Genomic DNA, 72,089 nt, shown 5'->3' with positions numbered 1-72,089 from the left:
GAACTGAGGACCATGCATATGGGTAATTATTTCGAATTCGTGCCATACTAGGCTTCAAAAAGTTGACATTAACTCGATTTGTTGTGCTATTTTGTAGGTCATATGTTTGAATCCATCCAAAAGTTTTCTCACTACCATGGTGTTCATCATATACATATGAATTTGTATTAAAAAATTAGCGTGGATACAGTGAAATGCGAAATCCACGTTAGAATTGGAGATCGCTATGTGACACACACTCTAATTCAAATAACTAATTATGTGACACACACTCTAATCCACGTTAGCGTGGATACCGTTTTGATTTTTTTTCAAATAACTCCTCATCAATTAATTTATAGTATCTCGTTTCGAATGACTAATTATTGCAAGGAAAACACGGGCATGGTATTACATACAGATTCGTTTGCAAATGAAAGAAGATTCATTTGCATTCTCAAATGTAGGCGCACCAGGGTCGTGTCGTGGTGGTCGCGTGTGTTGGATGGACGCGTATCACCCAGCCACCCACCAAAAAAAGGACGACGACAAAATAAGTTCGCGCTTCCACATTTCGAATTGAAATATCTGGCGGCCCCAATTCCAGCCCTGCAAAATCTCCCTTCTCCACCGTCCCCTTCCGCGCCCAGATTGCTCAAATCCCTAATTCGCCGCCAACCCAAGCAAAGTTCGAATCGCCCCTCGTCTCGTCTCTTTCCCCACCTCTGTGCCAGACGACGACGACGAAGACGACGGTCGCGCTTCACCACCGCACCGGAGCTACCTCATCTACGCCCTTGTCCACCGCACCGGGTGGTCCACCGACAACGTCGGCCGCTGCAACCGACGTGCCTCACAGACACTGACTTCCACCGCATCAGGTGTGCTTCACCGACGCCGTCTCCTAGCTCACCGGGGCTACTTCACCGAGCACATCGTCGCGCCTCCGCCCCCTGAGGCCGCTGGGGCTTCACCAACGGTCTCGTCCACCGCATCATAGCGCTCCGCTGCCACTCAAGATCTGCATCCGTGCGCGGCCAGCCAACGCCAGCGCATCACCCTCAATGGCTCTGAAGTGACCCGCACTCTAGCTAGGCGAGCATGCCCAAACGCCGGCCCGAACTAGGTATCCACACATCACTCCCTTCACTGTTCCGACGATGTTTGGATATCCTTTCACTGCTCTCTTAGCTTACACGCCTATCCAACTCTGACTTTAACTCTTATTTCTTCTGGAAATATCATCTGAAACAAGCAAATCCATTTTAGCAAAGCATGATGGCGCTACGGGATCTGGTACACATCCTGCACACCCGTATAACCTTGTAAATATCCATCCTCTGGTACAACAGCAAGGTCGATTCCTCTTATTTGATCAGCCATTCGCCGTGTCAAAAATGCAGAGGGGGATGCAAGGAGCACAAGGCCTGCACATCCAAGCAAGTGGTAACATGGACTTGTACATGGAACATCCCAAGCGCAAGCAGAGCTGCAGTGAGCCTGTACAATGAGCTAGTGTAAGTCCTTGCATTTCATTTAATTCGTACTGGCATTCGTGTATGATTTGTGTGCAGTGGCGGATCCACGAATTCAAGTTACCAGGGGCAAACATTTAACTTAAAAAATACGAAGGCACTTGCACTCCGGAAATCAACATAACTTGAGAAATGTGAAGCTACATTCACTTTGAAAACCAGCTAATGATCCAAAGTAGTTCAGATTATAAACACTAAATGATGCAAGCACCAAAAAACACAAAATGCAACATGGTGTAGAAGGACTACAAACATGGTCTGTACCTGCTTGAATTATTCGTTCTCTGGCTAAAAATATCGAAGTGTAATTGCACCTATAACCAGTGCACAAACTACATATCAATATATCTATCCTGCACAAGTATGCCAATAGTTTCAAACAACATATTAGAAAAGTATTTATGCTACGTTGTCATGATACGGGGACTTTCTGGTAGATGGCCTCGACGTTTCCTCAAGCCATGAAAATGCACTATACTTTGCTTGTCATCAATGCCTGCAAATCTCTATGTCTCTCTCAACATAGCAGATCATCATTAGATACTAAATCCTTCAATGGGAGCTTGCAAAATGCTTGCATTAGATGCCTCATTAGACACTATATGTTCATCACCAGGAGCATGTAAAATGTTTGCATCAAATCCTTCATTAGCAGTCTGTTCATTAGACACTTCAGGCTCAAGAACAACATGAGCCTGGATGTTTGCACTGGAAACTTGATTAGATACATCAGATTCAATCAGTTCGGTATTGATTGGGGGAGTTATAAAATAAGTAGAAATTGGTTTCATTTTCTCATAGATTCCCTACATACAAGCAGTTTTACAACACCGTCAGGTTTAACTATTGGCAGAAATTGAAGAGTTGAATTAGATATAATCAGGGCTGTGATGTACCTGCTCGTTGCGCATGCTACTCTTGCAAGCTGTGACTGTCCATTTGTGCAAGCTCGATGCCATGCACGTGCTGCCGCCGCTGCCTCCCACGCAGGCTACACCCAGGGTTGGATCTTCATCTTCTTGTCCTTCCGTTCGCTTGAAGCCCGGCGACCGCCCTCCAACGAGGGCGCGAGGAAGTGCTGTGTCGGTCTGTCCAGCGGCGGCTAGGTTAGGAGCAAACCAGACTGGAGGCTGGAGCGGATGAATTGGGATTTTTCCTGCTGTTGATCGATATGGGAGGTGCTCGTTTGGACCGCGAGCCTGCTATAGGGCCTGCCTTGCGCTTATGTTATTGGCCTATCCAAATTGAAACATTTTTCTTCATTTTTTACATTGCCTGCTCGTGCGTTGGGACGAACAAAACTAGCCTGGGCCAACCTGGACGACTCAAACTAGGTGCACACTTTCGAGCCACCCGAGGCGGCCGCCCATACCAGCCCCTATGGTGGCGTCGCCCCTTTTTGCGTGTATGATAGGGGTAGTGAAAATATTCCAGTGGCGCTTTTGATTTTCCCACAGAATGGTTTAATTGCTTGTTTCTATGAACTGAGTTCGCTAATAATGTGAAGGATGCTAGTCTTTTCATCCTATTGTAGATTGCTTAGATCTCGATATGCCAAAAGTAATCGCATGAAATATACAGTAAAAGCCAATGTGATGTGTGTGGCTACAACTAGTCTCACTACACGTCCTCATATAACATATCAAGGACGCACCATCTTACCAGATTAACCATTCGACTTACCAATGCAGTGTGTGAAGAAAGAAGTATTGGGACTGCGTATCCAAGCAATTGATGCCATGGACTCCTTCGTACAACCTTGTAAGCAAAAAAGAAATTGCAGTGTGCCTGTACAAAGAACTAGCGTAAGTTCAGTTACCTGCTTCTCGGAATTTTAGTTAGCCACTTATTGCAAAATTGTTCAATTACGTTGCTTGGCTTAATTTAGTTTGCTACTGATTACATAATGCCACAGCCTGTTAATCCTATTATAGAATGCACCTATCTATGTGTTTGATACTTACTGTTAAGAATTACCTGTTTGCCTGAACTTAAATAGCTACTTGTTTGTTTAACGGCTTTGTTGTCGCAACAACGGGTTACAATGATGTTAATAACTACTTTTCAGCATCGAATTGAAACTCTTTAATTCCTTGTTTGTTTAACTGGTTTGCTGTTATAACTCCCAGTTGAGATATTTTGCTAACTTCAACTTTTCTGAATCCAATCAGAACTTTAATGGCAAAACAGGTTAGCCCAAGATCAAAGAGCGAGGTCCCCATGGACGTTGTATCATCCCACAGCAGTGGCACCGGCCCAATCGTGCATTATGAATTGCCAACTGCTGATGCTCTAGAGGCTAAACTAGTGGTAGAAAGAGATTCTGCTTCTGCACTTAGAGATGAAGTTGACATGTTGAGGAAGCAAACAACACAATCAGTAGCAGTACTCAAGACAACCATTAAATATTTGGTGGATTTCAAAACGAAGCAACCTGAGACTGACCACATTGTTAAGGTCCTGAAGGAAAAAAGGAAATTAAATTCCCACTTGGTAAATCATAGGTGAAATGTTCTTTCCATCGTTGAATAACCTTTGTGTTGTTTGTTCATGTAATCAATCAAACCATTTGTTTTAGAGATCATGTAATAATTGTTTTTTGTTTTTTGTTTTTTGGTTTGTAATTTTATTTGAGCACAAGTCTGTATTAATTGATAAGACTCGGAGACATTTCATTTTGATTGCTGTGCCAGACCTACAAATATGCCAATCGGGCTGAATGTGCATTCGGCAATAATAGTAGTATAGATGGACCATAAGTGGCACGCATCGGAAAGGGCCAAGATGTTGTAGTAGCTTGGCTAAAAAAAGGATGCTGTTGTAGCAAACAAAAGTACAGCGGCCTGGCTTATGTATGTTAGTTGATATTATTGATCCATATACTCTATAAGTGTTTATATGTATGTTAGTTCTGTACATTCTTGGTTGATTCACTCGGTATTTGAATCTTGATACATCGCTTGTGTACATATCTAAATGGGAGTACACATTATGCTGCGTGTGACATTTGAGTTGGACATGAAATGTTCCAAATATTCGAATTCACCTTAAACTAGATTCTAGCTTCTGAATTTGAGTATCGGCATTTGTAAACCATATTCATATATGACAGTGGAATACATCTTTGTCGTCCTTTTGAAGATATATAAAAACACATAGAATGATTTATAAAGATTCGTATAGGAATACAAAATGGATTCGGATTTAGTTGCGAGGGTAAACGTGGATGCTTATTGTCCCAAAATTCGAAAGAAGCGGCAAAATGTCCACTCCCACGTCGGCTGCCCGAAGCCAAATGTTTGGGAGATGGAAATTACTGTCTACCCATTACACAGATAATCCATCGGCCCGATTTCCACTGCTCTAAATAGGGGTAGGATAGTAACTTCAATAAGACATGACACGACCGCCTCTGAGCCCATTCCGACACGGTGGGCGCCAAACATGGGCGGCAAAACACATTTGGTTCAAGCCCGTCCGAAAGACCTTTGTTTCTCCCTCCATTTCCCCATTAATCCACGGTGGGCGGCAAAACAAACTCGACTCGGCTGAAATCGATGTAGGCAAATATTTTCAATAGGGGCACGTTTGTAACTTCACTCAGACATGGGCGCCAACCACCCTCTCCTTGCCTGAAATCGCTCTGGGCAAATATTGGCGAGATGCGAGATTACCGTCGTATCCCCAACCGACGAGACATCCAAATTTTAAACGGGGGCTAAGTTCGTAAATTTCCCATATTTCATAGAGGCGCGTCCCAAAAACATGGTTCCCCGTACCTCTCCCTCCATTTTCCCATTCATACACCGTCCGCGCTAGAACACCATCCCCACACCAGCCTCCGTCCGCCACCCCATCCATCGCCGCCGTCCTCCACCACATCCATCGCCGCCGTCCTCCACCACATCCATCGCTACCGTCCTCCACCATGTCGGAGCGCCTGTCGGTGTCAAAACCGGAGGATCTCGGATAGGGGGTCCCGAACTGTGCGTCTAAGGCGGATGGTAACAGGAGGCGGGGGACACGATGTTTACCCAGGTTCGGGCCCTCTCGATGGAGGTAATAGCCTACTTCCTGCTTGATTGATCTTGATGATATGAGTATTACAAGAGTTGATCTACCACGAGATCGTAGAGGCTAAACCCTAGAAGCTAGCCTATGGTATGATTGTTGTTGTCCCATGGACTAAACCCTCTAGTTTATATAGACACCGGAGGGGGCTAGGGTTACACAGAGTCGGTTACAAGGGAGGATATCTACATATCCGTATTGCCAAGTTTTCCCTCCACGCCAAGGAGAGTCCCATCCGGACACGGGACGAAGTCTTCAATCTTGTATTTTCATAGTCCAATAGTCCGGCCAAAGGATATAGTCCGGCTGTCCGAGGACCCCCTAATCCAGGACTCCCTCAGTAGCCCCTGAACCAGGCTACAATGACGATGAGTCCGGCGTGCAGATTGTCTTCAGCATTGCAAGGCGAGTTCTTCCTCCGAATACTGCATAGAAGATTTTGAACACAAGGATAGTGTCCGGCTCTGCAAAACAAATTCCACATACCACCGCAGAGAGAATAATATTTCCACCAATCTAATCTGCTGACGCATTTTGCAGTATGACATCACATCACGGCCCGGTCATTATTCGAACTGTTTTTTACAACCAGCCACCGCACATATCGCGAGGCTGTTTCCTTGGCACGTCTTGTCAAAGCAGAGATCGTATCCCCTTATCACGGGATTCTCATCAATACGGGTGTGGGTAACCCAACCGCGCCATCAATTACGGCGCTTGGGGAATAAGCGAGTTTTACCAGGCAGGTGGGGAGGCGTATAGTTTCCTCTGCCCCTATAAAGGGACACGGATTTCTCTTTTTACCCACACCTTCTTCCTCCTTGCTCATCCATTCTTGCGCACTCGAGCTCCAGCACTAAAGTTTGCGTTTTTTCCCTCAAACCACTCCAAGCATGTCCGGAGCGGGAGGCAAGTGGATGGTCTCCTCCGTCACGGAGGAGAACATCACAAAGCTACGGGGAGCCGGATATCTGGCCGCGGACATCGCACACCGGCTGCCAGATGCGGGGCAGATCATCCCTACGCCTGAACCCCATGAGAAGGTGGTTTTCCTTACCCACTTTGTCCGCGGACTGGGATTTCCCCTCCACCCATTTGTCCGCAGGCTCATGTTCTACTACGGGCTGGATTTTCACGATCTGGCCCCCAATTTCATCCTCAACATCTCGGCGTTTATCGTCGTGTGCGAGGCCTTCCTCCGCATCAGGCCCCACTTCGGCCTGTGGCTGAAGACCTTCAGTGTTAAACCGAAGGTGGTGGTCGGCCAGCAAGCGAAGTGCGGAGGCGCCATGGTGGGCAAAATGCCTAATGTCACCTGGCTCGAAGGCTCCTATGTGGAGACCATAAAGGGGTGGCAATCGGGGTGGTTCTACATCACCGAGCCGCGTGACACCAACTGGGTGTTGGCCCTCGAATTCCGATCCGGAATCCCCACGCGGCTCACCTCCTGGAAAGAGAAGGGCATGTCCTGGGGTTCATCGGTGGAGCTGACCGGACTCCAGAAATGCATCAGAAACATGATGAGCAAGAAAATCAAGCTTGTCAACATGGTCCAGGTCATGCTCTTTCGCCGGATCCTCCCGTGTCAACGACGGGCATTCAATTTATGGGAGTTCGACCCGGCCGAGCACCAGACGCTGCAAGAGCTCTTCGACACGACGCACAAGGACGTCTTGAAGGTGCTGTTCAAGGGCGCCGAGGTACCTCCTCCCCTTATCGAGGACCGCGGACTCAGCGCAAAGCGCCACGCCAATCCGGTAAGTTTTTTATATCTCACAGGATGTTTACTTTCCCTAGTTTAATCATGTGCGGGATCTAAGCCTCCGTGCCATTAACAGGACTGGGTAGAGACGGCGGAGCAGATCGATTGCCCAGCCCTCCTGCCTGAAGATCCTGCAGATGCTCTTCTAACAGAGATGCTGGTTCCGGCGCCTTACGAGGTGCCGGTGAAGAAGGCGAAGAAGAAGGCCACGGGGACCCGAAAGGGTCTCCGGCGCAAGGTTATATCGGACTCATCGTCCAATAACTCCGAGGCGCACTCCTCCCACGAAAACGAGGAGGAGGAAGAGGAAAGTTCTCCCCCCCAGCCGTGGGAGACAAGAAAAGGAAGGCTGCCCCAACCGGGGAGGTCGAAGGGTCCAAGAAGGGAAGGACCCTCCTTCCGGACTGCTCCACGACGGCCGCCTACAGCGGCGACGAGTGGTTACCCAGGGACAAGCCTGTAACACCCACGATGCGGCTATATCTCCCACGTGTCGAGGCACGACTTAGAGGCATAACCGCATTGTGGTTTGTCGCAAGAAGGGTCATCTTCACACAATCCCATGTAATGAACAAGAATGGGATAAAAAGTTGGCTTACAATCGCCACTTCACACAATGCATAAATAAATTCATACATCATTCAAGATACACACATAGACCGACTACGGTCAAAACCAAATAAAAGAAGATAACCCCAAATGCTAGATTCCCGATCGTCCCAACTGGGCTCCACTACTGATCATCAGGAAACGAAACATAGTAACAACCACGGTTCTCGTCGAACTCCCACTTGAGTTCGGTAGCATCAACTGCACTGGTATCGTCGGCACCTGCAACTGTTTTGGAAGAATCTGTGAGTCACGAGGACTCAGCAATCTCACACCCGCGAGATCAAGAATATTTAATCTTATGGGTAGGAGAAGGTAGTGAGGTGGAGCTGCAGCAAACACTAAGCATATATGGTGGCTAACATACGCAAATAAGAGCGAGAAGAGGAGCAACGGAACGGTCGTCAACTAGTAATGATCAAGAAGTGATCTTGAACTCCTACTTACGTCAAACATAACCCAACAACCGTGTTCACTTCCCGGACTCCGCCGAACAGAGACCATCACGGCTACGCACGCGGTTGATGCATTTTAATTTAAGTCAAGTGTCAAGTTCTCTACAACCGGACATTAACAAATTCCCATCTGCCTCATAACTGCGGGCACGGCTTTCGAAAGATAATCCCCTGCAGTGGTGTCCCAACTTAGCCCATTATAAGCTCTCATGGTCAACGAAGGATATTCCTTCTCCCGGGAAGACCCGATCAGTCTCGGAATCCCGGTTTACAGGACATTTCAACAATGGTAAAACAAGACCAGCAAGACCACCCGAATGTGCCGACAAATCCTGATAGGAGCTGCACATATCTCGTTCTCAGGGCACACCGGATGAGCAGTCCGTACAACTAAAACCAGGCCTCAAGTTTCCCCGAGGTGGCGCTGCAAAGGGCTCTAGTTTGGACCAACACTCGGAGGAGCACTGACCCGGGGGGGTTAAAATAAAGATGACCCTTGAGTCTGCAGAACCCAAGGGAAAAAGGCTTAGGTGGCAAATGTTAAAACCAAGGTTGGGCCTCGCTGGAGGAGTTTTATTCAAAGCGAACTGTCAAGGGGGTCCCATAAATCACCCAACCACGTAAGGAACGCAAAATCAAGGAACATAACACCGGTATGACGGAAACTAGGGCGGCAAGAGTGGAACAAAACACCAGGCATAAGGCCGAGCCTTCCACCCTTTACCAAGCATATAGATGCATTAATTAAATAAGAGATATTGTGATATCCCAAAATATCCATGTTCCAACATGGAACCAACTTCATCTTCACCTGCAACTAACACCGCTATAAGAAGGGCTGAGCAAAAGCGGTAACTTAGCCAAACAACGGTTTGCTAGGAAAGGATGGTCAGAGGCTTGACATGGCAACATGGGAGGCATGATATAGCAAGTGGTAGGTAGCGCAGCATAGCAATAGAGCGAACAACTAGCAAGCAAAGATAGAAGTGATATCGAGGGTATGGTCATCTTGCCTGAAATCCCGCTAGGAAGAAGAGCGAGTCCATGAAGAAGACAAGCGGACGTAGTCGAACGAATCCTCACACTCCGAAACGAAACCGAAGCTAACAAGAGAAGCAAACCAGAAAGAAGCAAACAACATAGTAAACAACCATCACAGAAATATGGCATGTTGCACAATCAAGTATGATGCATGTCCGGTTTAATGAGCATGGCATGGCAAAGTGCAACAAACAACACTACAAATTAAGTGGAGCTCAATATGCAACGACTTGCATATTGACGAAACACCACAACAATTATTTAGTTCTCTCTCGGTTATCTACCCAACAAAATTAAATGTTATTAAACATGGCAAGGGGTGAAGCATAAATAAACTAACTATTTAAGCAAGTTAAATGAGGCCGGAAACAATAAACAACAATTCCGGAAAATCCTGATGTCCATATTTTAGATTTGGTACTGTTCTGCCTAAAACCATATTTTATTGTTGTTAAACAGGAAAATAAAGTGCAACATGTTAATCTATGCATTTTCCTACCCCATTTACATATAAAGTTTATAAAATTTGGAGCTACGGTTATTTAGGTATGAAATAAATCATTTTAACATGGCATTTAAGCAAATTAATGCAAACAGCAATTTAAACAGTTTAAACATGGATGAAAGTTGCATATTATGAAACTAGATAAAATTCTAAGCATTTTTCATATATAAATTATTTACATATGATGCATGATTCATTAGTTTAGATGCATGAACACTAGGTGTTTTTCTGTAAAACTGCACTCTCTGGAAAATTAGGCAAATTCGCAGACAGGGAAAAAATGCTATCGGGCCGAAACTGGAGGCTGGCCCAACAGGAGAAAAAAAACAAGAGGGGCGCTGGGGAGCAGCTCACCCATGGCCAAGCCTAGCTGGAGAGGAGGAGGCCCAAGCGGCGCAGATCTGGGCCTCCGGCGTGCTTGTGGCCCACGCAGGCACGTGCGCCAGCGGCCTGGGTCACGCAAGCCCTCTCCTTGCTCGCCCGAAGCAGAGAGGCAGGGGACGAAGCAGGGAAGCTCGGGAATGGCAGCGGAGGTAGCAGGGGAGCGGCGGTGGCGAACTTGACGGGGAGGTGGCTTCCGGCGGCACGTGGATGGCGGGGACGTGAGGATCCAGCCCAGCGCGGCCGGATCTGGCAGTCTCCGGTGTCGAACGTAGCAGGCCAGCGGCGGGAGCCGATGGAGCTCGTGCTCCGGCGAGCTACTGCTCGTTGCCGGCCAGACGGAGACAGGGCTTGGCGCGGAAGACGCGGACGACGAGGAGGAGGCAGGGCCTCGGGAACGGGCGGCGGCGCTCCAGGGTTGCAGAATTTGGCGACAGAGGGAGTTGGCGGGGACGCGAGTGTACCGCAGCTGCGACAGGAGCTCCTGCTAAATAAAAGAGAGAGGGTTCAAAGAGAGAGACGGGGAGGTTGAGATCCGGGGAAGAAGAACTGCCGGAGGAGGAAGGAGAAGAAGGGGAAGGCATGGGGCACGGGGAACCTCGGGAGGTTGCCGCTTGGTGGTCCGGCGAGGTCCTGCGGGGGCGCTCGAGGCAGCAGGGGGTCGGGACGACCATGGCAGTTCTTGTCAGCGGCAAGAGGTCAGGCCACAGGGAGAGGCAGGGGGCAACAAGAACAAACATGGGGAGTGGGAGAAGAGGAGCGACGGGGAGGTCCTGGCCTGACGACGGCGGGGCTGCTGCTTGCTCCGGGAGAGCGGCTGTCTGCGTGGAGTTGATGGAGACAGGGGCGAGCGCTGGTTGGCTCGGGGAAACGGCAGAGAGCAGTGGCTGGGCGCGGAAGGAGATGGGCAGGTGGGTGGATCGGGGGGATCCCAAGGAAGATGCGGGAGAGAGTGGCGGCGGCGGCTAGGAGGATCCCTAGAAATTAGGGATTTGGTCTCGGGTTAGACTAATATATATATAGCAGATGAATTTAGGTTAGGGGATATTTGGTCCGTCCGATCGTAATCGGGCGGTCGAGAATAAGTAGGCTAGAGCGTCCAATTAAGAAAATGGAGATGTTTTATAGATGTCTGGGGATGATCTGAATCCAACGGTCATGACTGCCCGGGTCGGGTTCGGAGAAGTTTCGGACACGCACGCGAGGGGTTTGAGTAATGTACAGAGAGACTCCGGTTTAGACATGAGGGAAAACGAAGAACAAGGGATTTGATGAGCTCAGAAAAGAGAGAGAAGAGAGCGGTCTGGTTGATCTGAGAGAAGGTCAACCGAGACACGGAAGGAGCGGCAACTACTAGCGGATGCAAGTTTTTAAAAACAATGATGACAACGAGTGCCGATGCAATGCGTATGATGCGATGATGAATGCAACAAACAAATAAAACACACAACGATAATGAAAAATATGGAAGGCGTCTGGAGCGTCGGTCTCGGGGCGTTACAACACTCCACCACTACGAGAGGATCTCGTCCCGAGATCTAAAGATGGCACCGGAGAAAAGCGGAAGAGGAAGAGAAGAGGTAAAGCTAAGTTGCTTCTTTGACAAACGAGTGAAACCACGAACCTTGAGAGATTGAACGAACGATAAGAAAGAATACAAGGGAGATGAACGAGATTGAAAACACTCCGTTATCAAAGAGGAACAAGGAACATTACGAGAACCAAGAGGTTAAGTGACAAGATAGATATTTAAACCACTCTGGTTAAAACAAGATAGGGAAGGAATAAGAATGATATAATTTGGGCAGCACTCCGACTGTAAATGGAAGGAATTGAACATGAACTTTACAAGATGAGAGGATACTTAATGAAATCAACAGCACACTGCCTCCGGAACTAATGAAAGAATGGCACAATGGGTCAGAAAGATTTCAGACAGCACTCCGGTTGAGAAGGGAGGCAAAACTTGACAGAATGGGAAGAACTAGAAAAGAGGGCACGACACTCCGGTTAAATGGATAAGCAAGGAAAAAAACACGATCTCCAAAATGAGATGATGGGCGAATATAACAACATCCCAAAGCCTCTGGAATGAAAGGAAGCTAGATTGTTGTAAAGAAAGAAGGGAGAAACAACTGACAGTTTCTATCACACTTGAATTTGAAAAGCATCCTTACAAAGAAGAGTTGAACGGAGTTGTTGGAAAACCAACAACGAAAAGAATAAACTTGTTGTGGGCTTATGGAACACATCTCAAAATTATGAGGTGACAACCCGCCACTAACGGAAACAATTGCTTGCTTGAGATCAACGAAGAGATGAAAACTTCTCTCGCCGAGAGGATAGGAGAAAACTTGGATCATTGATAGACACCACAATTAGCAACATTCCTTCGAGAAGGCTTTAATTGAAATCTATACCAAGATAACTCCAACAAAGAGATTATTATGGGTTGAAACAACTCGTTGCCGAAGAAAATATGATGGGTTTAAATATCTCATTCTTGACAACTTGTGAATCATGAAACATGAAGAAAATTATCAAGAATGACATAACACCACCTCAAAAGATAAGAGAGAAAGAATTGCACTTCGGAATGCAAGATGAAGAATGCTTGAACTCCTCAAAACAACACATGTGTTGAGCACCATGTTTATTTTGAAGTATGGCTTGACAGATCATAGCTTCGAGAGAAATCTTGAAGAACAATTGAAGAATGAAAGGAATCCTTGACGAAGCACCATGTAGAGCCTCCATGAAGAACTCCGGTAATAAAGGAATGATCAAACGAAAGGGAAAGTTGAAAAGAACTCTGGGAGAAGCCTTGCAATGATTAGATGAAGCTTTGAAATGATATAATTGAAATAACTTGGAGCTCCAGAAAGAAAAGATGAACAACTTGGAACCGAGAATTGTGACATGATGAACAACTCTGGAAAGAAGAAAACTAGATCACTTGGATGAAAAATAATAAGAATTATGTTATGCGTATCCTTCACCAATATAAATTGATGACAAGCAACGGATTTTGCATACTACTTATTCTCGTAGAAAGGATTAAGATAGATATTGCGCAAACTTGGGAAGGTCTTCATCGAACCACCGGTCGGATTGAAACAACGAATAAATTTATATGATAACGAAGGAAGAGAACTCTTGAACGAACCACCGTAAGAATTGGAAATTGAAGTAGCAAAGGCGCAATTCACTGGGAAGAATTAGAAAACGAATAAAGATACTTGACAGATTTTAGATACATGAGAACGAAGAGATCATGAACTGATTAGAGGATATTTGAATGATGCACCGGTAAGATTTGGAGAATGAGATCTGAAAGCTGAGAATGAATAATTCTGAGATGATGGGCTACGGAGAATCAAACTGAAAAGAGTCCTGCATTGCTCCGGATGGGTGAAAAGAATTCTCACAATCGCAAACAATTATGAGAGGATGGCATGAAGCTAGAACCATGAATCTTGAGAGAACGGATAAGATTTGGAGGAAAAACTCTTCTTCGGTCTTCAAATGTTGAGAATGATGACAAGAAACACCACCATAAATTGTTGAGATACTCCGGGATGAAAATTAGAAAGGTTGAACCAATGATGAAAAGAATGTGAAAAATCTTGGAGAAAGACATTTGACTGATGGTAAATCATTCTTACGTCAAACATCGAAAAGAATTTGGGAATAGCTCCGAGAAAATTAGAAGAGTCAGGTAAGATCCTGGGAAAAGACCTGTGGGTTAGGGCCCACTCAAAAGATACACCGTTAAAAAGGTCGCTTGGAAGAGAGATTGCGCCAGTTGAATTAAATGGCTTGAATGAGATAACAACCTCGAAATAGCTTGAACGGATCTTGAATGAAAACACGAATCTCGTGAGATATCTTCAACACTCCGGAACACATGGAAAGCGAGAGGTAAATGATTAAGAGATACACCGGCATGAGAAAGCATTTGAAAGGAGGAAAGGAATGTGACCAACATTGAAGGCTTGAATTTAGTCCACCGGAGAAGAAAAAGAATGAAGAATGATAAACTTGAAGAACATCTTCATGAGAACCACCGGGTAAGAACATTGATTGAAAAGAATGAAGGGACTTCACATGAATAAAATGGATACTTGGTTAAGCAATCTGAGTCCTTGAAGAAAAAGGTGGGAGGGCGGGAAAACAAAGACAACTTGGGACGGATGAAGCAAACACCGTTGCAAAGAACTGAGAATTGATCTCGCGAATGTTGAAATGATCGGATCCACTTGAAAAAGAGCACGTCGGTTGGAAAAGAATTTGCATGACAATCTCGATGATCAAGAAGGATTGGTATTCACATAGAAGTATGAGAACACCGCTTAGGAAAGGTATGGAATCAACACTTGACTTCGAAGCAACTCGAATACCACAACTTAAAACAAAACAAAGGATTGGCTCGCAGAATAAGCCGGAACAAACGTATGATAGAGATTTCGTTCGAAGTTTTCGTGGTGGGGCCCACACGGGCTCGATCGCACAGCACCATCATGTACAAGGCAGTGCACATGACATACGAAGCGTCCCCGAGTCGGCATAGCCAAGGACTCTTTAAGACACTACGAGACCACTGTAAAACCAACCGTGGAAAGGCGGACGACAAGACGTCGTACCCCAATCTCATATCATGCATCTGTCGGAAAGATATCCTAGGAGCTACTTGAATTCCCACTTATAAACTCCCGAAACTTTCTGGTTATGCAATCAGGTGTTGGGGATACAGGGGACACAATATATCTCACCCAAACTAACAATACCTAGATCCAGCTGTATCCATCCTTCAACACATAACCAAGAAACCTTCGGAAATCATTTACGTCAACCTTCGAAAAGCATCCGTTATACGAGTTATGGCAATACTCCCGAACTCCCGCCCCAGTACTGGGTGGCATCGAGGTGATCTCACCAGCAACTGCATAAAAGAGATTTTCGATGTCGGCGAAAAAAACTCAGGTATTCCAGAACTGCAACGATAAAATTGTGACGACAACACCTCGGAGCTCAACTCCCCGGGACACTGCCACAACCCCTAAATGTCAGGAGGCACCAAGAACAATGTTCTCATCACAAAACCATCGGAACGATTCCAAGATACCCGCGTGAACCTAAATTTTTTTAGTGAAATTTGAGGAGAGGAAAGTCAAAACATCTACGTCAGGAGGCCACCAGAGCGACGAAGGGACTGAGGAGTAAAAAGAATCCTACTCTCCGATATATATAATCCTAAGACTCAAAACAATTTTGTTCTAGACTCAACAACGTCGGCGATTCGATCAAGCAGGGGGCTCCTAAGTCGGGTATGGCTCTGATTACCAACTTATAACGCCCACGATGCGGCTATATCTCACACGTGTCGAGGCACGACTTAGAGGCATAACCGCATTGTGGTTTTGTCGCAAGAAGGGTCATCTTCACACAATCCCATGTAATGAACAAGAATGGGATAAAGAGTTGGCTTACAATCGCCACTTCACACAATGCATAAATAAATTCATACATCATTCAAGATACACACATAGACCGACTACGGTCAAAACCAAATAAAAGAAGATAACCCCAAATGCTAGATTCCTGATCATCCCAACTGGGCTCCACTACTGATCATCAGGAAACGAAACATAGTAACGACCACGGTCCTTGTCGAACTCCCACTTGAGTTCGGTAGCATCAACTGCACTGGTATCGTCGGCACCTGCAACTGTTTTGGATGTATCTGTGAGTCACGAGGACTCAGCAATCTCACACCCGCGAGATCAAGACTATTTAAGCTTATGGGTAGGAGAAGGTAGTGAGGTGGAGCTGCAGCAAGCACTAAGCATATATGGTGGTTAACATACGCAAATAAGAGCGGGAAGAGGAGCAACGGAACGGTCGTCAACTAGTAATGATCAAGAAGTGATCTTGAACTCCTACTTACGTCAAACATAACCCAACAACCGTGTTCACTTCCCGGACTCCGCCGAACAGAGACCATCACGGCTACGCACGCGGTTGATGCATTTTAATTTAAGTCAAGTGTCAAGTTCTCTACAACCGGACATTAACAAATTCCCATCTGCCTCATAACTGCGGGCACGGCTTTCGAAAGATAATCCCCTGCAGGGGTGTCCCAACTTAGCCCATTATAAGCTCTCACGGTCAACGAAGGATATTCCTTCTCCCGAGAAGACCCGATCAGTCTCGGAATCCCGGTTTACAGGACATTTCGACAATGGTAAAACAAGACCAGCAAGACCACCCGAATGTGCCGACAAATCCCGATAGGAGCTGCACATATCTCATTCTCAGGGCACACCGGATGAGCAGTCCGTACAACTAAAACAAGGCATCAAGTTTCCCCGAGGTGGCGCTGCAAAGGGCTCTAGTTTGGACCAACACTCGGAGGAGCACTGGCCCAGGGGGGTTAAAATAAAGATGACCCTTGAGTCTGCAGAACCCAAGGGAAAAAGGCTTAGGTGGCAAATGTTAAAACCAAGGTTGGGCCTCGCTGGAGGAGTTTTATTCAAAGCGAACTGTCAAGGGGGTCCCATAAATCACCCAACCGCGTAAGGAACGCAAAATCAAGGAACATAACACCGGTATGATGGAAACTAGGGCGGCAAGAGTGGAACAAAACACCAGGCATAAGGCCAAGCCTTCCACCCTTTACCAAGTATATAGATGCATTAATTAAATAAGAGATATTGTGATATCCCAAAATATCCATGTTCCAACATGGAACCAACTTCATCTTCACCTGCAACTAACAACTCTATAAGAAGGGCTGAGCAAAAGCGGTAACTTAGCCAAACAATGGTTTGCTAGGAAAGGATTGTTAGAGGCTTGACATGGCAACATGGGAGGCATGATATAGCAAGTGGTAGGTAGCGCAGCATAGCAATAGAGCGAACAACTAGCAAGCAAAGATAGAAGTGATATCGAGGGTATGGTCATCTTGCCTGAAATCCCGCTAGGAAGAAGAGTGAGTCCATGAAGAAGACAAGCGGACGTAGTCAAACGAATCCTCACACTCCGAAACAAAACCGAAGCTAACAAGAGAAGCACACCGGAAAGAAGCAAACAACATAGTAAACAACCATCACAGAAACATGGCATGATGCACAATCAAGTATGATGCATGTCCGGTTTAATGAGCATGGCATGGCAAAGTGCAACAAACAACACTACAAATTAAGTGGAGCTCAATATGCAACGACTTGCATATTGACGAAACACCACATCAATTATTTAGTTCTCTCTCGGTTATGTACCCAACAAAATTAAATGTTATTAAACATGGCAAGGGGTGAAGCATAAATAAACTAACTATTTAAGCAAGTTAAATGAGGCCGGAAACAATAAACAACAATTCCGGGGCTGGCCCAACAGGAGAAAAAAAACAAGAGGGGCGCTGGGGGGCAGCTCACCCATGGCCAAGCCCAGCTGGAGAGGAGGAGGCCCAAGCGGCGCAGATCTGGGCCTCAGGCGTGCTTGTGACCCACGTGGGCACGTGCGCCAGCGGCCTGGGTCACGCAAGCGCTCTCCTTGCTCACCCAAAGCAGAGAGGCAGGGGACGAAGCAGGGGAGCTCGGGAACGGCAGCGGAGGTAGCAGGGGAGCGGCGGTGGCGAGCTTGACGGGGAGGTGGCTTCCGGCGGCACGTGGATGGCTGGGACATGAGGATCCGGCCCAGCGCGGCCGGATCTGGCAGTCTCCGGTGTCGAACGTAGCAGGCCAGTGGCGGGAGCCGATGGAGCTCGTGCTCCGGCGAGTTACTGCTCGTTGCCGGCCAGACGGAGACGGGGCTTGGCGCGGAAGACGCGGGCGACGAGGAGGAGGCAGGGCCTCAGGAACGGGCGGCGGCGCTCCCGGGTTGCAGAATTTGGCGACAGAGGGAGTTGGCGGGGATGCGAGCGTACCGCAGCTGCGACAGGAGCTCCTGCTGAATAAAAGAGAGAGGGTTCAGAGAGAGAGAGACGGGGAGGTTGAGATCCGGGGAAGAAGAACTGTCGGAGGAGGAAGGAGAAGAAAGGGAAGGCACGGGGCACGGGGAACCTCGGGAGGTTGCCGCTTGGTGGTCCGGCGAGGTCCTGCGGAGGCGCTCGAGGCAGCAGGGGGTCGGGATGGCCATGGCAGTTCCTGTCAGCGGCAAGAGGTCAGGCCACAAGGCGAGGCAGGGGGAAACAAGAAGAAATAGGGGGAGTGGGAGAAGAGGAACGACGGGGAGGTCCTGGCCTGACGACGGCGGGGCTGCTACTTGCTTCGGGAGAGCGGCTGTCTGCGTGGAGTTGATGGAGACAGGGGCGAGCGCTGGTTGGCTCAGGGAATCGGCAGAGAGCAGTGGCTGGGCGCGGAAGGAGATGGGTAGGTGGGTAGATCGGGGGGATCCCGAGGAAGATGCGGGAGAGAGTGGCGGCGGCGGCTAGGAGGATCCCTAGAAATTAGGGATTTGGTCTCGGGTTAGACTAATATATATAGCAGATGAATTTAGGTTAGGGGATATTTGGTCCGTCCGATCGTAATCGGGCGGTCGAGAATAAGTAGGCTAGAGCGTCCAATTAAGAAAACAGAGATGTTTTATAGATGTTTGGGGATGATCCGAATCCAACAGTCATGACTACCCGGGTCGGGTTCGGAGAAGTTTCGGACACGCACGCGAGGGGTTTGAGTAATGTACAGAGAGACTCCGGTTTAGACATGAGGGAAAACGAAGAACAAGGGATTTGATGAGCTTGGAAAAGAGAGAGAAGAGAGCGGTCTGGTTGATCTGAGAGAAGGTCAACCGAGACACGGAAGGAGCGGCAACTACTAGCGGATGCAAGTTTTAAAAACAATGACGACAACGAGTGCCGATGCAATGCGGATGCTGCGATGATGAATGCAACAAACAAATAAAACACACAACGATAACAAAAAATATGGAAGGCATTTGGAGCGTCGGTCTTGGGGCGTTACAAAGCCCCTGGCGAAGTCGTAAGTATCCGGATACCATAGTACTTCATGGTATGTTTTATTGCACTGCTTCTCATCACGCTGAACATGATTATGCAGTCCATCCCGAGCCCATATCGACGTATCTTCGTCGGATGGTTCTTTGGACCCGTCGGATATGAATAGCGATTCACTTTCGACCGCCTCCACCCCTTGCCCTACGGACAACGTCGAGGTGTTGTCTCAAAGGGCACCGAGCTGAGGGGAGGTAGTCCTGGAGGCGCCTCGAGGCGACATTCTGGACCCTGGGCGCAAAGGGAGCAAGACTCCCATGGGCTCCGAATTCGGCCTCCAGCCGAACACTGCGTCGGAACCTCCAGTGGTTCCGAACTCTGTCAGGCGACCCCCCGTTAAGAGGGGCAAACTTCCCGTGCCGGTGGCCTCTGTCCATCCAGAGGCACCGGACAACCTGCTGGAAGCGCTTCGCGGCGCTTCCATCGATGAAGAGCACCGGACTATCATGAGTGCGGTGATCGAGAAGGTTCAGTCCGCCAAAAGCGGACTAACTGAAGCTTGTGCCAGCCTCCTAACAGGCTTTCAGGTAAGTAATTAAATTATAGGAAAATATTACCGCATAGACAGTAGCCCCTGATGCTCTGTTTGGCGTTCGCGAAGAAAGGCCGAATAGAGGATCAAATAATGACTCAGGAGTCTAATCAGAATATGTCTATGTGCATATGCAGGCTTCACTGCTGGCCGCTGCCGCACGTGCTGTGGAGGTCGCTGCACTGAAGTAGAACCTTGAGCGGTCCAAGGAAGAGCTCGGCCTTACCAAGAGGCAGCTCGAAGAGAACAAAGGTAAGCGATACCCTGTCTATATATTAAAAAGAAATTTAGTTGTAAAATAATAGGATCATCATGAATTTGCCAGGGGCCACAACTGAAGTGGCGACCCTGAAGAAGGCGTTGTCCGAGGCCGAAGACAAAGCGGCCGAGGAGCGCATCGAGCGAGAAAAGCAAGAAGCCTGGGTAGGCGAGGTGCAGCAAGAGCTCCAGGCTCTCGCCAAAAAACACGAGTCCTTGGAGCTTGACTCTAAGACGCGAGAGTCCAAGCTTGCGAAGGCCCTCGAGAGCGCACAAAACGCCAAGGCTGAAGCCCACAAGGCCCTCCAGGAGATTGAGACGGTTAAGAAGATAGCAGTGGGTAAGGCATTCATTATGCAAAGAAAGCACGTGAAGGAAACTTTCCTTTTACTTACCCGAGTTCGGAGCTCTCCAGGAGCATTCGCAGATCTTCCCCGCAGTGTGTTGAAAGTGCGTTATATTGACTAGAGGGGGTGAATAGGAGATTTTTATGAATTCTTCACTGAGGAATTTGCGGGTGAGGAAATTCCTTAGCGAAGAACTACGTGCAGCGGAATAAGTACTCAGAAGTAAACATAACAGAATACAAGCATGGTCATCATGATGAAATGAAGACAAGCACAGAGTACAGAAAGCGTAAACACAGGATAACACAAGATGAAGACAAACAGAATGAAGAAATTGAACTGAGGAAATTGAGAAAGTCTTCAGTCAAAGTCTTCAAACACAGATATGAACAAGTGCACAACACAGTTATGAGGAAATGAAAGAGTTGAGGAAATAGAACTAGTAAGCTCGGTGAATACAATGATTTGGTAGACCAGTTCCAACTGTTGTCTCAGTTGTACATCTGGTTGGAGTGGCTAGGTATTTAAACCTGAGGACACACAGTCCCGGACACCCAGTCCTGAACACACAGTCCAGGACACCTAGTCCTCACCGTATTCTCCTTGAGCTAAGGTCGCACAGACCTCGCCCAATCACTCGTGGTAAGTCTTCAGGTGACTTCCGAACCTTCACAAACTCGGTCACTCGGCGATCCACAATTCCTCCTGGATGCTCTAGACCATGACGCCTAACCGTCTGGAAGAAGCACGGTCTTCAAAGGTAACAAGTGTCGGATCCACGTAGGATCAATCTCTTCAGTGATGCTTAATCACTTTGGGTTTGTAGGTGTTTGGGTTTGGGTTTTCCTCACTATATGATTTTCACTCAAAGTCCTCGGAGGATGGGATGCTCTCAAATGACAAATGTCAGTTTCTCTCGGAGCAGCCAACCAGTTAGTTGTTGTAGGGGGCGGCTATTTATAGCCTAGGGAGCAGCCCGACGTGATAAGACATATATGCCCTTCAATAATATGACCATTAGGTGGGTAGATATTTTGGGACAGCTGGCGCATAGCACAGCAACGGTCGGAAATTTGAGTATCAAATTCCTTAGGGATATCATGTTCCTCACTGTGTAGGCAATCCGCACTGGCGAATTCCTAACTCCTCAGTCAGAACAAATTCCTCAGAGACCAGAAGAACTTCGTCTCTGTCACTGAAGAATATGACTGAACTATATGAGATTTCCAATGGCTTCACTCGAAGGGATTGGTAGGTGTAGGATTTTGAGTTGAGCATCACATGGAAAATTTTCCTTAGTATTTCCTCGACCCCCTTTAATAGTACGGTGTTTCCTATGACTCAAGAAAGAGAAAATGAAACTACGAAAACAAAAGTCTTCACGCTTCATGTTCCTCAAATGAATACCAAGTCTTCAAGGTCACACCAATTTCTTCACTTTCAAAGTCTTCAGAAAGTCTTCAGAAATCCAAAGTCTTCAGTTGAAGAACTTCATTTTTAGGGGTCGACTTTCTCTGTAAATATCAAACTCCTCACAGACTTATAGACCTATGTACACTCATAAACACATTAGTCCCTTAACCTATAAGTCTTCAATACACCAAAATCACTAAGGGGCACTAGATGCACTTACAATCTCCCCCTTTTTGGTGATTGATGACAATATAGGTTAAGTTTTCAATGGGGATAAACATATGAAGTGTAAATACTGATATTGAGGAATTTGATTGCAAGATATAGAAGAACTGCCCCTGAAGATGTGCATAGTGAGGAATTTGCTTTTGAAGCAATGCACACTTGAAGAGTTGAATCATGGAGATCTCCCCCTATATCTTGTAATTCATACACGCATTTGACATAATATATGAAGAATTTGAGATGCATGATGAAATATGGTGACTGATGTAATTCAGCATGCGTGCAATAAAATTAACGAGGAATAAGCATGCAGAAGAACCAGCAAAAGTATCAGGCCACCATAGAGTTTTAAGTTGACAACTCGATCCAACAAAGTCATCAGAAGAATGAGAGTTGTAACTTAGAAAAAAACGCCCATAAAAGATAGACCCGCTTGAAGACTAACTCAAATTTCTCCCCCTTTGTCATCGAATGACCAGAAGGTTCGAAAATGAGGACTAACGCCCCTGAAGAATATCAAGTTGATGAAGGAGCGCCAACGTTGTTGGGGTCATTTGTTGATGTAGGGCCTGCCGCAGTGTCGTCCAAGTCTTCATGCTCATCAGTTTCGCGCGATCAAGAATAGGAGCTGGCCACCAAGGACGGAACCTTGACCTTCTTGTATTTCTTCGGTGGAGGAGCAGACCAGTCAAACTCTTCCTTGAGACCCATTTTCTTCAGATCTTCTGCGCTATAAATGTGAGACAGAACAGCCTAGGTACAGTTGAAGGTTTCATGGAGGTAGTAATGGTTTTTCTTCACTGCATTGTGGGTAGCAGTCATGTTGTGAAGAATTGAACCAAACTGACACTTGACCCATTTGTGATTGCGATCAACCTTCTGGTGAAGACAGAGGAGAAGCTCACGGTCAGTCATCACCCTAGGAGTTGTGCCTTGAGGATTTGGCTTGGTTGCATTGGCAGCAGAGTCATGGGTGGCAGAGCAATCATTGGTGGAGTAGGATGCAGCCTTGCGAAATTGACCATCCAATGGACGAATGCCTTCATCAATAACAGCAGTAGCCTTGCCCTTTTCATCAGCTGAGGAAAATGTTCGTTTGAGGACTTCAATCGGGGGTAAGTAGCTGCAATGGTTCAGTGTATCAGCTTTGTAGTTGAGTGAAGACCTTGTTCTGATGAATCTCATAATCCATGGAGCATAAGGCTTCAACTCAAACGGTGACATTGCGACATTGGCCAGAGTCCTCATGAAGAAATCATGGAAGTTGACGGGAACGCCATGAATGATATTGAAAAGCAGATTCTTCATGATGCCAACGACTTCTTCTTCATTCGAGTCGTGGCCCTTGATAGGACTCAATGTCTTCGTCAGAATGCGATAGACAGTCCGAGGCACATATAACAATTCCTTCACAAGGAATTTTGTTCTTGGGGCCTGACCTTGCTTCAATGGCTTCATCAGCACTTGCATATAGTGATCTGTAAGCTCAGGTTCACTGTAGACGCAACGAGCAGCTTCAAGGGGAGGACTGAGAGGCAAAGCACGAAGCAATTCAGTAGCTGGTGCCTTGTAGTGAGTATTTTCAGACATCCAGTCCAGCACCCATGAATTCACATCTTCAGAGTCTCCGGTGATGTGCAGAGTTGCATAAAATTGAAGAATGAGCTCTTCATTCCAATCACATATATCAATGCAGAAATTTAACAGCCCAGTGTCGTGAAGAATACTGAGGACTGGCATGAAGCACGGCAGAGATTCCATATCCACGTGAGGAATGTGCTCATGATCGAAGACTTTGTCTTTGTCGAACAGCACTGAGGAATAAAAATTTGCCTGGCTGGCATTCCAGAAACGCCTCTTCCTAATGCGAGCAGAGTCATAGGGGTTGTAATCAGTGAAGAATACGTGCTCGCCGAAGAAATCATTAGCCTTGAATTTTTGCTTCCTTGAGAATGGATCCTTTGGTTTGGGCAGAGGAGTGTCAGTCAGTTGCATTACAACCTCAGGAATCGCAATCTCAGGTTCTTCAGGCTGAGGAATTTCTGGTTCCTCTTCAGTGGCAGCCTGGGTCTTCAATTCTTCATGTATATTTTCTTCAGCACTAGTGGCTGGGATTTCTTCATGGACAGACGGTGTGGCATGAGCTTCATCAAATCCCATTTGAACTGTAGTTGCTGGGGACTGGGGAATTTGTTGCAATGGTGTGAAGAGTGGAGAGTTGGGGTGCTGCCTTTCCCAAAAGTCATCATTCAGCACAGGTGTGGTACAGCCAATGTCCACATCTTCATCTTCCATTTCTTCAACGCCGGCCTCTTCAGCAGTAAACTGAGGCATAGGCGAGGAAATAGCTGGAGTTGAAGGGATTTCATCCACTTCAATTTCTCCATCCATCTGCTCTGACGAAGCAGCAGAAGGATTTTCTTCATCAGATCTGCTAGGGATCACATATTCTTCATCAAAAGGAACAAGGTCCTTTGATGGTCTGGTTGAGATCGGAACAACATCAATGGGGTTTGCAACTGAGCTGGTCAATTTCTTCATCTTCTTCGGAGCTGAAGAATCTGAAGAAGCTGATGATTTCCTTTTCTTCACTGCTGCACGCTCTGCAGCCTTGGTCTTCTTCACATCTGATGCAGATGGAAGGATTGGAGTTGGAGTAGGCGCTGGAGGTGTAGAGGAATGTGGTTGATTTTCTTTAGGCACAACTGATGCAGTTGCCCTAACCTCTTCATTTTCATCAAGCGCACCACTAGTGGATGCCCTGGCAATTTCATCAGCGGCTGGAATGCAGTCATCAGCCCTGGAACTCACATTTTCTTCAGCAGCCTGAACGTCATCAGCGGTGCTGGCATGTTCTTTAGTTGGCTGAGCAGATGCTTCGGTCTGAGGAATTTCTTGTTGCTATGGGGCTGCAACATTGGAGGTGAACTTCTCAGTCAGTTTAACAAACCTGACCTTGGCTCCTTGCCAATCAGCATAGTAAGCATTGAAATCATCGCTGAGGACTTTGCTTTCAGACTGGATCTTCACAAGATCATCAGTTGTCATAGAGACAACGTTGTTCTTCAGGAATTTCTCCTTCCTGTACTGTGCTTTCTTGATCTGCCTGGCCTTCTCAAATTTCCATTTCTCTTCTTGGATGAAGGCAGTCAGCATATGATTTTGGCCAGGAGTCAACTTGAAATCAGGCATAGGAGTGTTTGGGTCCTTGTGCCAGAGATCAATGTAATCGAGGATCAACTTTGGATCCAAAAGCAGAGGCACATTTGTGCCCTTGGCTCTAGCGGCCCTGACTTGCCTATCTCTGATGATTTCAGCAAGTTCTTCATCATCAGCTTCGTCTTCTTCAGACGGCACTTGGAAGGCGACCTGCTTCTTGTGAGGACTTGGGCGAGAACCTCGTCCAGCAGTGGTCTTTGTCTTCAACAGAGAGGGTCCTGTTGAAGAATTTGGAGCAGCTGAGGAACTAGCTGAAGCTCCAGAGGCAATAGAGATGCCTGTAGTCCTTTGGCGCATGGCAAGATGCACAGGTGCTGAGGATTTGGTCGGAGCAGCTGAGGACTTATGTGGAGGAGCTGAGGATTTTCGAGGAGTAGGAGCAGCGTGAGGAATTGGCCGTGAGGGCTTTGAGGATTCTGGCCGTGAGGGCATTGCTGAGGAACTTGGTCTTGAGGGCATTGAAGGTGAAGCACTTGTCTTACGCGCAGGCTTCTTTGCCATGGATTTCTTCGGCTTGACAGAGGCCTCAGCGGCAGCAGCAGCAGCAGAGTCTTCATTGAATTTCCTCACTGCTTCTCCGACTTGTCTAGCCAACTTGGCTTGGCGCTTGGCCCATTCATCAGGATAATCCTCACCACGCTTGAGGCTGGTGGGATCAGCTTCTTGGCCAGGTGCCAACGGAGGTCTTGGGCATGGAGGATTGAGTGCGAATTTCTTCATGTACTTGGGAGTCACATACCTGTACTCCCTCCACTCTCTTGCCCATCTCCTCTCTATCTTTTGAATGCGCACCTTGCGCTGATTTTTATCTTCCTTAGGGGGTGTGCAATACCCAGCATAGATGTCCTCAGGGATTTCAAATGCAGTGTTGACCTCAGGCCTCTTTCCTCCTTTCTGTGGCTTCTTTCCATCAGCCATTTTCTTCAGATGAGGAATTTGAACAATTGAATTCTCTGAAGAAGTATGCAACTTTTCTTCGAGGAATGCTGCAAATGAGTTAAGTTGATGAGAATCTAGAGATTCAGCAGCGGACATGAGTACCTGTGAACAGAGTATAGTCGCGAGGAATTTGGAGAGGTCATATGCGTTCTCAGAAGGTTTTTCAAAAGAACAAGTTTGAGGAATTTGACCAGATGAGTCTTCAAGAATTTCACTAAGCGTTCTTTGTCTTAGGTTCCAGAGTTGTATAGATCGATGATCCACACAACTGAGGAATCTTGAAGAAAAATTATTGCTTAGAGAAATGAATCAAGAACATATGACCTGTGAGGTGTTTAGTGTGTGAAGAATTTGAAGAATAAACACCTTTGAAGATTTTGTAAAAATCATTTGAATCAAAGAGGGCAGTAAAAGTAACTTTTAATTACCCTGGACGAAGAACACGACGAACTGTGAGGTAGAGATGAGAAGTTCGTCTGTGCAGATCTTCCACGCCCTAACTCAACTGAGGAAGACGGCTACGGCAGCGGCGGAGTCGAGGCAGTGAAGCTCTTCCTCACCGGCGACGATGAAGTAGCGGCGGCGCTAGGGTTTGAGAAGCTCGAGCTGGAGAGAGGTCGAGCGGAGTAAAGGAAGTGAGGAAGGGTAGAGGGGGTATTTATAGCCACGGTGAAAAACTATTCGCCCGAAGATTTTGGACGAACGTGCCCCTGACCCTTCTCATTCGCTTGACATGTGTCACCCACGTACTGAGAAGTGGAGATCGTGTTAGATCGTGGGTGAATAGATAAGTATTTCGTGGGATGCGGAATGGTTTGAGCGGCAAAGCCGAAAATTTGGATAAGATAAGTTAAAAGTTCCGTTCGCAAATTCTTCAGCTGACAAGGACACAGTGAAGATTTTGAACGAGTTTCAAATAGAACGCACATGAAGAATTTGTGAATAGATTGGGTTGAGTATAGCATAGAGGGCGAAGGGTCCGATCACATTCACTTAGCAGAAAAACCAACTTGAAGAATTAGCCATAAGTGAATGCTGTAGAGGACATAAACATATATATATATATATATATATATATATATATATATATATATATATATATATATATATATATATATATATATATATATAGCGAATGAAGAAAAACGATGGAAACAGTGAAGATTTTGCAAAGTTGAAGAAAATGAACAACTGGGGAATTTCAAAACTGAGGAAAAACTCAAATTGAACATTTTCAACTTTTGGTGGTGGCGTGACCCACCGTATAAGAATGATGATTTCAGACACCGCGTACAATTGTCGTAGGGTTCTGAGAATCAAATTCTTCGTTAATTTCTTCACACTTAGAGTGTTATTCTTCATTGATTGAAGAAAAACGTTTCTTCATGTGTTGCACATCTAAGTCATCAATTTTGCATAAGTGTTAGGATGAGTGTCCTTTTCAAAGAACATTCGAAGATTCTAAGATATTTAGCTCACACCGCAACTTGCTAAATCTCTTCTCATCCAAGGGCTTTGTGAAGATATCGGCTAGCTATCCTTCTGTCTTCACATGCTCAATAGAAATGTCGCCCTTCAACACATGATCACGAAGAAAATGATGACGAATCTGAATGTGCTTTGTCTTCGAGTGCTGAACTGGGTTGTGAGCAATCTTGATGGCACTCTCATTGTCACAGTAGAGAGGCACATTCTTCATACTGACGCCGTAGTCCTTGAGAGTTTGCTTCATCCACAGCAATTGAGCACAGCAAGAACCAGCAGCAATGTACCCAGCTTCAGCAGTAGACAGTGATACGCAGTTCTGTTTCTTCGAGGACCAACAGACCAAAGATCGTCCGACGAAATGACATGTACCAGATGTTGACTTGCGGTCCACACGATCACCAGCATAGTCAGAGTCAGAATATCCAATGAGATCAAAAGCCGAGCCCTTGGGGTACCATAATCCAAGTGTTGGTGTGTGAACTAGATATCAAAGAATATGCTTCACAGCCTTATGGTGTGATTCCTTCGGTGTAGCTTGAAATCGGGCACACATGCAAACCCTAAGCATAATATCTGGCCTACATGCACATAAATACAATAAAGAACCAATCATGGAGCGGCATACCTTTTGATCGAAGTCAATACCATTTTCATCAGTGCACAGATGGCCATTTGTGGGCATAGGAATTTTGATGCCTTTGCAATCTTGCATGCCGAATTTCCTCAGTACATCCTTGAGGTATTTCTCCTGAGATATGAATATGCCATTGCTCTGTTGACGAATTTCAAGACCTAAGAAGAATTTCAATTCTCCCATCATAGACATTTGATATTTTTCACTCATCATATAGGCAAATTCATCACTATAACGTTGGTCAGTACAGCCAAAGATAATATCATCAACATATATTTGGCACACAAACAATTCACCATCATAAGATTTAGTGAAAAGAGTAGGGTCGAGTGAACCGGTTTGAAGCCTTTCTTCATGAGGAATTCCTTCAAAGTATCATACCATGCCCGAGGGGCCTGCTTGAGGCCATAGAGGGCCTTATTGAGTCTGAAGACTTTGTCAGGATGCTTTGGATCTTCAAAACCTGGGGGTTGAGCAACATATACTTCTTCCTCAAGCTTACCATTGCGGAATGCACTTTTCACATCCATTTGATATAAAGTGATATCATGATGGTTAGCATAAGCAAGTAATATGCGAATAGCTTCAAGTCTAGCAACAGGTGCAAAAGTTTCATCGAAATCAATTCATCAAAAGTGATATCATGATGGTTAGCATAAGCAAGTAATATGCCGTGCCTTATTTCTCACCACAAGGCCATTTTCATCTTGCTTGTTGCGGTAGATCCACTTTGTGCCAATGATATTGTGCTTGCGAGGATCTGGACGTTTGACCAGTTCCCAGACGTTGTTGAGCTCGAATTGATGTAATTCTTCTTGCATGGCCTGAATCCACTCAGGCTCCAGAAATGCTTCATCTACCTTAGTGGGCTCTGTAATAGAGACAAAAGCATAGTGCCCACAAAAGTTAGATAAATGTGAAGCTTTTGAGCGTGTGAGAGGACCTGGTGCTTCAATGTCATCGATGATATTTTCAACCTGCACTTCTTTTGCAACGTGAGGATGAGCTGGTGGTCGTCAAGGAATTTGATCAGCATTTTCTTCAGCACCATTTTCTTCAGTATTTTCTTCAGGTGCATCAGCTCGACGTTCTTCACGTTCTGGAATGATTTCTTCAGCAGGTTCTTCAGTAGGAATGACATCCTCAGTAGCCTTGGACTTGATGGTTTCCTCAGGAGACTGTTCATCTAGCACAGGAGGTAGGTGCTCTCTTTGCGAGCCATTAGTTTCATCGAACCACACATCTACAGTTTCAACAATCTTGTGAAGAACATTGTTGAAGACTCTGTAGGTGTGCGAGTCCTTTCCGTAACCAAGCATAAAACCTTCATGTGCTTTCGGTGCAAATTTAGCATTGTGATGAGGATCTCTAATCCAACATTTAGCACCGAAGACTTTGAAATAACTCACATTGGGTTTCTTGTCAGTGAGGAGTTCATAAGCAGTCTTCTTGAAGAATTTGTGAGGATATACTCTGTTGCTGATGTGGCACGCAGTATAAATTGCCTCAATCCAGAAGTGACGAGGCGTCTTGTACTCATCAAGCATAGTGTGAGCCATCTCAACAAGGGTTCTGTTCTTGCGCTCCACGACGCCATTCTGTTGAGGAGTATAAGGAGCAGATAACTCATGAGTAATACCAAGTTCATCAAGATAGTCATCAAGACCAGAGTTCTTGAGCTCAGTTCCATTGTCACTTCTGACGTGCTTGATCTTCACACCAAAGTTGGTTGAAGCCCTCGAGGAAAATCGTTTGAAGACTTCCTGCACTTCATGTTTGTAAGTAACAATGTGTACCCATGTGTAACGTGAGTAATCATCAACAATAACAAGACCATAGAGAGATGCATCATTTGTGACTGCTGAGTAATGATTAGGACCAAAGAGGCCCATGTGAAGCAATTCGAATGGTCGAGTAGTGGTCATGATAGTCTTCGCTGGATGCTTGGCCTTGGTCATCTTTCCTGCTTCACAAGCTTCGCATAAGTGATCCTTGAGGAATTTGACATTCTCAATGCCAATGACATGCTTCTTCTTCGCAAGCATGTGCAAATTCCTCATGCCTGCATGACCAAGTCGTCGATGCCATAGCCAGCCTTCTGAAGCTTTTACAAGTAGGCACACGGCTGGTTGTGGTCCTGTAGAGAAATCAACAATATACAGATCTCCTCTCCTAAAGCCTTCGAAGACTTTGGAATGGTCAGCTTCCATGATCACAACACAACGATACTTGCCAAAGACAACAACCATATCAAGATCACAAAGCATTGAGATGGACATGAGGTTGTATCCTAAGGACTCGACAAGCATGACTTTGTCCATGTGTCGATCCTTTGTGATCGCAACCTTACCTAGACCCAATACCTTGCTTTTGCCTTTGTCAGCGAAGATGATACGCTTCAGATGAGATGGTGATAAGGGAGCATCCATCAAAAGATTCTTGTCACCAGTCATGTGATTTGTACATCCACTATCGAGGACCCACTCATTTGCTTTGGGTTGATCATCCTGCAGATGAATTAGTGCAGCTTACGAACTCATATACTTCATAAGTGAAGAATATGACATCAATTCATCAGATCAATTTCATCAAGCAGAGAAACAGATATAGCAGTACGAGGACGTGAGAAATGAGGATTCATTTCTTCATGATTAGCCTGCGTCCATTCAGGCAATTTGTCAGGTCCCCAGCAAATTCTTCAGACGTTAAAGTACATCTGGAGACCTGACCCTGCATAAGAGATTAGTTCATTTTCTTCACCACCCACATCTGAAGGGGTGGCAAAGAGTTCATCACTCTGCAAGCTCCATAAGACAATGGTGGCATAGAAGCCAGACCATTTCGTTTCACATAAGAGGGGTTAGGGTAAGCATATGAATAAGCAGAGAAATTCTTCGAGGACTTATGAACATAATGGTTAGAAGAATAATGCTCATATTCATAGCCCTTCACTCTACCCTGCGAAACAGAGGGGTTAGCACGATGATGATCATATGAGGACTTTAATCCTTTTGAGGAATTTGATCCACATGAGGAATTTGGTCCAGATGAGGACTTGGATCCATATGAAGAATTTGGTCCATATGAAGAGTTTGATCTAGGGTTCCTGTTCTTCACTGATGGTGTCATGATGACATTCACTTGAAGATTTTCAAGGCACCTTTTGGGAACCCAGATTTTCTTCATAGGGGAACCGTTCCTGCAGTTAGTGCCAACATATCTAGCAAATACTTCACTATTCTGATTTTTAAACAGTTTATAGTTGGAGTCAAATGACTCATCAGAAGAATGAGGAGATTCACATGTAAAGCCAGATAGATTAGATGGATCAACTGCAGGTCCCTTTGCAGCAACCCATGAGGTTTTGGGGTACTGCTCAGGCTTCCAATATGTACCATCAGCATTGAGTTTCCTCTCAAAGGCAATACCCTCTTTCCTAGGGTTCCTGTTGAGGATCTGCATTTTAAGCACATCACAAAGAGTCTGATGCCCTTTGAGGCTTTTGTACATGCATGTCACATACAATTCCTTCAGCCCTGTATCGTCAGTGATACTAGCAATGTCCTCAGATGAGGAATTAGTGATAGAAGAGGCAGGTGAAGAATTTGTAACATTAGAAGCATTTGAACATTCAGGTGAAGAATTAGCAGATTCACGTTCAATGCACTTTAAGCATGGAGGAACAAATTCTTCCTGAGAAGCGCTCATTTGTTGAGCAAGTAATGAATCTCGCTCCTTTTGAAGATCTTCATAACTCACTCTTAGCTTCTCAAGATCTTGCTTTCTTTGAAGAAATTCATAAGAAAGCTTCACATGATCAGATAAGAGAGTGTTATGATGACTTTGAAGGTTGTCAAACTTAGACTGAAGTCTCTGAAGATTTTCACTCAAGGTTTTAGTGCGATCCATTTCTTCACCCAACATATCATCACTCTTGTCTAGCATGTTTTGAACCTTTTCCAAGGCCTTTTGTTGTTTTGTGGCAATACAAACAAGCTTGGTATATCTAGGTCCAAAATCATCATCAGATTCATCATCACTAGACTCGGATGAGGAACATTCGGTTACCTTGGCACCTTTTGCCATGAGGCATGGTGCAGAAGATGATGGTTCAGGTTCGAAAGTCATCGTTGAGTGATTCCTTGAAATCCTCAAACCAGGGATCATGACAAGTTCGATGACCTTCATAGACGTCAGAGATTCGGTCCCAGATAAGCTTCGCATTGCAAAGATGCATAATGCGCCCGAATTCATCTCTGGATAGGCAGGAACAGATGATATCCTTCACCATGATGTCAAGTCGAGTGTACTTGCGAATATCATCAGTGTCTGCCATCTTGCATAGATCGGTAAGACCAATCTCAGTGACGGTCCACAGCTCGCTGTTCATTGCCATGAGGCGTTTCCTCATCATGGCCTTCCACTTGGGATAATCATGATCGTCAAAGATGGGGCATGTCACTTTCTTCATACCTGCGGTCGACATAACTAAAACTCCAGGCGGTTAAACCAAAATCACACAGAACAAGGGAGTACCTTGCTCTGATACCAATTGAAAGTGCGTTATATTGACTAGAGGGGTGAATAGGTGATTTTTATGAATTCTTCACTGAGGATTTTGCGGGTGAGGAAATTCCTTAGCGAAGAACTACGTGCAGCGGAATAAGTACTCAGAAGTAAACATAACAGAATACAAGCACAGAGTACAGAAAGCGTAAACACAGGATAACACAAGATGAAGACAAACAGACTGAAGAAATTGAACTGAGGAAATTGAGAAAGTCTTCAGTCAAAGTCTTCAAACACAGATATGAACAAGTGCACGACACAGTTCTGAGGAAATGAAAGAGTTGAGGAAATAGAACCAGTAAGCTCGGTGAAGACAATGATTTGGTAGACCAGTTCCAACTGTTGTCTTAGTTGTACATCTGGTTGGAGCGGCTAGTTATTTAAACCTGAGGACACACAGTCCCGGACACCCAGTCCTGAACACACAGTCCAGGATACCTAGTCCTCACCGTATTCTCCTTGAGCTAAGGTCACACAGACCTCGCCCTATCACTCGTGGTAAGTCTTCAGGTGACTTTCGAACCTTCACAAACTCGGTCACTCGGCGATCCACAATTCCTCTTGGATGCTCTAGACCATGACGCCTAACCGTCTGGAAGAAGCAAAGTCTTCAAAGGTAACAAGCGTCGGATCCACGCAGGATCAATCTCTTCAGTGATGCTCAATCACTTTGGATTTGTAGGTCTTTGGGTTTGGGTTTTCCTCACTTGATGATTTTCACTCAAAGTCCTCGGAGGATGGGATGCTCTCAAATGACAAATGTCAGTTTCTCTCGGAGCAGCCAACCAGCTAGTGGTTGTAGGGGGCGGCTATTTATAGCCTAGGGAGCAGCCCGACATGATAAGACATAAATGCCCTTCAATGATATGACCGTTAGGTGGGTAGATATTTTGGGATAGCTGGCGCATAGCACAGCAACGGTTGGAAATTTGAGTATCAAATTCCTCAGGGCTATCATGTTCCTCACTGTGTAGGCAATCCGCACTGGCGAATTCCTAACTCCTCAGTCAGAACAAATTCCTCAGAGACCAGAAGAACTTCATCTCTGCACTGAAGAATATGACTGAACTGTATGAGATTTCCAATGGCTTCACTCGAAGGGATTGGTAGGTGTAGGATTTTGAGTTGAGCATCACATGGAAATTTTTCCTTAGTATTTCCTCGACCCCCTTTAACAGTACGGTGTTTCCTATGACTCAAGAAAGATAAAATGAAACTATGAAAACAAAAGTCTTCACGCTTCATGTTCCTCAAATGAATACCAAGTCTTCAAGGTCACACCAATTTCTTCACTTTCAAAGTCTTCAGAAAGTCTTCAGAAATCCAAAGTATTCAGTCGAAGAACTTCATTTTTAGGGGTCGACTTTCTCTGTAAATATCAAACTCCTCATAGACTTATAGACCTGTGTACACTCATAAACACATTAGTCCCTTAACCTATGTCTTCAATACACCAAAATCAATAAGGGGCACTAGATGCACTTACATGTGTTGGATGCCGCGGAGTTTTACCGGGCTGAGGAGCGGAGCTCGACGGAGAAGTTGTTCTGGTCCTAGTATACTTGGACCGAACACCCAATGCCCTTGAGCGACCAGCTGAAGCAACTGGACGAGCTTCACAAGGCGGCCGAACAGGCCATGAATGGTCTTATAGTCCGGATGTGGCCTGGCGATCCCCTACCTGACAGCTACTTCGGTCTGTTGAGGCAGCTTGTGAATGCCTGCCCACGGCTTGAAGTCATAAAGCAGTCCGTCTGCATCGAGGGCACGCGCAGGGCCTTTGCCCGGGCGAAGGTGCACTGGGCGAAGCTTGACGTTGTAAAGCCGGTGAAGGATGGGCCGCCTCAAGGCAAGGAGCATCGCCACCCCGAAATGTATTATGACAGTGTCCTGAAGGGTTCCCGCCTTGTGGCGGAGGAATGTGCTAAAGATGTAATATTTGAATGAACGTACTCATGTGATCTTGTAATGTGAAACGAGTTCATTTGCGCTATGAAACGCTTGTTAATTTAAAATATTACCTTATGTGCGGCCGTTTATAAAATTTGAGAGTTGGCCAGTCGTCGGCTTCTGCCCCCAGGTAACTAGTACTGAGGTGTTCGGGATAAACCTGAGCACTCTTTATCCCAATTTTGGGTCCTTCAAGGGAGGTGTTCAACACAACGAACCAGGAAATCGGACTATAAGGCTTTATCACTCTCACTTAGCCATAGAAGTCTACAATTTTAAATTTTGGCGAAGCCCCTAATATTCGGAAGGCCGAATTTGGAGCGCTATATACGCCTAAGTCGGGCAAGGCCGACTCCTCGCCCGAAGCGGAAAAAGTCTTTAAGGACTTAAGACCTCTCGAACAGCGACCAGCTCTCGCCTTATCAGGACAGTCAGTTTTCGGCTTTCTCTACTGAGGTGCTCGTCCGGAAGAACCGGGACACAATCGCAGTAGTTCTCCCAGCGGAACGTAAGGTACCAAAACATGGGAGCCGGGCAAACCCAACTGTTGACCCAAGACATGATTCGGAGCTGATGCATATAATGCTATAAGTTCGGGATGCCGCACTGTCGAAAGTGTTCGGACTTCTTATGCCGTATTATGGGGTATACTGAAGCCCCTGGCATACTGGTTGTTCCAGAATGTACGGGTGCAAGTTGTCGTAAGTAAAACAGACAAGAAAAAGGAAGGGTAATGCAATAATAGACTAATGCTATGCATTGTTATTTAAATAATACGTTGAATCGTACTGATACAAGTAGTGTAATAAGCAAAAAAAAATAAGACTATTTGACATGTCCTGTCCAAGGGTAAGCTGTGTATGGGTATTAAAAATGGGTACTTCGATTGTTATTAGAGACCACCTGGGGATTCCCTTGTACGTCTTAGCTTCTTGCCTCCTTGGGTGTTCCTTCCCGTAATGTGTCCAGCAATCAGACTGCCGGAAAGGGCTTCTAGAGAGTAAAGTCCTGAAAGAGAGGAAATGATAAAGGTATACAGCCCCTGGGGCGGTTGAGCCGCATTGTGGGGCGTGCCCTGGTCATGCCCCCGCCTATGCCCATGGTATTTCTAGTGCGTAATTATGTACGCGCGGCACAGATTCCGTCGCTTGACTGGGACTAGGACGGGGGCCGAATTTCTAGGCAAGCTCTGAACGTGCCAGGCGGTCCTGTTGTAGGTTGCTCCGGACTCGCTTGAAGGTATCCGGGGGTTTTGTCGCCGAATTGGCGGTTTTCCTTGAAAGGCTGCTTTGTGCCTCAGCTGCGAGGGCCGCAGTGTGCTCCTCCGTGCGAAGCGAGCTTTCTGTGTTTCCATTAACTGTTATAACCCCACGAGGTCTTGGCATTTTGAGCTTGAGGTATGCATAATGCGGTACCGCATTGAATCTGGCAAATGCGGTTCGCCCGAGCAGTGCATGATAGCCACTGCGGAACGAGACGATATCGAAGATTAACTCCTCGCTTCGGAAGTTGTCCGGAGCTCCGAAGACTACTTCCAGCGTGATTGAGCCCATGCAATGGGCCTCTACACCTGCGATGACACCTTTGAAGGTGGTTTTAGTGGGTTCGATCCTCGAGGGGTCTATACCCATTTTGCGCACTGTGTCTTGATAGAGCAGGTTCAGGCTGCTGCCGCCGTCCATAAGGACTCGGGTGAGGTGAAATCCGTCGATGATGGGGTCCAGGACCAATGCGGCAGATCCGCCATGACGGATACTAGTGGGGTGGTCCCTGCGATCGAAGGTGATCGGACAAGAGGACCATGGGTTGAACTTTGGGGCGACTGGCTCCATCGCATAGACGTCCCTTAGTGCACGTTCCTGTTCCCTCTTGGGAATGTGGGTTGCGTATATCATGTTCACTGTTTTCACTTGTGGAGGGAACCTCTTCTGTCCTCCTGTGTTCGGCAGCCGGGGCTCCTCCTCGTCATCGCTATGCATCCCCTTGTCCTTGTTTTCGGCATTCAACTTACCGACCTGCTTGAACACCCAGCATTCTCTGTTGGTGTGATTGGCTGGCTTATCGGGGGTGCCGTGGATTTGACACGAGCGATCGAGTATGCGGTCCAAACTGGACGGGCCCGAAGTACTTCTTTTGAATGGCTTTTTCCGCTGACCGGGTTTAGAGCCACTGAATCCGGCATTGACTGTCGTATCTTCGGCGTTATCGCCGTTGTTGCGGCGCTTATGTCTATTACGACGTGGTCTGCTGTTATTATCTTTGGTATCTAAAGTGCCCGGATTCCTTGATGTGTTGTTGCTGCGAGCCAGCCAGCTATCCTCGCCCGCGCAAAAGCGGGTCATGAGTGTCGTGAGGGCTGCCATAGACTTCGGCTTCTCCTGGCCGAGGTGCCGGGCGAGCCACTCGTCACGGATGTTATGCTTTAATGCCGCTAAGGCCTCTACATCCGGACAGTCAACAATTTGGTTTTTCTTAGTTAAGAACCGGGTCCAGAATTGCCTGGCCGATTCCCCTGGCTACTGAGTTATATGTCTCAAGTCATCAGCATCCGATGGCCGCACATAAGTTCCCTGGAAGTTGTCAAGGAATGCATCTTCCAAAACCTCCCAACTGCCAACGGAGTTTGCTGGCAAGCTATTCAGCCAATGCCGAGCAGGTCCTTTGAGTTTTAGTGGGAGGTACTTGATGGCATGTAGATCATCACTGCGAGCCATGTGGATGTGGAGGAGGAAATCCTCGATCCAAACCGCGGGATCTGTTGTACCATCATATGATTCAATGTTTACGGGTTTAAAACCCTCTGGGAATTCGTGATCCATTACTTCATCAGTGAAGCATAGGGAGTGTGCGGCGCCTCTGTGCCGGGCTATATCACGACGCAGTTCATACGAGTCTTGTCTGCTGTATTCGGCCCGGCCGGATTTGCTGTTGGTATATCCGGCGTGACGGTCATCGTCCCGCATTGGTGCGCGCCCCCGTGATCCATAGATCAATCTTGCATGTTTTGCCTTGTTTTTCAATACGTCTCGCAGGTCATGCGTGCTGCCCCGGGCCTTGGTATTTTTGTTTGATTGGCGGCGGGGCGCGGGCTGGACTTCGGGCTGAAATGCCTCTCTGTCTCGACCACGAGGTGGTCGATCAGCCACATCATACGCTGGTGATGTAGGTTTCAATGCTTCCTCCTCTAGTTGAGGTAGCAACCTGCGCTTTGGATAACTCTTGGAGGGGCGTTCGAGTTTGTATTCCTCGGTCGCAAGGACTTTAGTCCATCTATCTGCTAGCAAATCTTGATCAGCTCGAAGCTGTTGTTGCTTTTTCTTCAGGCTATTTGCTATGGCTATAAGCCGGCGCTTGAAGTGCCCCTGCTCGACGGGATCCTCAGGCACGATAAATTCTTCGTCGCCGAGGCTCACCTCGTCTTCGGAGAGTGGCATGTAATTGCCATCCTCTGTTTCTCCATCTGCTGCCTATTCTGCGGGGCTAGCTTGTTTGTCCTCCCGCTCTAAATCTGGCTGGAGGGGATTGTCGTCGTCTTCGGCACTATCCGGAGTGTTATTGTCTCTTGTGCCGGTATCACTACTTTTGCTATGGCGGGACTTAGAGCGGCGCCGCTGACGTTGATGCTTGGGTTGCTTCTTGGAGGGGTCATCCTCTGCTGTCTTATCGCCATCGCCTTCTTTGGGGGTATCCACCATGTATATATCATATGATGAGGTGGCGGTCCAGCGCCCTGTGGGCGGTGGTTCCTATTCGTCTCCTGCATCGTCGTCCATACCGTCGATGTCTTTGGAGTCGAAGTCGAGCATGTCGGTTAAATCATCGACAGTGGCTACTAAGTGGGTGGTGGGTGGGGAGCGAATTTCTTCGTCGTCCGCATCCCATTCTAGCCGGACATAGTTCGGCCAAGGTTCTCCTGACAAGGAGAGAGACCTTAATGAATTTAGCACATCACCAAAAGACGAGTGCTGAAAGATATCCGCAGAGGTAAACTCCATGATCGGTGCCCAATCGGATTCGATAGGCATGGACGCAGGCGGTTCGGAGCCCGTGGCTGGGGACGAACCCAATATTTCGGCAACACGGCCCTCGTAAGGGGAGAAGTCAGTATTCGGCTCTATCGCCACTGAGAGTGCGGCCTCCATGGCGGGGTCTATCCACCCATCCTCGGATGGCGCAATCTGTTCCGGATTGAAGGCCGGAGTAGTTACAGGTGTGATCTCCCGAACATAGTCCGACGCTAGAGCTAAATCATGCTCGTTGTATTGTGCGGCGCAGCTGACATGGGCTCGAATCTGTCGAAGATCAAGTCTCCGCGGATGTCGGCAATATAGTTCAAGTTTCCAAACCTGACCTGATGGCCAGGGGCGTAGCTCTCGATCTGCTCCAGATGGCCAAATGAGTTGGCCCGCAGTGTGAAGCCGCCGAACACGAAGATCTATCCGGGGAGGAAAACCTCACCCTGGATCACATCGTCGCCGATGATCGAGGAAGCCATCAAGCCTTACAGTGACGGCACAGTGGAACTCTCAATGAAGGCACCAATGTCGGTGTCAAAACCGGCGGATCTCGGGTAGGGGGTCCCGAACTGTGCGTCTAAGGCGGATGGTAACAGGAGGCGGGGGACACGATGTTTACCCAGGTTCGGGCCCTCTCGATGGAGGTAATACCCTACTTCCTGCTTGATTGATCTTGATGATATGAGTATTACAAGAGTTGATCTACCACGAGATCGTAGAGGCTAAACCCTAGAAGCTAGCCTATGGTATGATTGTTGTTGTCCTATGGACTAAACCCTCCGGTTTATATAGACACCGGAGGGGGCTAGGGTTACACAGAGTCGGTTACAAGGGAGGAGATCTACATATCCGTATTGCCAAGCTTGCCCTCCACGCCAAGGAGAGTCCCATCCGGACACGGGACGAAGTCTTCAATCTTGTATCTTCATAGTCCAACAGTCCGGCCAAAGGATATAGTCCGGCTGTCCGAGGACCCCCTAATCCAGGACACCCTCGGCGCCTACCAAGACCGCATCATCCACTGCTAGAGATAGACGTTTCTCATCCACGGTGATGGACCAAGAGCCTTGCATCACGTCCTCTCGCTTCATCGGCGTCGTTGTCCTCTTTGCCGGGGCCGCTCACTCGACCTTCTCTTCCACCACAATGGGACTCATCCCCCGATGCACCCGTCTACCGTCGCAGATCTTCTTCAACGCCACCGACAGCCATCGCACCCCCGATGCCTACACGGCGCCGCAAGAGAGGTGGTACTTCATATCTCCTCAACTTTTTGATCTCAACCAGAAAATAGATCTTAACTTGGTTACTCTACTTTCTTTTCAGCTCTTAGAATTTAGTTCTTAGTTCGAAGCAAACAATGGCTGCTAAATATCATTTCTCCGGTTTCCCCCTTTTATGATCACTATACGATCAGAATACGTGCTTCGTGTCATAATAGCACTGCTCGACCCATCAAGCTAAACAAGCTTAGTTGTTCAAATACGAATCTGATATTATTAAAACAGATTCGTTTAATTGGTCAGCTAAATGTTCCTAAATTAGTTTCGAAAATGCATGTTCGCAGCTTGGGTGTGTATCTCTACAGGGTGCCCACGGTGGGCTGGCCCACCCTGGGATTTTGGGTTGTCCCAGGCCCCGATTCCCCTCTGTTCTGCTGCGTGCTTCCGATCTCTACTCGCCCCCAGCCGCCTGCCTCGCCGGCGACTTGCCATCCCCGGACGTCATGACTCTCGGAGGAGACGCCAGACTAACAGGAGGTCAGGAGCCGCTCGCCAAACAGCGTCACCGCTGCCCGGGCGCACCGCCGTACCTACCTTCCCAGTCCGTTCAGGAGTCACGCGTGCAGCACCCACTAAGCCAACTGATGTCTACTACGCTACCTTCTTCTTGTAGACGTTGTTGGGCCTCCAAGTGCAGAGGTTTGTAGGACAATAGCAAATTTCCCTCAAGTGGATGACCTAAGGTTTATCAATCCGTGGGAGGCGTAGGATGAAGATGGTCTCTCTCAAGCAACCCTGCAACCAAATAACAAAGAGTCTCTTGTGTCCCCAACACACCCAATACAATGGTAAATTGTATAGGTGCACTAGTCGGCGAAGAGATGGTGATACAAGTGCAATATGGATGGTAGATATAGGTTTTTGTAATCTGAAAATATAAAAACAGCAAGGTAGCAAGCGATAAAAGTGAGCGTAAACGCTATTGCAATGCGTTGAAACAAGGCCTAGGGTTCATACTTTCACTAGTGCAAGTTTTCTCAACAATAATAACATAATTGGATCATATAACTATCCCTCAACATGCAACAAAGAGTCACTCCAAAGTCACTAATAGCGGAGAACAAATGAAGAGATTATGGTAGCGTACGAAACCACCTCAAAGTTATTCTTTCCGATCAATCCATTGGGCTATTCCTATAAGTGTCACCAACAGCCCTAGAGTTCGTAGTAAAATAACACCTTAAGACACACATCAACCAAAACCCTAATGTCACCTAGATACTCCAATGTCACCTCAAGTATCCGTGGGTATGATTATACGATATGTATCACACAATCTCAGATTCATCTATTCAACCAACACATAGAACCTCTAAGAGTGCCCCAAAGTTTCTACCGGAGAATCAAGACGAAAACGTGTGCCAACCCCTATGCATAGGTTCATGGGCGGAACCCACAAGTTGATCACCAAAACATACATCAAGTGGATCAATAGGATACCCCATTGTCACCACGGGTATCCCACGCAAGACATACATCAAGTGTTCTCAAATCATTAAAAGACTCAATCCGATAAGATAACTTCAAAGGGGAAACTCAATCCATTACAAGAAGTAGAGGGGGAGAAACATCATAAGATCCAACTATAATAGCAAAGATCGTGATACATCAAGATCGTATCACCTCAAGAACACGAGAGAGAGAGAGAGAGATCAAACACATAGCTACTGGTACATACCCTCAGCCCCGAGGGTGAACTACTCCCTCCTCATCATGGAGAGCGCCGGGATGATGAAGATGGCCACTGGTGAGGGATCCCCCCTCCGGCAGGGTGCCGGAACAGGGTCCCAATTGGTTTTTGGTGGCTACAGAGGCTTGCGGAGGTGGAACTCCCGATCTATTCCGTTCTCCGAAGGTTTTAGGGTATATGGGAATATATAGGCGAAAGAAGTCGGTAAGGGGAGCCACGAGGGGCCCACGTGGGTGGAGGGCGCGCCCAGGGGGTGGGCGCGCCCCCCTGCCTCGTGCTCTCCTCGTTGATCCCCTGACGTGCACTCCAAGTCTCCCGTATAGCTTTCTTTCCAAAAATAACTTTTCCAAAGGTTTCATTCCGTTTGGACTCCGTTTGATATTCCTTTTCTGCGAAACACTGAAACAAGGGAAAAAACATAAACTGGCACTGGGCTCTGGGTCAATAGGTTAGTCCCAAAAGTAATATAAAAGTGCATAGTAAAGCCCATAAAACATCCAAGATGGATAATATAATAGCATGAATAGTTCATAAATTATAGATACGTTGGAGACGTATCAGCATCCCCAAGCTTAATTCCTGCTCGTCCTCGAGTAGGTAAATGATAAAAGACATAATTTATGAAGTGTGAATGCTAGCAGGTGCACAAGTTTGATCAATGATAATTTCAATCACCTTTTCTAGCATCATTATATGTCATAACAGTAGCTCAAATCATAGAACTTTTCTTCATCAAATAACAAGCTATTCACATGTTAAAGTATAGATCATAAACTTTCTTGAAAACTAACAAACCATGTTATTAGTCATCAAACAATTACAATTCATCTTATTTTCAGGAAGAGTCTATGTCAGAGCTTTGATTCAGCAAACTTCACATACTCAACTATCATTTAGTCTTCCATGATTGCTACCACTCAAAGCATATTTTTAGAACAAATAGTATTCATCGAACACAGAGAAAGATAGGGGCTTAATGTCTCGCCTCCCAACCTTTTACCTCAAGGGTAATGTCAACAGTAATAATTCATGATCAAATATATTTGAATGGCCATATATGCTTAGATCTTTCTCCACCACATGATGCTTGCCAACTAAAGAGTCGGTTGGAATGAGAAGGAATACTACTGACTCTTGCACAAAAGTAAAAGATAGACCCTTCGCAGAGGGAAGCAGGGATTTGCAGAGGTGCCAGAGCTCGAAGCTTTAAAACAAAGATGAAAATAATTTTGAGAGGTATGCTTTCATTGTCAACATAACGACCAAGAGTTCCGAATATCTTCCATACTAGATACATTATAGGCGGTTCCCACGCAGAAAGGTAAAGATTTTACTCCCCCTCCACCAACAATCACACTCCACGGCTTGTCCGAAACAATGGGTGCCGTCCAACTTTCAACAATCCTGGGGGAGTTTTGTTTAAATTATTTGCGAATTTGTTTTTGATCTTTTGATCATAGGACTGGGCATCCCAGTTACCAGCCATTTTCTCATGAATGATGAGCGGAGTCCATTCATCGTGAGAATAACCCACCTAGCATGGAAGATACTGCTAGCCCCTAGTCGCTACATGAGCGATTCAGGCATACAAAACAGATTATTATTTGAAGGTTTAGAGTTTGGCACATGCAAATTTACTTGGAACGGCAGGTAAATACCGCATATAGGTAGATATGGTCGACACTCATGGAAGAAACTTGGTTCAAGGATTTTGGATGCACAAGCAGTATTCCCGCTTAGTACAGATATTTTGGCTAGCAAAGGATTCTAAATAGCAAGCACCACATGTTAGAGGATCCATAATAATATAACTTCTATACAAATATACGCAAGCATAACTCATTATGTTGTCTTCCTTGTCCAACTTCAACTAATTTGCTCAGGTTTGAAAATAATTAATGGGGCTCACAATCATAGAAGATGTCCAAGATAGTATATTTATATGTGAAATCTCTCTTCCTTCAATATTCTTTCATGAATTGTTCAAGTGACCAATACAATGTTTGCTAACCTTCAATAAATTAACCACCTCTACTTCTTATATGTGAAGTCATTACTCCCCATGGGAAAGGCATATGAAACATATATAATTTCATATTTATGACATTCAAATCATTCAACCATTTACTCATAGGATATAAGTGAAGCACACGAGTAAATGACAAACTACTCCAAAAAGATATAATGAAGATCAATGAGTAGTTAAATAATTATGTAGCTTTGTGAAGACTCTCTCTCATTTAAGAATTTCAGATCTTGGTATTTTATTCATACAGCAAGCAAAACAAAAGACAATAAAATGACGCTCCAAGAAAAACACATATCATGTGGTGAATAAAAATATAGCTCCAAGTAAAGTTACCGATGAACGAAGACGAAAGAGGGGATGCCATCCGGGGCATCCCCAAGCTTAGGCTCTTGGTTGTCCTTGAATATTACCTTGGGGTACCTTGGGCATCCCCAAGCTTAGGCTCTTGCCACTCCTTATTCCATAGTCCATCAATCTTTACCCAAAACTTGAAAACTTCACAACACAAAACTTAACAGAAAATCTCGTGATCTTTGTTAGCGAAAGAAAACAAAACACCACTTCAAGGTACTGTAATGAACTCATTATTTATTTATTTTGGTGTTAAATCTACTGTATTCCAACTTCTCTATGGTTTATAAACTATTTTACTAGCCATAGATTCATCAAAATAAGCAAACAACACACGAAAAACAGAATCTGTCAAAAACAGAACAGTCTGTAGTAATCTGTAACTAATGCAAACTTCTGGAACTCGAAAAATTCTACCAAAATAGGACGACCTAGACAATTTTTTTATTGATCTGCTGAAATTGGAATCAATATTTTATCACGTTCTGGTGATTTTTAACAATTGTTTTTGTGAACAGAAAGTTTCTGAAATTTTCAGCAAGATCAAATAACTATCATCCAAGAAGATCCTATAGGTCTTACTTGGCACAAACACTAATTAAAACATAAAACCACATCTAACAAGAGGCTAGATCAAAAATTTATTCCTAAACAGACCCAAAAAGCAAAGAACTAAAATAAAATTGGGTTGCCTCCCAACAAGCGCTAACGTTTAACGCCCCTTGCTAGGCATGATGATTTCAATGATGCTCACATAAAAGATAAGAATTGAAACATAAGGAGAGCATAATGAAGAATATGACTAGCACATTTAAGTCTAACCCACTTCCTATGCATAGGGATTTTGTGAGCAAACAACTTATGGGAACAAGAATCAGCTTGCATAGGAAGGTAAAACAAGCATAACTTCAAGATTTTAAGCACATAGAGAGGAAACTTGATATTATTGCAATATGTAGAAGCATATGATCCTCTCTCATAATAATTTTCAGTAGTATAATGAATGAATTCAACAATATAACCAGCACCTAAAGCATTCTTTTCATGATCTACTTGCATACAAATTTTACTACTATCGACATAAGCAAATTTATTCTCATCAATAGTGGGAGCAAACTCAACAAAATAACTATCATGTGAAGCATAATCCAATTGAAAATTAAAATCATGATGACAAGTTTCATGGTTATCTTTATTCTTTATAGCATACGTGTCATCACAATAATCATCATAGATAGGAGGCATGCTTTCATCATAATAAATTTGCACATCAAAACTTGGGGGACTAAAAATATCATATTCATCAAACATAGCATCCCCAAGCTTGTGGCTTTGCATATCATTAGCATCATGGGTATTCAAAGAATTCATACTAACAACATTGCAATCATGCTCATCATTCATACATTTTATGCCAAGCATTCTATGTAATTCTTCTTCTAGCACTTGAGAAAAAAATTCCTTTCCATCATTCTCACGAAAGATATTAAAAAGATGAAGCGTATGAGGCAAACTCAATTCCATTTTTTTGTAGTTTTCTTTTATAAACTAACTAGTGATAAAACAAGAAACAAAAAGATTCGATTGCAAGATCTAAAGATATACCTTCAAGCACTCACCTCCCCGGCAACGGCGCTAGAAATGAGCTTAGTTGACGGGTGTGAGTGCCGCTTACCTAGCCTCCCCGGCAACGGCGCCAGAAAAGAGCTTGACGTCTACTACGCAACCTTCTTCTTGTAGACGTTGGTGGGCCTCCAAGTGCAGAGGTTTGTAGGACAATAGCAAATTTCCCTCAAGTGGATGACCTAAGTTTATCAATCCGTGGGAGGCGTAGGATGAAGATGGTCTCTCTCAAGCAACCCTGCAACCAAATAACAAAGAGACTCTTGTGTCCCCAACACACCCAATACAATGGTAAATTGTATAGGTGCACTAGTCGGCGAAGAGATGGTGATACAAGTGCAATATGGATGGTAGATATAGGTTTTTGTAATCTGAAAATATAAAAACAGCAAGGTAGCAAGCGATAAAAGTGAGCGTAAACGCTATTGCAATGCATTGAAACAAGGCCTAGGGTTCATACTTTCACTAGTGCAAGTTCTCTCAACAATAATAACATAATTGGATCATATAACTATCCCTCAACATGCAACATAGAGTCAGTCCAAAGTCACTAATAGCGGAGAACAAACGAAGATATTATGGTAGGGTACGAAACCACCTCAAAGTTATTCTTTCCGATCAATCCATTGGGCTATTCCTATAAGTGTCACCAACAGCCCTAGAGTTCGTAGTAAAATAACACCTTAAGACACACATCAACCAAAACCCTAATGTCACCTAGATACTCCAATGTCATCTAAAGTATCCGTGGGTATGATTATACGATATGCATCACACAATCTCAGATTCATCTATTCAACCAACACATAGAACCTCAAAGAGTCGGAGAATCAAGACGAAAACGTGTGCCAACCCCTATGCATAGGTTCATGGGCGAAACCCGCAAGTTGATCACCAAAACATACATCAAGTGGATCAATAGAATACCCCATTGTCACCACGGGTATCCCACGCAAGACATACATCAAGTGTTCTCAAATCATTAAAAGACTCAATCCCATAAGATAACTTCAAAGGGGAAACTCAATCCATTACAAGAGAGTAGAGAGGGAGAAACATCATAAGATCCAACTATAATAGCAAAGCTCGCGATACATCAAGATCATATCACTTCAAGAACACGAGAGAGAGAGAGAGAGAGAGAGAGAGAGAGATCAAACACACAGCTACTGGTACATACCCTCAGCCCCGAGGGTGAACTACTCCCTCCTCGTCATGGAGAGCGCCGGGATGATGAAGATGGCCACCGGTGAGGGATCCCCCCTCCGGCAGGGTCCGAAAACAGGGTCCTTTGACTGGGCTGGCCTTTTTAACCTATATGGGCCTCTGTTGGGTCGTGCCATGTGTCAACGTATCATAGGCGCTTTGGGTCCAATGAGTGGATGACATCTGTCCCAACGGTGAGCCGACACGTGTTTCCTCCAGCCAATGATGATTTTACAAGTGGAAAATCCCCATTGGTCGGGGTTGTTAACGGGTTATCGGATCCAAAACCGGACCTGATAGCTTAACGGCGTTCCGTTACAGTGGATGCCATGTGTCGGTCACCCTTGACGAAAGCACTTCTGTGACGCGCGATTTATCGTCATGGAAGTGGACACTTCCGTGATGATAATTTTGGTAATGTCATGGAACACTTCTACGACAGCACAGGTATGACTATCTTGATTCTGTCATCAATTTGTCATGGATGTACATGCATGACAGAAAACGCGACCTACTGTGACAAACACGTATCATCACGGAAGTGTATTTTTTTGCAGTGTCTCACCTTTCCATCATTGCTAGCCTCTTCGGTACCGTGCATTGCCCTTTCTCACCTTGAGAGTTGGTGCAAACCGCGCTGGTGCATCCAAACCCCGTGATATGATACGCTCTATCACACATAAACCTCCTTATATCTTCCTCAAAACAGCCACCATACCTACCTATTATGGTATTTCCATAGCCATTCCGAGATATATTGCCATGCAACTTTCGACCGATCCTCTTATTATGACACGCTTCATCATTGTCATATTGCCTTGCATGATCATGTAGTTGACATCATATTTGTGGCAAAGCCACCATGCATAATTTATCATACATGTCGCACTTGATTCATTGCCCATCCCGGTACACCGCCGGAGGCACTCATATAAAGTCATATTTTGTTCTAGTATCGAGTTGTAATCATTGAGTTCTAAATAAATAGAAGTGTGATGATCATCATTAATAGAGCATTGTCCCATAAAAAAAGAAAATAAAAAAGAAAGGCCCAAAAAAGGGACAATGCTACTATCCTTTTTCCACACTTGTGCTTCAAAGTAGCACCATGATCTTTATGATAGAGAGTCTCTTATTTTGTCACTTTCATATACTAGTGGGAATTTTTCATTATAGAACTTGGCTTGTATATTCCAACAATGGCTTCCTCAAATGCCCTAGGTCTTCGTGAGCAAGCAAGTTGGATGCACACCCACTTAGTTTCTTTTGTTGAGCTTTCATACATTTAGAGCTCTAGTGCATCCGTTGCATGGCAATCCCTACTCCTTGCATTGACATCAATTGATGGGCATCTCCCTAGCCCATTGATTAGCCGCGTCAATGTGAGACTTTCTCCTTTTTTGTCTTCTCCACTCAACCCCCATCATTATATTCTATTCCACCAATAGTGCTATTTCCATGGTTCACGCTCATGTATTGCGTGAAAGTTGAAAAGGTTTGAGAAATACTAAAGTATGAAACAATTGCTTGGCTTGTCATCGGGGTTGTGCATGATGAGAGCATTTTTAGGTGACGAAAATGAAGCATGACCAAACTATATGATTTCGTAGGGATGAGCTTTCTTTTGCCATGTTATTTTGAGAAGACATAATTGCTTAGTTAGTACGCTTGAAGTATTATTATTTTTATGTCAATATTAAACTTTTATCTTGAATATTTCGGATCTAAACATTCATGCCACAATAAAGAAATTACATAGAAAATTATGTTAGGAAGCATTCCACATCAAAAATTATGTTTTTATCATTTACCTACTCGAGGACGAGCAGGAATTAAGCTTGGGGATGCTTGATACGTCTCCAACGTATCTATAATTTTTTATTGTTCCATGCTATTATATTATCTGTTTTGGATGTTTAATGGGCTTTATTATGCACTTCTATATTATTTTTGGGACTAACCTACTAACCAAAGGCCCACTGCAAATTACTGTTTTTTGCCTATTTCAGTGTTTCGCAGAAAAGGAATATCAAACGGAATCCAAACGGAACGAAACGTTCGCAAGGATCATTTTTTGGAACAAACGCAATCCAGGAGACTTGGAGTGGACATAAAGGAAGCCACGAGGTGACCACGAGGTAGGAGGGCGCGCCCCCCACCCTCGTGGGCCCCTCGTAGCTCCACCGACCTACTTGTTTCGCCTATATATACTCATATACCCCGAAAACATCCAGGAGCACCACGAAACCCTATTTACACCGCCGCAACCTTGTGTACCCGTGAGATCCCATCTTGGGGCCTTTTCCGGCGCTTCGCCGGAGGAGGAATCGATCACGTAGGGCTTCTACATCAACACCATAGCCTCTCCGATGTTGTGTGAGTAGTTTACCACAGACCTTCGGGTCCATAGTTATTAGCTAGATGGCTTCTTCTCTCTCTTTGGATCTCAATACAAAGTTCTCCTCGATTCTCTTGGAGATCTATTCGATGTAATACTTTTTGCGGTGTGTTTGTCGAGATCCGATGAATTGTGGGTTTATGATCAAGATTATCTATGAACAATATTTGGTTCTTCTCTGAATTCTTATATGCATGATTTGATATCTTTGCCAGTCTCTTCGAATTATCAGTTTGGTTTGGCCTACTAGATTGATCTTTATTGCAACGGGAGAAGTAATTAGCTTTGGGTTCAATCTTGCGGTGTCCTTTCCCATTGATAGCAAGGGCAGCAAGGCACGTATTGTATTGTTGCCATCGAGGATAAAAAGATGGGGTTTATACCATCTTGCTTAATGCGTTACTCTGTTCTTATGAACTTAATACTCTAGATGCATGCTGGATAGCGGTCGATGTGTGGAGTAATAGTAGTAGATGCAGAATCGTTTCGGTCTACTTGTCACGGACGTGATGCCTATATACATGATCATGCCTAGATATTCTCATAACTATGCGCTTTTCTATCAATTGCTCGACGGTAATTTGTTCACCCGCCGTAGAATTTGCTATCTTGAGAGAAGCCACTAGTGAAACCTATGGCCCCCGGGTCTATTTTTCATCATATTAATCTCCTGTCAACTAGCTATTTCTGTCACCGTTTATTTTGCAATCTTTACTTTTCAATCTATACAAAAAAAATACCAAAAATATTTACCTTATTATCTCTATCAGATCTCGCTTTTGCAAGTGGCCGTGAAGGGATTGATAACCCCTTTATCGCGTTGGTTGCAAGGTTCTTATTTGTTTGTGCAAGTACTAGGCGACTTGCGTATAACCTCCTACTGGATTGATACCTTGGTTCTCAAAAACTGAGGGAAATACTTACGCTACTTTGCTGCATCACCCTTTCCTCCTCAAGGGAAAACAAACGCATGCTCAAGAGGTAGCAGTCATCTTGCCTAATGTGTTACTCTATTCTTATGAACTTAATACTCTAGATGCATGCTGGATAGCGGTCGATGTGTGGAGTAATAGTAGTAGATGCAGAATCGTTTCGGTCTACTTAACACGGACGTGATGCCTATGTTCATGATCATGCCTAGATATTCTCATAACTATGCGCTTTTCTATCAATTGCTTGGCAGTAATTTGTTCACCCACCGTAATATATGCTATCTTGAGAGAAGCCACTAGTGAAACCTACGGCCCCCGGGTCTACTTTACATCATATTAGTTTCCCGTCAACTAGCTATTTCTGTCGCTATTTATTTTGCAATCTTTACTTTTCAATCTATACAACAAAAATACCAAAAATATTTATCTTATTATCTTTATCAGATCTCACTTTTGCAAGTGGGAGTGAAGGGATTGACAACCCCTTTATCGCGTTGGTTGCAAGGTTCTTGATTGTTTGTGCAGGTACTAGGCGATTTGGGTGTAGTCTCCTACCGGATTGATACCTTGGTTCTCAAAAATTGACGGAAATACTTACGCTACTTTGCTGCATCACCCTTTCCTCTTCAAGGGAAAACCAACACATGCTCAAGAGGTAGCAAGAAGGATTTCTGGCGCCGTTGCCGGGGAGATCTACGCACAAGTCAAGACATACCAAGTACCCATCACAAACTCTTATCCCTCACATTACATTATTTGCCATTTGCCTCTTGTTTTCATCTCCCACACTTCACCCTTGCCGTTTTGTTCGCCCTGTTTCCGTTCGTCTCTTTTCGCTTGCTTCTTCTGTGCTTGTGTGTTGGATTGATTGTTTGTCACGATGGCTCAAGATAACACTCAATTGTGTGACTTTTCCAATACCAACAACAATGATTTTATTAGCACTCTGATTGCTCCTAATACGGATGCTGAATCTTGTGAAATCAATGCTGCTTTATTGAATCTTGTTATGAAAGATCAATTTTCTGGCCTTCCTAGTGAAGATGTCGCTACCCATCTAAACAACTTTGTTGATTTGTGCGATATGCAAAAGAAGAAAGATGTGGATAATGATATTGTTAAATTGAAGCTATTTCCGTTTTCTCTTAGAGATCGTGCTAAAACTTGGTTCTCTTCTTTGCCTAAAAATAGTATTGATTCATGGAATAAGTGCAAAGATGCTTTTATCTCTAAGTATTTTCCTCCCGCTAAGATCATCTCTCTTAGAAACGATATTATGAATTTTAAGCAACTTGATCATGAGCATGTTGCACAAGCTTGGGAGAGGATGAAATTAATGATACGTAATTTCCCTACACATGGTTTGAATTTATGGATGATTATACAAAAAAATTATGCCGGATTGAATTTTGCTTCTATAAATCATTTAGATTTGGCCGCAGGAGGCACTTTCATGGAAATCACTTTAGGAGAAGCTACTAAACTCCTAGATAATATTATGGTTAATTATTCTCAATGGCACACCGAAAGATCTACTTGTAAAAAGGTTCATGCGATAGAAGAGAAGATGTTCTGAGTGGAAAGATGGATGAACTTATGAAATTGTTTGCTAATAAGAGTGTTTCTTCTGATCCTAATGATATGCCTTTGTCCACTTTGATTGAGAATAATAATGAATCTATGTATGTGAATTTTGTTGGTAGGAACAATTTTGGTAACAACGCGTATAGAGGAAACTTTAATTCTAGGCCGCTCCCTAGTAATTCCTATAATAATTATGGTAATTCCTACAAAACATCTTATGGAAATTTTAATAAGATGCCCTCTGATTTTGATACTAGTGTTAAATAATTTATGAATTCGCAAAAGAATTTCAATGCTTTGATTGAAGAAAAATTGCTTAAGATTGATGAGTTGGCTAGGAACATGGATAGAATTTCTCTTGATGTTGATTGTCTTAAACTTAGATCTATTCCTCCTAAGAATGATATCAATGAGTCTCTCAAGCCATGAGAATTTCCATTGATGAGTGCAAAGAAAGAACCGCTAGGATGCGTGCTAAAAAAGATTGCTTCGTGAAAGCGTGTTCTTCTAGTTTTCATGATAATAATGATGAAGATCTAAAAGTGATTGATGTGTCTCCTATTAAATATTTGTTTTCCATTATGAATCTTCATAAAGATGGGACTGGAGATGTGTCAACTTTAGTTAAAAGTCGTCCATTCAGAGTTTTTAGATCTTGATGCAAAAATTGGTAAAAGTGGGATTGAAGAGGTGAAAACTTTACATAGCAATGAACCCAATATTTTGGATTTCAAGGAATTTAATTATGATAATTTTTCTTTGATAGATTGTATTTCCTTGTTGCAATCCGTGTTAAATTCTCCTCATGCTTATGATCAAAATAAAGCTTTTACTAAACATATCGTTGATGCTTTAATGCAATCTTATGAAGAAAAACTTGAATTAGAAGTTTCTATCCCTAGAAAACTTCATGATGAGTGGGAACCTACTATTAAAATTAAGATTAAAGATCATGAATGATATGCTTTATGTGATTTGGGTGCTAGTGTTTCCACGATTTCAAAAACTTTGTGTGATGTGTTAGGTTTCCCTGAATTTGATGATTGTTCTTTAAATAGAATGATTGGTGCAATTATTGATATGAAAGAAGGAAATATTAGATTCCAATTTCCACTAAGGAATGGCATGGAACAATTTCCTAGGAAGAAAATTAAATTACCTTATGAATCTATTATGAGAGCCACTTATGGATTGCATACCAAAGATGACAATACCTAGATCTATTCTTGTTTTTATGCCTAGCTAGGGGCGTTAAACGATAGCGCTTGTTGGGAGGCAACTCAATTTTATTTTTGTTCCTTGATTTTTGTTACTTTTTAGTAATAAATAATTCATCTATCCTCTGTTTAGATGTGGTTTTATGTTTTAATTAGTGTTTGTGCCAAGTAGAACCTTTGCGAAGACTTGGGTGAAGTCTTTGTGATCTTGCAGTAAAAAACAGAAACTTTAGCGCTCACGAGATTAGCTGCCATTTTTTACTGGAGAGTGATTTTAGGTTGATTCTTTTTGAATATGTTTAATATATATATTCCTCACGTCCACCAATTTATTTCAGAATTTTTGGAGTTCCAGAAGTATACGTTTGTTACATATTACTACAGAATGTTCTGTTTTTGACAGATTCTGTTTTTCGTGTGCTGTTTGTTTATTTTGATGAATCTATGGCTAGTATCGGGGGGTATGAACCATAGAGAAGTTTGAGTACAGTAGGTTTAACACCAATATAAATAAATAATGAGTTAATTACAGTAACTTAAAGTGGTGGTTTGTTTTCTTACACTAACGGAGCTCATGAGATTTTCTGTTTAAGTTTTGTGTTGTGAAGTTTTCAAGTTTTTGGGTAAAGATTTGATGGATTTCGGAATAAGGAGTGGCAAGAGCCTAAGCTTGGGAATGCCCAAGGCACCCCAAGGTAAAATTCAAGGACAACCAAAAGCCTAAGCTTGGGGATGCCCCGGAAGTCATCCCCTCTTTCGTCTTCGTCTATCGGTAACTTTACTTGAGGCTATATTTGTATTCACCACATGATATGTGTTTTGCTTGGAGCGTCTTGTATGATTTGAATATTTGCTTTTTAATTTACCACAATCATCCTTGCTGTACACACCTTTTGGGAGAGACACACATGAATCGGAATTTATTAGAATACTCTATGTGCTTCACTTATATCTTTTGAGCTAGATAATTTTTGCTCTAGTGCTTCACTTATATCTTTTAGAGCATGGTGGTGGTTTTAATTTATAGATATTTTTGATCTCTCATGCTTCACTTATATTATTTTGAGAGTCCTTTAGAACAGCATGGTAATTTGCTTTGGCTATAAAATTAGTCCTAATATGATAGGCATCCAAGATGGGTATAATAAAAATTTCCATATAGAGTGCATTGAATACTATGAGAAGTTTGATACTTGATGATTGTTTCGAGATATGAAGATGGTAATATTAGAGTCGTGCTAGTTGAGTAATTGTGAATTTGGGAAATACTTGTGTTGAAGTTTCTAAGTCCCGTAGCATGCACATATGGTAAACGTTGTGTGACAAATTTGAAGCATGATGTTTTTCTTTGATTGTCCTCTTTATGAGTGGCGGTCGGGGACGAGCGATGGTATTTTCCTACCAATCTATCCCCCTAGGAGCATGCGCGTAGTGCTTGGTTTTGATGACTTGTAGATTTTTGCAATAAGTATGCCAGTTCTTTATGAACAATGTTGAGTCCATGGATTATACGCACTCTCACCTTTCCATCATTGCTAGCCTCTTCGGTACCGTGCATTGCCCTTTCTCACCTTGAGAGTTGGTGCAAACTTCGCCGGTGCATCCAAACCTCGTGATATGATATGCTCTATCACACATAAACCTCCTTATATCTTCCTCAAAACACCTACCATACCTACCTATTATGGCATTTCCATAGCCATTCCGAGATATATTACCATGCAACTTTCCACTGTTACGTTTATTATGACACACTTCATCATTGTCATATTGCCTTGCATGATCATGTAGTTGACATCGTATTTGTGGCAAGGCCACCATGCATAATTTTTCATACATGTCACTCTTGATTCATTGCCTATTCCGGTACACCGCCGGAGGCACTCATATAGAGTCATATTTTGTTCTAGTATTCAGTTGTAATCCTTGAGTTGTAAATAAATAGAAGTGTGATGATCATCATTATTAGAGCATTGTCCAGTGTGAGGAAAAAAAGAAAGGTCAAATAAAAAAAGAAAAGGCCCAAAAAAATGAGAGAAAAAGAGAGAAGGGACAATGCTACTATCCTTTTTCCACACTTGTGCTTCAAAGTAGCACCATGATCTTCATGATAGAGAGTCTCTTATTTTGTCACTTTCATATACTAGTGGGAATTTTTCATTATAGAACTTGGCTTGTATATTCCAACAATGGGCTTCCTCAAATGCCCTAGGTCTTCGTGAGTAAGCAAGTTGGATGCACACCCACTTAGTTCCTTTGTTGAGCTTTCATACATTTATAGCTCTAGTGCATCCGTTGCATGGCAATCCCTACTCCTCACATTGACATCAATTGATGGGCATCTCCATAGCATCGTCCTGGTCGCATCGACTGGCTCTCCTGTCACTTATTCATGTCCTTCGACCACCCTACAATGATCGCTCTCGTAGGAAGGTCGCACACATGAGGCGAGGCTAGCCCCACTGTCCAGACAACCTCTTGGACTTTGCATCACCACTGTAGTTGGCATCTTCCTCAAGCTCTACCACAACACCGGCCATGATTATCTGTGTGCGTTACTGATACGTCTCCAACGTATCTATAATTTTTGATTATTCCATGCTATTATATTATCTGTTTTGGATGTTTAATGGGCTTTAATATGCTCTTTTATATTATTTTTGGGACTAACCTATTAACCGAAGGCCCAGTGCAAATTGCTGTTTTTTTGCCTATTTCAATGTTTCGCAGAAAAGGAATATCAAACAGAATCCAAACGGAACGAAACCTTCGCGAGGATCTTTCTTGGAACAAACGCAACCCAGGAGACTTAGAGGGGAAGTCAGAGAAGTAACGAGGAAGCCACGACGCAGGAGGGCGCGCCCAGGGGGTAGGCGCGCCACCCACCCTCATGGGCCCCTCGTAGCTCCACCGACCTACTTCTTTCGCCTATATATACTCTTATACCCTGAAAACATCCAGGGGAGCCACGAAACCACTTTTCCACCGCCGAAACCTTCTGTACCCGTGAGATCCCATCTTGGGGCCTTTTCCGGCGCTCTGCCGGAGGGGGATTCAATCACGGAGGGCTTCTACATCAACACCATAGCCTCTCCGATGATGTGTGAGTAGTTTACCACAGACCTTCGAGTCCATAGTTATTAGCTAGATGGCTTCTTCTCTCTCTTTGGTTCTCAATACAAAGTTCTCCTCGATGTTCTTGGAGATCTATTCGATGTAATACTTTTTGCGGTGTGTTTGTCGAGATCCGATGAATTGTGGGTTTGTGATCAAGATTATCTATGAACATATGCATGATTTGATATCTTTGCAAGTCTCTTCAAATTATTAGTTTGGTTTGTGTCACGACCGGTTTTTCAATAAAATATTTATTGAGAGACCAATCCCTTTTACGGACCAGTAAAGAAGAATTCCTTCTCACTGGTAGACAATACCTTGGTCACAGAAGAAAAATACCAGGAGTACTGAATATAATACAAGGTTGAGCGGAGACTGCTCAACAATTTATTACATGCACGCCGATAAAACATAACGGCGGATAAGGTGGCATAACTACTAACTCACGATAACAACGGTGGTGGAAAAAAATATCACAGCGGAGTGGGTGATATGACTCCTGAAAACTACAGCTCTTCGAGCGTCGGAGTGAAGCTCGAGGAGATTTATTGCGGGTGGTGGAAGCGTATACGATACAAGTGACCAAAATCCAGGATCGCACGGGACTGACTGGGATTCCTCTAGGCGTCGGACTCACTATCAAACTCTTCATCCACGAGATCGCCTTCGTCAATATCTGGCCAAATCAACAAGCCAGGTGAGTACTATGAAAGTACTCGCAAGACAGTTCGGACATAAGATATAACAAATGTAAACATGAAGTGTATGAACAGATTAACAAGTGCACTCAGACATAGAGATAATACTGTACGAAAAATAAAAGAGAAGTCAGGCGATAGTCCTCCCGAAATCCCAAAATAATATACTGGGTGCCAAACGAGGGTCTGAATGACTCCTCGGGAGGAAAATGCAAGAATAACAATGCCGCAGTCAGGCGTCAAGGCGACACCACATAAAGGGCTTATGATGAAAATAAAGGACAAACATGCCACAGTCGGACGTCTGAGCGACATCACATAAAGGGCTTATATTCATAACTTAGTAGCTCATGAATTTTAAATCATATCAAGAGAATAATCAGGCATGAGATAAACAACAGGGTTAGTCCATCCACAGGAATAACGTTCAGCCAAGTTTACTACTCACGCTCGCTGACCGGAAAGAAAAAAATACCACGAGGTTATGACATAGACATGGATACGCTGATCACGATACTTGACCATGGATATGATGACTCGGAAGGATTTGACTCTGCAGAGTTTGTACTTTAACCACAGCCAACGGATTTCAGTAGTCACGGGGACTAGTTCCGTTTACGGTGTTTTGGAAGAAACACGTCTAACCAGTACACACCCATTCAACATTCCGAAGCCAGGAATCACCCTCGGCAACGTCCAATAAAAACCTTGAGACGGGGAGGCTACAACCTCGCGTAGCATGGGATCAAATTTCTATACGCGCGCTCTAAGGGGTGCCCCCCTCTCGGTCCCAACCGGAAACACCCATGCCCCCTGACCGGATGACTGGCTTTAATCCAGGGCCATGGAACCATCATCCCGGCCCCTCTGTCTGGTGTGTACACGGAAAGAGGTTACCAACTTACTAAACCGTATTCTGGCAGAAAACATGTGGTAGCACGGAAGGGGGAAGAACGATAACGTGACTCCGTCCACGTTAACGTCGGGATTAATCGGATGACGTAAGGCTGGCATGCTACAACAATACCACCTCACTGCCTTTCATGTCACCACATGACTAGGCCATCTCTCATCAGAGATCACAGTAAACCTTGGAGCACACGGATAGTTGCCTTACACGCAACGAGATACTCACCGATGCTCATATGCCATGCGCAACCCTTCACGCAAACATGCAAAACACCTATCATATCAAAGGTTCAAACATGCTTGCCTGGTTCGGAGAAGTCGGAGTCTAGCTCGGCGAAGTTCGCGGCTCCGTCACCTCTCCCGGAACCTACGGTAAAGCGGAAAATGCATACTAACGTGAAAACCAACGCGTGCCGAAAAGCTGTTCCAAATTTTTTTCAAATAAATCCCATAAAAAACTAGACAAAATTATAAGACTGTCAGAAAAAGAATCACTCAAAAATCACTTTTTATTAAAAAGTTATAACGGTTTCTGTCCAGGGACTCATCTGTAATGAAACAGAAAAGTTCCAGGGGCTAAACTGAGAAAACAGAAAACGGTTCGAATAGAAACGCGCCAGCCCACAGAGAAAACGTACTCTGCCCGAAGGCGCCAACAGAAAACGCTTCGGGGGTGAAAGAAGAGAGGCTGACGTGGGGGGTCCACATGTCAGGTTTGAAAAACCTCGCCGGCACCCGAAGGCTGCGGTGGTCGCCGGCGTCGAACCACGGCGAGTCAGGGAGATCGGAGTGTACCAAGAGTATCAGCGTGTCCTTCCGCGTCGGTGGGTGGTGGACTTGGGCGTCGGAGAGCACCACGTCGACGGCGACACTTTCTCCGGCAGACGGCGGCTCGGGCGATGGTGGGGAACTCCGGTGGTGTGCTGCAACCTTCGAATTGAAGCGCGGGTCAGAAGGAGGGATGCACTAGAGAGCTACTGGCAAGAGATGGGAGGCAGAGGTGCACGCACGGGAGCGAATCGCGCTGGATCCCGTGGCGGGTCGCGGCGGCCGGAGTTGAGGAAGAAGACTCCCTCGGGGCTCTTCCAGTGGCTAGGCGGGGTCTTGGTGGAGTGCAGAGGTGGTGTGGGTACTAGCTGGAGCTCGGGGCCTCTATTTATAGGCGGCTCGAGGGGGTGGCCGTGAACGGAGAATCTCCGGCGAGCGATTACGGCGAGGCAGTGGCTTGGCAGAGGGTTTAGGTGGCCAGGCAGCACCAGTGAGAGTTACTGGTCCCGTTCCACTGCTAAACTTGGTCGGGCATGGAGTAATGGCGTCGGTCTTCGTCGGGGTCGTCGTACTGGCACGGCGGTGGCAGAGAGCGTGCTCCGCGCCTAGCGGTTCATGACGAGGGTGGAAGCGCGCACGGGGGAGTGGAAGACCATGCGGCGGCCTCCGGTGGCTTGGGCGGCGCTGGTCAGCGCCGTCTACGTTGTGCTTCTTCCTGGCGGCCGCAAAGCCGCTGCTGGCGTCGGTCATGGGGCGGCGCACCTCCTCCTGCTCGTCGCCGACGCCCGTAAGCATCCAGGCGCTCGTGCGGTGCAGAGGACAAGGGGGAGGGGACAGGAAACACGGCGACGCCGGGGCACTGGTGAGATTGGCAACGGACACTGAAGAAACGACAGTGGTTCAAACACTATTAACTGAATTTGACTGAACATGACATTGACAGTGCTCTGAAGGTGTTCGATGAAATGATTTGGTGTGAAGAAATTTTTTCCTGGAGCTGGGACTTGGTGAGGTGACCTCTCAATGCACCCAGAGGCTGCCTGATTTTTCTCAGAATTTTTGGAGAGGGATTTGAATGAATTTCATCAAATTTGGCAAATCTGGTCCAAACTTGCAGCAAGTATAGTTTGAAAAAATTGAACTGGAGACCAGTGGATCTTCATGGATCTTGGTTGAGGGTTCAAAGGACTAGGAAGGGAAATTGGTTTGGGGGCAAAAATCAAAACAGAAAGGGTAGGTCCTTTGTAAATCTCCAAGAGCTAGAATAGAAGGCAGAAATTGTTTTTGATAAGAAATAAATGGAAATAAATATATGGAGAGGTTCAACTTGCTGGATTTGAGGTACATCATGATCCAAAGGTGGGGAAAGGTTTGTGGAAGAGGATTTGCACATAGGTCATGGCAAGAGGGATTTGTTGAAAGTGGAAAAGATCATTCCAAAAGCTATAGGGCTTTTCAAAGGAATTGTCAAAAGACATTTTTCCAAGAGAGAAATATTTTGGTTTGAGTCCAAATAAAAAGGAAAGAACCTCCAAGACCAAAATCAAGTCTTGGGTGAATCCAAATGAAACGCTTGCCATAAAGGAAAGTTTTTGAGAGGGAGAGTCCTTTAGAAGAAAATTTAAATACCCTCCTCAAATAAAAGTTTTGAAAAAAATCCAATTAAAATTTTTGGGTGTCACAGTTTGGCCTACTAGATTGATCTTTCTTGCAATGGGATAAGTGCTTAGCTTTGGGTTCAATCTTGCGGTGTCCTTTGCCAGTGACAGCAGGGGCAGCAAGGCACGTATTGTATTGTTGCCATCGAGGATAAAAAGATGGGGTTTATATCATATTGCTTGAGTTTATCCCTCTACATCATGTCATCTTGCCTAATGCGTTACTCTGTTCTTATGAACTTAATACTCTAGATGCATGCTGGATAGCGGTCGATGTGTGGAGTAATAGTAGTAGATGCAGACTCGTTTCGGTCTACTTGACACGTACGTGATGCCTATGTTCATGATCATGCCTAGATATTCTCATAACTATGCGCTTTTCTATCAATTGCTCGGCAGTAATTTGTTCACCCACCGTAATATATGCTATCTTGAGAGAAGCCACTAGTGAAACTTATGGTCCCCGGGTCTACTTTACATCATATTAGTTTCCTGTCAACTAGCTATTTCTGTCGCTATTTATTTTGCAATCTTTACTTTTCAATCTATACAACAAAAATACCAAAAATATTTATCTTTGTATCTTTATCAGATCTCACTTTTGCAAGTGGCTGTGAAGGGATTGACAACCCCTTTATCGCGTTGGTTGCAAGGTTCTTGATTGTTTGTGCAGGTACTAGGCGATTTGCGTGTAGTCTCCTACTGGATTGATACCTTGGTTCTCAAAAACTGAGGGAAATACTTACGCTACTTTACTGCATCACCCTTTCCTCTTCAAGGGAAAACCAACGCATGCTCAAGAGGTAGCAGTTACCGTCAGCAAGAGGACACAGAAGGACAGGGCAGTAATGTCAGAACCCGGGAGGACAAGGATAGGTGTCTGCGGTGGCCGGGTGCAGGGCGACGAGTACGTGGCGGTAGTGCCTCACATGGGTGCTTCCAAGGGCGTGCGACACCAAAGGAAAAAAGGGGCCTGGGTCACTAGCGGGCTGCAGAGGTGGATGGAGGAGACGTGGCGATGATGCAGCTGGGTGATCGGGCGGGAGCTGAAAATTTCCTAATGTAAAAAACTATCTATAACTGCGGCGGATTTTGTCCCACGCGCTCTGATGCAATAGGAGGCTTTCGGGCACTTAGAGCAACTTGCAGAGTCACTATATCGAGCCAATCGACATAGTAAGACATGCTGATTTTGATTCAAAATGACATTTTAGTAGACTCATCATATGGCCTGTGTCACCATAATTAATGGTAGACACTTCATATCTAGTCGGTTAGCCTCCATATTTGGAGGCTATGGTCGTTGGTTTGTTAATGGTGTCCTGCCACTTATGCCCCTACCAATGCGGCAGTCGCATTTCCATGGGGAAGAGCACTCATTAATGACCGTTGTCATATTTCACACATGTTTCCTACCCACCGGCGGAAATCATCCCCCGGTTTCTGCTGGAGCGTGCCCCTTCGGGGTTATTATTATAACCTCAATCACCGTTGCCATCATGCTCACCCTCTAAGCCGATCACCACCTCGTCGTTGGGAACCGTTGCATGGAAAACAATTTTTTTTCTACGCACACGCAATGTGTTGGGAAACGCAGTAATTTCAAAAAAAATCATACGCACATGCAAGATCCATCTAGGTGATGCATAGCAACAAGAGTGGAGAGTGTTGTCCACGTACCCTCATAGACCGAAAGCGGAAGCGTTATGACAACGGGGTTGATGTAGTCGTACGTCTTCACGATCCGACTGGTCCTAGTACTGAAAGTACGACACCTCCGCGATCTACACACGTTCAGCTCGGTGATGTCCCGTGAACTCTAGATCCAGCTGAGGTCGAGGGAGAGTTTCGTCAGCATGACGGCGTGGTGACGGTGATGATGAAGCTATCGGCGCAGGCTTCGCCTAAGCACTGCAACGATATGACCGAGGTGGAATTCTATGGAGGGGGGCACTGCACACGGCTAAACAATCAACTTGTGTGTCTATGGGGTGCCCCCCTTCCCCGTATATAAAGGAGTGGAGGAGGGGGAGGGCCGGCCCTCTCATGGCGCGCCCAAGAAGGGAGTCCTACTCCCGGTGGGAGTAGGATTCCCCCTTCCCTAGTTGGAGTAGGAGAAGAAGGAAAGGGGGGCCGGCCCCCCACCCCAATTCGGATTGGCCTTGGGGGGCGCCCCCACCTTGGACTCCTCCTCCTCTCTCCCACTAAGGCCCAATAAGGCCCATAGACTCCCCAGGGGGTTCCGGTAACCCCCCGGTACTCCGGTAAATGCCCGAACTCACTTGGAACCACTTCGATGTCCAAACATAGCCTTCCAATGTATCGATCTTTATGTCTCGACCATTTCGAGACTCCTCGTCATGTCCGTGATCACATCCGGGACTCCGAACAACCTTCGATACATCAAAACACATAAACTCATAATACCGATCGTCATCGAACGTTAAGCGTGCAGACCCTACGGGTTCGAGAACTATGTAGACATGACCGAGACTCGTCTCTGGTCAATAACCAATAGCGGAACCTGGATGCTCATATTGGTTCCTACATATTCTATGAAGATCTTTATCGGTCAAACCGCATAACAACATACGTTGTTCCCTTTGTCATCGGTATGTTACTTGCCCGAGATTCGATCGTCGGTATCTCAATACCTAGTTCAATATAGTTACCGGCAAGTCTCTTTACTCGTTCCGTAATGCATCATCCCGCAACTAACTCATTAGTCACATTGCTTGCAAGGCTTATAGTGATGTGCATTACCGAGAGGGCCTAGAGATACCTCTCCGACAATCGGAGTGACAAATCCTAATCTCGATCTATGCCAACTCAACAAACACCATCGGAGACACCTGTAGAGCATCTTTATAATCACCCAGTTACGTTGTGATGTTTGATAGCACACAAAGTGTTCCTCCGGTATTCGGGAGTTGCATAATCTCATAGTCATAGGAACATGTATAAGTCATGAAGAAAGCAATAGCAACATACTAAATGATCATGGTGCTAAGCTAACGGATGGGTCAAGTCAATCACATCATTCTCTAATGATGTGATCCCGTTAATCAAATGACAACTCATGTCTATGGTTAGGAAACTTAACCATCTTTGATTAACGAGCTAGTCAAGTAGAGGCATACTAGTGACACTCTGTTTGTCTATGTATTCACACATGTACTAAGTTTCCGGTTAATACAATTCTAGCATGAATAATAAACATTTATCATGATATAAGGAAATATAAATAATAACTTTATTATTGCCTCTAGGGCATATTTCCTTCAGTCTCCCACTTGCACTGGAGTCAATAATCTAGATTACACAGTAATGATTCTAACACCCATGGAGTCTTGGTGCTGATCATGTTTTGCTCGTGAGAGAGGCTTAGTCAACGGGTCTGCAACATTCAGATCCGTATGTATTTTGAAAATCTCTATGTCTCCCTCCTTGACTTGATCGCGGATGGAATTGAAGTGTCTCTTGATGTGTTTGGTTCTCCTGTGAAATCTGGATTCCTTTGCCAAGGCAATTGCATCAGTATTGTCACAAAAGATTTTCATTGGACCCAATGCACTAGGTATGACACCTAGATTGGATATGAACTCCTTCATCCAAACTCCTTCATTTGCTGCTTCCAAAGCAGCTATGTACTCTGCTTCACACGTAGATCCCGCCACGACGCTTTGCTTGGAACTGCACCAACTGACAGCTCCACCGTTCAATATAAATATGTATCCGGTTTGTGACTTAGAGTCATCCGGATCAGTGTCAAAGCTTGCATCAACGTAACCATTTACGATGAGCTCTTTGTCACCTCCATAAACAAGAAACATATCCTTAGTCCTTCTCACGTATTTCAGGATGTTCTTGACCGCTGTCCAGTGATCCACTCCCGGATTACTTTGGTACCTCCCTGCTAAACTGATAGCAAGGCACACATCAGGTCTGGTACACAGCATTGCATACATGATAGAACCTATGGCTGAAGCATAGGGAATGACTTTCATTTTCTCTCTCTCTTCTGCAGTGGTCGGGCATTGAGTCTGACTCAACTTTACACCTTGTAACACAGGCAAGAACCCTTTCTTTGCTTGATCCATTTTAAACTTCTTCAAAACTTTATCAAGGTATGTTCTTTATGAAAGTCCAATTAAGCGTCTTGATCTATCTCTATAGATCTTGATGCCCAATATATAAGCAGCTTCTCCGAGGTCTTTCATTGAAAAACTCTTGTTCAAGTATCCTTTTATGATATCCAGAAATTATATATCATTTCCAATCAATAATATCTCATCCACATATAATATTAGAAATGCTATGGAGCTCCCACTCACTTTCTTGTAAATACAGGCTTCTCCAAAAGTCTGTATAAAACCATATGCTTTGATCACACTATCAAAACGTTTATTCCAACTCCGAGATGCTTGTACCAGTCCATAAATGGATCGTTGGAGCTTGCACACTTTGTTAGCATCCTTTGGATTGATAAAACCTTCGGGTTGCATCATATACAACTCTTCTTCCAGAAATCCATTCAAGAATGCAGTCTTTACATCCATTTGCCAAATTTCATAATCATAAAATGCAGCAATTGCTAACATGATTCGGACGGCATTAAGCATTGCTACGGGTGAGAAGGTCTCATCGTAGTCAACTCCTTGAACTTGTCGAAAAACTTTCGCAACAAGTCGAGCTTTGTAGACAGTAACATTACCATCAGCGTGTGTCTTCTTCTTGAAGATTCATTTATTCTCGATGGCTTGCCGATCATCGGGCAAGTCAACCAAAGTCCACACTTTGTTCTCATACATGGATCCCATCTTAGATTTCATGGCCTCAGGCCATTTTGCGGAATATGGGCTCATCATCGCTTCCTCATAGTTCGTAGGTTCGTCATGGTCTAGTAACATGACCTCCAGAACAGGATTACCATACCACTCTGGTGCGGATCTTACTCTGGTTGACCTACGAGGTTCGGTAGTAACTTGATCTGAAGTTTCATGATCATCATCATTAGCTTCCTCACTAATTGGTGTAGGTGTCACAGGAACCGGTTTCTGTGATGAACTACTTTCCAATAAGGGAGCAGGTACAGTTACCTCATCAAGTTCTACTTTCCTCCCACTCACTTCTTTCGAGAGAAACTCCTTCTCTAGAAAGGATCCATTCTTAGCAACGAATGTCTTGCCTTCGGATCTATGATAGAAGGTGTACCCAACAGTCTCCTTTGGGTATCCTATGAAGACACATTTCTCCGATTTGGGTTCGAGCTTATCAGGTTGAAGATTTTTGACATAAGCATCACAGCCCCAAACTTTAAGAAACAACAACTTGGGTTTCTTGCCAAACCACAGTTCATAAGGTGTCGTCTCAACGGATTTAGATGGTGCCCTATTTAACGTGAATGCAGCCGTCTCTAAAGAATAATCCCAAAATGATAGTGGTAAATCAGTAAGAGACATCATAGATCGCACCATATCTAATAAAGTGCGGTTACGACATTCGGACACACCATTACGCTATGGTGTTCCGGGTGGTGTGAGTTGCGAAACTATTCCGCATTGTTTCAAATGAAGACCAAACTCGTAACTCAAATATTCTCCTCCATGATCAGATCGTAGAAACTTTATTTTCTTGTTACGATGATTTTCCACTTCACTCTAAAATTCTTTGAACTTTTCAAATGTTTCAGACTTATGTTTCATCAAGTAGATATACCCATATCTGCTTAAATCATCTATGAAGGTCAGAAAATAATGATACCCACCGCGAGCCTCAATATTCATCGGACCACATACATCAGTATGTATGATTTCCAACAAATCTGTTGCTTGCCCCGTTTTTCCGGAGAACGGAGTTTTAGTCATCTTGCCCATGAGGCATGGTTCGCAAGTACCAAGTGATTCATAATCAAGTGATTCCAAAAGTCCATCGGTATGGAGTTTCTTCATGCACTTTACACCAATATGACCCAAACGGCAGTGCCACAAATAAGTTGCACTATCATTATCAAGTCTGCATCTTTTGGCTTCAATATTATGAATATGTGTATCACTACTATCGAGATTTTACAAAAATAGACCACTCTTCAAGGGTGCATGACCATAAAAGATATTACTCATATAAATAGAACAACCATTATTCTCAAATTTAAATGAATAACCGTCTCGCATCCAACAAGATTTAGATATAATGTTCATGCTTAATGCTGGCACCAAACAACAATTATTCAGGTCTAAAACTAATCCCGAAGGTAGATGTAGAGGTAGCGTGCCGACCGCGATCACATCGACTTTGGAACCATTTCCTGCACGCATCGTCACCTCGTCCTTAGCCAATCTTCGCTTAATCCATAGCCCCTGTTTCGAGTTGCAAATATGAGCAACAGAACCAGTATCAAATACCCAGGCGCTACTGCGAGCATTAGTTAAGTACACATCAATAACAAGTATATCAAATATACCTTTCACTTTGCCATCCTTCTTATCCGCCAATGGGCAGTTCCGCTTCCGGTGACCAGTCCCTTTGCAGTAGAAGCACTCAGTCTCAGGCTTAGGTCCAGACTTGGGCTTCTTCACTTGAGAAGCAACTTGCTTGCCGTTCTTCTTGAAGTTCCCCTTCTTCCCTTTACCAGTTTTCTTGACACTGGTGGTCTTGTTGACCATCAACACTTGATGCTCCTTCTTGATTTCTACCTCCGCAGCCTTTAGCATTGCGAAGAGCTCAGGAATTGTCTTATCCATCCCTTGCATATTATAGTTCATCACGAAGCTCTTGTAGCTTTGTGGCGGTGATTGAAGAACTCTGTCAATGACACTATCATCAGGAAGATTAACTCTCAGCTGAGTCAAGTGGTTGTGGTACACAGACATTCTGAGTATATGTTCACTAACAGAACTATTCTCCTTCTCCTCCATTTTACAGCTGTAGAACTTATTGGAGACTTCATATCTCTCAATCCGGGCATTAGCTTGAAATATTAACTTCAACTCCTGGAACATCTCATATGCTCCATGAAGTTCAAAACATCGTTGAAGTCCCGGTTCTAAGCCGTAAAGCATGGCACACTGAACTATCGAGTAGTCATCAGCTTTGCTCTGCCAGGCGTTCACAATGTCCGGCGTTGCTCCTGCAGCGGGTCTTGCACCTAGCGGTGCTTCCAGGATGTAATTCTTCTGTGTAGCAATGAGGATAATCCTCAAGTTACGGACCCAGTCCGTGTAGTTGCTACCATCATCTTTTAACTTAGCTTTCTCTAGGAACGCATTAAAATTCAAAGGAACAGTAGCACAGGCCATTGATCTACAACAACATAGACATGCAAAATACTATCAGGTACTAAGTTCATAATAAATTAAGGTTTAATTAATCATATTACTTAAGAACTCCCACTTAGATAGACATCCCTCTAATCATCTAAGTGACCACGTGATCCAAATCAACTAAATCATGTCCGATCATCACTTGAGATGGAGTAGTTTTCAATGGTGAACATCACTATGTTGATCATATCTACTATATGATTGACGCTCGACCTTTCGGTCTCAGTGTTCCGAGGCCATATCTGCATATGCTAGGCTCGTCAAGTTTAACCCGAGTATTCTGCGTGTGCAAAAATGGCTTGCCCCTGTTGTATGTGAACGTAGAGCTTATCACACCCGATCATCACGTGGTGTCTCGGCACGACGAACTTTCTCAACGGTGCATACTCAGGCAGAAAACTTGTACCTTGAAATTTAGTGAGAGATCGTCTTATAATGCTACCGCCGAACTAAGCAAAATAAGATGCATAAAGGATAAACATCACATGCAATCAATATAAGTGATATGATATGGCCATCATCATCTTGTGCCTTTGATCTCCATCTCCAAAGCACCGTCATGATCACCATCGTCACCAGCGCGACACCTTGATCTCCATCGTAGCATCATTGTCGTCTCGCCAACTATTGCTTCTACAACTATCGCTACCACTTAGTGATAAAGTAAAAACAATTACAGGGCGGTTGAATTGCATACAATAAAGCGACAACCATATGGCTCCTGCCAGTTACCGATAACTCTGTTACAAAACATGATCATCTCATACAATAAAATTTAGCATCATGTCTTGACCACATCACATCACAACATGCCCTGCAAAAACAAGTTAGATGTCCTCTACTTTGTTGTTGCAAGTTTTACGTGGCTGCTACGGGCTGAGCAAGAACCGTTCTTACCTACGCATAAAAACCACAACGATTTTTTGTCAAGTCTGTTGTTTTAACCTTCAACAAGGACCGGGCGTAGTCACACTCGATTCAACTAAAGTTGGAGAAACTGACACCCGCCAGCCACCTATGTGCAAAGCACGTCAGTAGAACCACGTACACGTAATGTAGGTCCGGGCCGCTTCATCCAACAATACCGCCAAATCAAAGTATGACATGCTGGTAAGCAGTATGACTATTATCGCCCACAACTCTTTGTGTTCTACTCGTGCATATAACATCTACGCATAAACCTGGCTCGGATGCCACTATTGGGGAATGCAGTAATTTCAAAAAAATCCTACGCACACGCAAGATCCATCTAGGTGATGCATAGCAACAAGAGGGGAGAGTGTTGTCCACGTACCCTCGTAGACCGAAAGCGGAAGTGTTATGACAACGCGGTTGATGTAGTCGTACGTCTTCACGATCCGACCGATCCTAGTACCGAAAGTACGGCACCTCCACGATCTGCACACGTTTCGCTCGGTGACGTCCCGCGAACTCTACATCCAGCTGAGGTCGAGGGAGAGTTTCGTCAGCATGACGGCATCATGACCGTGATGATGAAGCTACCGGCGCAGGGCTTCGCCAAAGCACTGCAACGATATGACCGAGGTGGAATTCTGTGGAGGGGGTACCGCACATGGCTAAACAATCAACTAGTGTGTCTATGGGGTGCCCCCCTCCCCCGTATATAAAGGAGTGGAGGAGGGGGAGGGCCGGCCCTCTCATGGCGCGCCCAAGGGGGAGTCCTAATCCCGGTGGGAGTAGGATTCCCCATTCCCTAGTTGGAGTAGGAGAAGAAGGAAGGAGGAGAGAGGGAGAAGGAAAGGGGGGTCTGATACGTCTCCAACGTATCTATCATTTTTTATTGTTCCATGCTATTATATTATCTGTTTTGGATGTTCAATGGGCTTTATTATACACTTTTATATTATTTTTGGGACTAACCTATTAACCGGAGGCCCAGCCCAAATTGCTGTTTTTTTGCCTATTTCATTGTTTCGAAGGAAAGGAATATCAAATGGAGTCCAAACGGAATGAAACCTTCGGGAATGTGATTTTCTGAACAAACGTGATCCAGAGGACTTGGAGTGGACGTCAAGCAATCAACAAGGAGGCCATGAGGCAGGTGAGGGAGTCCTGGGTTAGGGGGTCCTCGGATGGCCGGACTATATACTTTAGCCGGACTGTTGGACTATGAAGATACAAGATTGAAGACTTCGTCCCGTGTCCGGATGGGACTCTCCTTGGCGTGGAAAGCAAGCTTGGCAATACGGATATGTAGATCTCCTCCCTTGTAACCGACTCTGTGTAACCCTAGCCCCCTCCGGTGTTTATATAAACCGGAGGGTTTAGTCCGTAGGACAACAACAATCATACCATAGGCTAGCTTCTAAGGTTTAGCCTCTACAATCTCGTGGTAGATCAACTCTTGTAATACTCATATCATCAAGATCAATCAAGCAGGAAGTAGGGTATTACCTCCATCGAGAGGGCCCGAACCTGGGTAAACATCGTGTCCCCCGCCTCCTGTTACCATCCGCCTTAGACGCACAGTTCGGGACCCCCTACCCGAGATCCGCCGGTTTTGACCCCGACATTGGTGCTTTCATTGAGAGTTCCACTGTGCCATCACCGTAAGGCTTGATGGCTCCTTCGATCATCGGCAACGATGCGATCCAGGGTGAGGTTTTCCTCCCCGGACAGATCTTCGTATTCGGCGGCTTCGTACTGCGGGCCAACTCGCTTGGCCATCTGGAGCAGATCGAGAGCTACGCCCCTGGCCATCAAGTCAGGTTTGGAAACTTGAACAATACTGCCGACATCCGCGGAGACTTGATCTTTGACGGATTCGAGCCCATGTCAGGTGCACCACGCAGTCACGACGAGCATGATTTAGCTCTGCCATCGGACAGTGCTCGGGAGATCACACCTGTGACTACTCCGGCCCTCAAACCGGACCAGATTGCGTCATCCGAGGACGAGTGGATGGACCCCGCCTCGGAGGCCGCACACTCAGTGGCGATAGAGCTGAATACTGACTTCACCTCCTACGAGACCCGTGTTGCCGAACCATTGGATTCGTCCCCGGCCGCGGGCCCCAAACCGCTTGGGTCCATGCCTATCAAATCCGATTGGGCACCGATCATGGAGTTTACCTCCGCGGATATCTTTCAGCACTCGCCCTTTGGCGACGTGCTAAACTCGTTGAGGTCTCTCTCCTTGTCAGGAGACCCTTGGCCGAACTATGTTCGGCTAGAATGGGATGCGGACGACGAAGAAATTTGCTCCCCACCCACCACCCACTTAGTAGCCACTGTCGACGATTTAACCGACATGCTCGATTTCGGCTCCGAAGACATCGACGGTATGGACGACGATGCAGGAGACGAACAGGAACCACCGCCCACAGGGCGCTGGACTGCCACCTCATCATATGATATATACATGGTGGACACCCCCAAAGAAGGCGATGGCGATAAGACAGCGGAGGATAATCCCTCCAAGAAGCAATCCAACCACCGACGTCAGCGGCGCCGCTCTAAGTCTCGCCATAGCAAAAGCAGCGATACCAGCACAAGAGACAATAACGCTCCGGATAGTGCCGAAGACGGCGACAATCCCCTCCAGCCAGACCTCGAGCGGGAGGATGAACAAGCTAGCCCTCCGGAACAGGCAGCAGACGGAGAATCAGAGGATGACAATTACATGCCTCTCTCCGAAGACGAGGTGAGCCTCAGCGACGAAGAATTTATCGTGCCTGAGGATCCCGTCGAGCAGGAGTGCTTCAAGTGCCGGCTTATAGCCACAACAAACAGCCTTAAGAAAAAGCAACAACAGCTTCGAGTTGATCAAGATTTGCTAGTGGATAGATGGACTGAAGTCCTGGCGGTCGAGGAATACGAACTCGAGCGCCCAACCAAGAGTTACCCAAAGCGCAGGTTGCTACCCCAACTCGAGGAGGAAGCATTAAAACCTACATCACCAGCGTATGATGCGGCTGATCGGCCACCTCGTGGCCGAGACAGAGGGGCGTATCAGCCCGAAGTCCAGCCCGCACCCCGTCGCCAGACAAATAAAACCACCAAGGCCCGGGGCAACACGCGAGACCTGCAAGACGTATTGGAAAACAAAGCTGGACATACAAGATCGATCTACGGATCACGGGGTCGCGCCCCAACGCGTGATGAGGATCGTCACGCCGGATACACTAAAAGCAAATCCAGCCGGGCGGAATACAGCAGACAAGACTCGTATGAACTGCGTCGTGACATAGCCCGGCACAGGGGCGCCGCACACCCCCTATGCTTCACCGATGAAGTAATGGATCATGAATTCCCAGAAGGATTCAAACCTGTGAACATTGAGTCATACGATGTCACAACAGACCCCGCGGTATGGATCGAGGATTTCCTCCTCCACATCCACA

This window comes from Triticum aestivum, chromosome 7D (assembly GCF_018294505.1).
Source record: "Triticum aestivum cultivar Chinese Spring chromosome 7D, IWGSC CS RefSeq v2.1, whole genome shotgun sequence".
NCBI lineage: Eukaryota > Viridiplantae > Streptophyta > Magnoliopsida > Poales > Poaceae > Triticum > Triticum aestivum.
The sequence above is the reverse complement of the archived record's forward strand: the minus strand, read 5'-3'. Positions refer to the sequence as shown.